The sequence below is a fragment of the Homarus americanus genome, unplaced genomic scaffold (genome assembly GCF_018991925.1).
Source record: "Homarus americanus isolate GMGI-L3 unplaced genomic scaffold, GMGI_Hamer_2.0 scaffold31037, whole genome shotgun sequence".
NCBI lineage: Eukaryota > Metazoa > Arthropoda > Malacostraca > Decapoda > Nephropidae > Homarus > Homarus americanus.
Genome location: NW_024722227.1, coordinates 3926237 through 3998325, shown reverse-complemented (window position 1 = coordinate 3998325; position 72089 = coordinate 3926237). Strand labels below are relative to the sequence as shown.

The window sequence follows — 72089 nt, the reverse complement described above, 5'->3', positions numbered from 1 at the left end:
ATGATATGTACCTATACACTAAATGAAACTCAAATTTACTGATTATGAGCTCTGTGAATATTCCTCTGCATTATTCAAAAAAAAAATTACAAGGCTTCAAAATTGTTTCATTTCAATGTGGATATCCTGTATTAGTAGAGTGAAAATGAATTTAAGATGCTGATTTATCAATCTTCAGAGTTTGAATGGTGAAGCAATTGACCTATTATCTCTTCATGAAAAAACAACACAAGTGGCCAATGAATCAAGAACACTTGCTAAAGCCACTTACCATGAAGCACTTGCCATATCCACGGAGGCCTCTAGCATTGCCATCCCACCAATAGATGCAGCTGAACTAAAGGCTCAAGGTAAGTAAGATATCTATTTTGGGTTTGGATGTGAACCTGCAGACACTGTAGTACAGTAAAACCTCGATAAATCTGACTTCAATATATCGGAATTCACTTTTTTAGGACTCTTGAGATGCTCTGGTCACCAGAAATACTAAAAACAAAACAATAATAATGAGGAAGATTATAAAAAAAATCTTATGAAATGAACAACACTCTGAATACTGTACAGTGGTCTAATCAGATTTGTTATAGGCCTACTGAAAACTAAGACACTCGAGTATGTAAGCAGGTTGGAGCTGATCAGGTGTTGCAGCATTTGTCAGGTTTATTTACTAATTGGTTCAGTATTATATTCTCATATGATTGGCCTCTTATTGTTTATGGTTCATCATGATTAATATAACATCTTCAGTAATATAGAAAAAAATGGAACACTATGTAATTTGTAATATGACTTGAAAATCAAAGGATAAGCTGTATCAGAAGGTTATTTACTTAGATGCATTTGTGTGAGAGCTTTCAGTAGACCTGCATACAACGGGGGTCACTATAACACACTGTATATTCTTTGATATGAAGATACCTTTCTAAAATGTTATTTACTCCCTTTGAGTGTTATATGATGACTCAATTTGGCTACTTGTACACTTAGACAATATATTAATGAATAAACCAGGGTATATGCAGATACACAATATTGTACACTACAATAGTATACATGACTGTACTGGCGGGCAATTAAAAAGAAGGATAGTCTTAAGACAAACCTGAAAAAGTGCCAAAGCCACCCCTCACCTGGGACACGATTACTCCACACCGCAACACTTGGAGGAGCACTACACAAGGTGTAAATACTTTCGAATTAGCCCAACTGCATACCGAGGCAGACAGGCGCCAACGCCGGAAAGATGCTGCCACCGCCCCTCCCGCACTAGATGGAGGACTCTGCCGGTCCCGGACGACCTCTTTAGTCCCCTTAAACCTCACCAACATAGGTGACATCCTTAGCAACTTGTATCATTGTATCAGAGCTGGATGATCGTCATACTCGATTCCGAGTGACAACAAAGTAGTAGTCGTAGTGGGAGAGGTTGCAGTAGTAGTGTTAAAGGTAGTGGGAGATGTTGCAGCAGTAGTGTTGGTGGTAGTGGGAGAGGTTGCAAGAGTAGTGTTGGTGGTAGTGGGGGAGATAGCAGAAGCAGTGATTGTTGAAGTGGAAGAGGTTAAAGCAACAACCAGGGTAATGGGAAAGGTAGCATATGTGGTAATGGAAGTGGTAGCAGTAGTGGTTGTAGTAGTAAGAAAGGGTTCTAGGACAATTGCCCCCCATTGCTCAAGTGAATCTTATGTACAGCTAACCTAACCTAGGTAACCAAACCCAATTGGTTCTAGGAAAACTGTCCCCTGACTGATCCACATTTTTTTTCACTTAACAATTTTTTATCAATGTTTTTCTAATTACAGATTTGTAGTGTTAAAAAAAATTGTATGAGTTGTGCATTTTGTGTAGACAAGGACCTGGGGCTCACTAACTCACAGTAAAAAAAATAAAAATAAAAATTAATAAATAAGTAAAAAGTATAATAAGCAGCACTAAAAATAAACCAATACTAATACAAAGGTCTGAAGACCCAAGGGAGCAAAACAAAGATAATAAAACAATAGATAGGATGAAGCGATCTGGTTGAGCCCAGGTTCTTTCTACTCCTACTGTCTTTCAGTTTCCTTAATAATCTTCTTTCACCTCATGACTCCAAATTCAAAGTACATAATTATTACAATAAATAAAACATGAAAATAAAGTATTAATTCTGAGCTATTTTCTCCTCTCTATTTAGTTAGTTCCATGTTTTGTGCCAGTTAATCACTGGCAATTGTCCTGATACTGTAAGAATGGCAACAACAGTAGTGGTGGTAGTAGTTGGAGAGGTAGGGTTAATGGTAATGGTGGTAGTGGTAAGTTGAATTTTTATGCACTACTACATTATATAATATGTGCTTTTGATGGTTGAGAGAGATGTGAAATTTAATTTTTTTTATTGTACTGTATATGGGGAACCTTCCCAATAATGGACAGGGTTAGCATGAATTAGTCCGGTATTAGAAGGGTGTACTGTGCACCACTTGGTATTATTTTAAAGGAATTTGACGTAGTTTCCCATGATAATATGACAGTTCATGGTATCAAATAATGTAAATCCTACTATACTCAGACATATCCCAATCCTTAGTTTTATTTATGTTGTGAGCATTAAGTCATGTTATCTCGTTTATTACCAGTTAATTATTCACTTTATAAAACTGCTCAGCAAACATTTATAAGAAGTCCCATATCTTCCAGTTCTCTGAGGGGTTTTGCCAACCAACTCCATTGTAAGAAGAGGTTTCTGACCATCAGACGGAATTTCATCTCATGACAACTTACTGATGCTTCACCATCCCATACTCTGTGGCTCTTGGAAGGATTAGCCTTCCTTGTTTGGGTGTATTCTCAGTTGGTTCTTGATCTCATCAGGTACCCATACTAGTTTGTTGGCCATTAATGTAGGATTGAAGTACAGGTATTATATTTTTATTTTAAGCCCCAAAGGGCTATTATTAACAGTGTTAAGGACTGAAGGTTTGAGCATGAAGACCCACAATTATGGCTTTAGGGATTTTCAAGTTGCATAGATTGTTTAGAGTTTGACTTTCGACTTATTATATATGTTGGCCTTAAAGGAACCTCCCATGGGAATATCTTTAAAGGTTCTAGATGTGCTGAGTAGGAATCTTCTTCTGCAGTACAGGCATTGTTTGAGTAGTACGTACCTGCTGGTGAAATGATAGGTTTCAAGGCAATTGAGCAGTTTGCTCTGGAGCATTCAATGGAATGGATCTTATTGTTCACTAACATCAGCTGATGGCAATGAAATGGTTTTTCATACTTCAAATTCTCTATTTTATTTAATGATTTTTTGGGGGGCATAATCATAACTTTTTTACAGTACAGTTTATACTTTTATTTTGGCTTGCTAATAGTGAGTGAAATAAACTATAGTAACAATAACCATCTTACTTACATGATCTTTTGTCCTTTAAGCTGCTGCCATCACCCGTGAAGCTGAGCGTCTTAAGGCTGAGACACAGGAGCTGATGGAAAGTCGTAGTAATTTGCTTGTGGATGTTGAGGCTCAGCTTACAGAAACTTCAGAGTTGGTGCAGCGGGGCTGACACACAACAACAGATTACATCCGAGCTCTTGGCAGACACATTTACAGCAGAAGGCCAAGCCAAGGATGCTATCAAGAAAGCAGAAAAGACTCTCAAAGAAGCTAAAGAGACACTTACAGTACTTGAAGGTAATTTTCTTTTATGAATCGCCAAATCCGCGAATTACATTTGCTGACCTGGGGAAGGGGGGGTTACATCTTTACCTGTGTACAAAGAAATGTATATTCCCTTATGTGTTTGCCTTTAGGACAATGATTTGTTTTACCTATATTGTATATACAGGAGGTCCTCCCTTAACGCCGTGGTCCCGTTCCTGAAAACCGCAGCATTAACGGAATCAATTTTCCCCATAAAAAATACAGTAGATAAAATACGTGAGTTACGTTCCCCAGCCTCCCTTTGCCCCATAAAATACATTACATATACAGAAATTCAATTGAATTTTTATAGGAAATAGTATATATTATACATCCGAAAAGATAAATAAACTAAATTATTTTGTATTGTATTCACTGATGGGCGGAGGTGGAGCGAATGTGTGGAGGGTAGTGGAGAGGAGGAGGAGGGTGGCGAGCCACATTATACTGAATCTACGGACGTTGTCCAAATCATGGGTATCTAAAGAATAGCGACGTTATAACGAAACAACGTTATCGTGGGCAACGTTAAACAAGGACTTACTTGTGCAAGTGTGTAGACACAAACGAAACACATAAGTAAATAATACTGGGAAATTTTCACAAATAATCAGAAATTTTTTTTTAAAAATGTTGAGCCAACCCTCAAGTCTACTCCATGCTCTATTAATAACAAAGCACGGAATGGAGTTGAGGGTAGACTCAACATTTTTAATATTTTTTCTGATTATTTGTGAGGGGATTTTCCCATTACACCTGTATTATTTATTTATACGTGTTTGTGTGTGTGTGTGTTTATGCTATACACACACACACACACACACACTACAGTACCCGGTAAGTTCTCAAATTTCGAAGTTTTAAATTCAACGTTTTTTTATTTGGACAAAAAAAAAAAAACTCCACAATTTAAAAGTTTTACTGGTTTAAGTGTGCAAAATGAACAATACAATTCATTAATAATACGGAGAATATTATAACACACGAGGAGACGAGACGGCATTGTTTTCGTTAATGTTTACAAAACCAGTGACTGACTGGTTCTACATATAAAACTAAAGGAAATAAAACCCTGGTTGTAGCTGTAGTAAATGAATGTAAAAAAATTAATATGGTTGTTTTAAGTAGTACAGTAATGTTATTTAATGTTAATAAATGGAGCAATAGAAGTAGCTAACCTTTAATGGTAAAGAAAAAAGTGAGTGCACGTAAACCGTTAATTATTATTATTACATGTGAAAGCATTTCATCATTACTCTACATAAGAATATAGAAGCAACACTTATTTACTGTTCATACATGTTTTAATTAATGTTTCTGAATTTAAAACAAAATTTCTACTCACCAGTGGTGGTAAAGTTGAAAACATAAGGACAGCCAATGTTGTTGTGTGTGTTTTTACTCGGATGACGAAGTTGCCAAGTCATCAGGTTCAACTCTAGCTGAAGCTGTAGAACACAAGAACGTTTTCTGTGTTGTTTTTATTTTTTATTTAACTTTATGTGTTATTTTCGTTGGTTTATTAGGATGATGCTTTATTACAGATAGTAATTCGCCAAAAAAGTAGGGTAAATAATGCAAAATTTAGTCAAACATCGAAAGTACCAGACTCAAATTATTTTTTCTCCATAGGAAGTTGAATTTTTTACTTGGACGATTTGAATTTCATGAGGTTTTACAGTCTAAATAGGTGTCCAAATATGAGAGCTTACTGTACAGGTAAAGGAAATTACTCTCTAGAACGAATGGCTCCCTGTCCTGGCCATGAAAATGACGGCAATATTAAAACTACCCACAGACATTCTTGGGTACATCCAAGGTGTCATCCATGAATAATAGAGGACCGCGAAATAAAAATCTGCGAATTATCTGGGCGTACTGTTATCATATTGACGACTGTATTTATCCAATTTACATATATGCACTAACATGAGTTCTATTTGTGAGATTTTAAGGAACCATTACATGTGTACAGGCAGAACCCAATTTACAAATTCTCAATTTACAAATTTTCTAAACTGTGAAGAAAAAAAATCTCCTGTTTTGTTCTACTGTATAAATTTCAGCTACATTAGAACTATTCTCAGTTGTTTTCTGGAAATGGCATGTGCATTTTTTTTTTTTTTATTATTTTATATAAAGGTTGAACCTCACTAGTCTGGCAAGCTTGGGACCACACCAGTGCCAGACTGTGGAAAATTCCGAGGCTTAGGTTAAAAAAGGAAATAACGTGAATAGTGTACTGTACTACAAAAATATACTGTACATGTGGGCCGTTAAGTCGCCACAGATAGCTACTTTTGCCATGTCATAAGAACTCTACCACACCCACATTAACAGGATCACAGTGAAAAAAATAATTTTATTATCATTACATAGAATAATAGAAACCATAAAATAGCTGAACAAACACATCAACAAAGCATGGAGAGCAAACAACAGGTTGAAAAGCAGGTTCAAACACCAGGGTGGTAAATACCTAGTACAGTACCCTGTACTGCACTCCCTAATAATAATAAATGAGTTTGTTATAAATGGTTTCGCAGTTAAACGATTAATTTAGTAACACCAAAATTCTATATAAACAATGTGGATCAGAGTTAAACAATTTAGTGAACAAAAATTGAGCCTAATTCAAACAAATATCAAATTGCATAATTCAAAGATGAACAGATTTTGCTATGATAAATAATAAAATTTATGCATAATATATAAAAAAAAACAGTAGCAATCATCAGCTGACTCCGAGATTTGTGTGGGTATGTGCAGTGGCAGCTTGTGGTAAAATGTATTAGAGGGACTGCAAATTTCACATAACAATGGCAGAAAATTACATAAATTTGGCTTACTTCGGGTGTTCTGTGTACAATATGTATGTGTTGATGTTGCCTATGGATTCTCAGGGTATTACTTGAAAATAAAATCAATGTGATGGCTCTTTGATGGAGCAAAGTGGTTCATTACTTTTCATTAAAGTCCTTCATTTCTGTTATTTTATTTTCAATGGATGTCATTGCAGACAGTCTGTTATTCACCATGGTGTTCTGCAACTCCACACCAAGCATGTCAAACACTGGGGCGTACGTGCAGCCCCAAGTTAACCATACGATGCCAGTGTCAAATGGAAATGAAACATGCAGTTACTATGAATGTCACTTGATTTTTTTACGGTTTTGTAATGAAAATGTAGTTAGTAAATGATGAAAAAAACATTCAATTAATTCTTTACGAAATTTGTTTGTCGGTGCATTATTCGTCTTCATGTGAAGAGGAATCATATGTCTGGCAGTGAGTGACAGAGGGGACTACAGCTCTGCAGCATGGATAAGCTGCCACTGTGTGTGGTGGGCTGGCGTGTCAGTAACACAGTTACCCACTGCCTCCACATATATGATCAATTACCACACAGACACACCCATGCTCTTCATTTTTCTTATTTTATACCCTGTAGTTTTATATTCTCTTTGTCTGAGCCACATTAGAATATTGAAATGATTTTTCCACAACTTTTTTAGTTTCATTACATGTCTTTGGAATGGAAATTTGTATCTTAAACTTGACCTTCAGCCAATTATAAGGACTTTTTTAAGGGGAAAAAATGTGTGTCTTATGGGCTGGGAAACATGGTAGATATCTTCCCTTCTTTAGCCCCTTGGGTACAAGGGTCTCTCTTTGCTGAAGGAAATTGTCTGGCATGAGCTAAATAAAATACTGGAAGTGGCATTTTGGAGTGAAGGTATTAAAGGGATAGATTCTAGAACAGCCAAAAACAAAAACCTCTTACTACAGCACATATAAACATCAATATGTCTTAGAGGTTTATGAGAGGTGTAGGAATGCCTTTTCGTATTAAACAGCTAACCATGGATATAACTGGGCAAGTAACTGTCTTTATAACCCCTAAAATACCTACAAATAAATTGCTTGTCTAATTAGTTCAATCCTATTTTGTTACAATACAGTTTTATGCATTATTCTTTCAGGGTTTGATAAGCAAGTCCAGGAGAGTCGTGGTGAGGCAGAGGATGCTCTGATCCGTGTTGCAGAAATTGAAAAACTCATTGTTGAGGCAGAGGCACGTACTCGTGATGCTGAAGATGCACTTATGGGAGCTGAATCAGATGCAAAAAATGCACGTGATATTGCTAAGGAAGCACAAAAGACTGCAAATGATGCCAGTGAACAAGCTGGTGATGTGCGTCTTAAAGCAGATGCTACCAAAGTTGAAGCTAGCTCTCTCAAGGATGAAGCAGACCAACTGGCCAGTAGAGTAGCAGGGACCGACTCTCAGGTCAGCACATATGAGGAACAAGCAGAAGAAGATTATCAGCAGGTCATGGAGGCCCAGGAGAAAGCTAACCAAGCTAAAGATCGAGCAGATGATGCTAGTGCTAGGGTGCGTGAGGCCTATGAGGTGGTGCAAGAGATTTTAGATATACTGGAACGTTCGCCAGATCTTGATCCTTCAGAGTTGGACCTTCTAGAACAACGCTTGGAGGAGGCCTGGCAGACGTACTACCAAAGTGGTGTAGAGACTACAGTTACAGAGCTCACAGAAGCTCGTAGTTGGCAAAAACGTCAAATCACACTGTATGAAAAGGAGATTAGGCAACTCCAAATAGAGGTTATTAATATAGAAGAGATTAAGATTTCCCTTCCTGAAGGTTGTTACAGTCAAACTAAACTAGAAGCTTAAATTCAGTAGTTTGACAGGAATATAGTACAGTACAGGTATAAGAATTCAAATCATTGCATGAAAAAAAAAAGTGTGACTATTTTTACCAGTAGATCTTAATAACAATATTTGTATGGTTTTGATACTAATTGATTTTTCAGTAACTAGTGTAGCATGACTGCCAAGTGCTCTTTTCACTCGTTTTATCCACCATTTCTTGATTTCTTTAAGCTGGGCAGTGGAGGGTTCTTATGTTCTACCTTCAGTTGATTTAATTCATAACCTTCAATTTATAGACATTGTAAAATGGTTTCCAGAAAATAGCTGACTAGTACTTCAGTATTTTGATATAATCATTATTCAGTAGTATGATATAAGGTGTAAAATCACATGTTCTCTTTAGGTGCTGCTATATTTTATGTGAATGATGATTGTGTCAAAAGTAAATTTAGATTAGTGTATTGTAATAATAGTTATGTAAACATGACAGGTTAGGTACATTAATATATTTTTTTAGTGTTTAATCTATCTATATGTAACAAAAGTCTTGATGTACTGTATTGTTTACTTGTAATTTATATAATATTTGATATGAATAGGAGCATTGAATTATGAATTGGTACTTTAATTTTATTTTAATGAAAGTAGAGTAATGCATTTTTTTAAAGATCCCTCTTTACCTCCTCCATTCAACAGACAAGTGTGATGGCATAAGCATTGCTATAGTATGTCAAGTTATCGTACAAATTTGTTTCATAGGTATGCTGTTTTCTGCCCAGTCTTTTACAAACAGTTATCTCAGTTATTAGACTGTGGCCACAAGTTACTCTGTAGATATTACCAAAGATGTTAAAAAGAAAGAAAAGTGCTTTGTTTTGCAGATAATTGTTTAATGTCATTGAAGTACCTTATAATGTTGATTAATTTGTGCCAATCTAGTTGTAGTAAAAGTTTTAATTTTTCTTATTTTTTTTGTGTATCCATTTGCATGAAAAGTTACTCTTTCAGTGTTGTTGTCATACCTTTCTTTAAATAGCATTAAATTAATTATCTATCTGGTATACTCTGATTTCACATATCTAAACATTACATAAATATTATTGTACAGCCCAACTTCTTAAGTAAACCTGTTACACAAAAATTACCCCACACTGTACACTGTACCTACAAAAGAGAACTGCTTGAAAGTAAAGTGGAGCAACATTACATAGTTGAGCTCCGAGTTGGAAGCTTGAATGTTGGTACTATGTGGGGAAGACTGGGTGAGGTTATTGACTGAGCCAGAGGAAGGTGGTTGTATGTTGTGCACAAAAAACTTGGTGGAAAGGAGGACCAATCAAGTTGACTACTGGTAAGAATGACAGGTACAAAATGTTTTGGATGGGTGGTGATTTTAAGTTAGGTGGTGTGGGCATGGGTGTCTGCAGAATTTTTTTCCAGAGGGCTGGGGGACTGGGGTAAATATCAAAATCAAGGAATGAAGGACATGCTTACCAAGTTATGCCATTACAGTCAATAGGAAAGGCATAGGGTAGATACACCACTATGCGTGATAAAGCATGGGGACAAAGCCAAGCCTTTGGCGCCAAAGTTGAAGCCATTGGAGTGCCAAGAAGCCAAAGCCAGACATTAAAAAAGTTTCGAAGCTGAAGCCAAGGTTTTTTTAAGGCTTCAAGAAACCTTAACACCATTATTTATATAATATACTGTACTGTATTACCTTATGTTGAAGGGAATATTTATGGTATTCTAAGTTGCAGCAAGGCTTTGAGATAAGCTGACTATATAACCCCTACTCCCTGGGCTAGGGTACTGCTCGCCAGAGCTGTCCCTATGGTGATGCACGGCCCCTTTATATATATATATATATATATATATATATATATATATATATATATATATATATATATATATATATATATATATATATATATATATATATATATATATATATATATATATATATATATATATGTATGTGTGTATGTATGTATGTAATTAATTAATTATTACTATTATTATAAAAGAGGTTGAAATTTGTTTTTATTTTTATAGTTACAGTGGTCCCTTGGTTAACGAACACAATTTGTTCCAGAAGGTCGTTCGTTAACCGAAAATTTCGTTAACTGAATCCATTGTTTCAATGGGTAATTGGTTCCAGCTCACCGAAAAATACGTACAAAGTAAAAAAAAAAATGCAGTAAAGTACACTTACTTTGAGGTGTGTATGTAGAAGGCTCCTGGTTGATGATGATGGTGGTAATTAGAAGTGGGGGTGGAGGAGAAGGGAGAAGAGAAGGAAGTGAGGATGGAGGAAACATCACATTCTAGGGGACCCATGCTTGATGCAGTCATTTCACCAATAAAATTTTAAGTTCACTAGGTCTAATTCAAGATTATTTTCTTTAAATCAACACTGCACTGTGCTATATATTGTCAATATGTTAAATAAATTTCAGAATGACCAATAATTGTACTGTAAAAACGTAAAATACTCTGTGTTCAAGAGAGCCACAAGCAAGATGTTTCCTTCACTGAACAGAACACAAACTGACGCCATGGTGGGTGAGTGAAGTGGCTGATGGGCGCACCAAAAACTAGTTCCCTGTACAGTATAGTCTGCATTTACGCGGTCATTTGAACCCGTGGAGGTCCGTGTAGAACGAGAAACGCTTGAACGAAATAACAGAACATATGGGATTAATTGAAAGAGAGACTGGGCCGACCCCCAAACTACACTTTTTCCGACACAATACGTATGTTGTAGTAAAAATAATATCGTAATTTTATGATGGTATGCACACACAATTAATATTTAAGAGAAATACCAATAATATTAGGTTTTTTAACACTTACGTTAGTAGAAAAGATGGCTGGGCACACGGGGATGGGGGATTGGTTCCGAGGCAGAGGGCAGATTATTGGCCCTCACCTGTAGCACTTGTATCAATTGTATCACTATCCACCACAGAGGCTTGTAGGGCCTCTTTGTCAAACCCCTCAAAGTCCATATCCTCACTATCACTGACTTGGGCTGGCTGTAGTGGGTGGCGGGTGAAGAACTCGGTAATGTTTTGATGACTGGGTGACCTTGTGCGCACCCTGCCCGCGCCGCTTCCCGCGTAAATGAAGAAATTTACTGCGTAATTAAAACATTTCATTCTGGCAAGGCACCGCGTAAATGACCAAACGCGTAAACAAAATCCGCATAAATCCAGACTATACTGTACTGCAATTATGTTAAATAAGTGTTAAAATGACTAATAATTTTAATATAGAACTTGGAAAAATATTGAATAACACAACCTTGATATTTACTCCAATGGAAATGAATATAAGCCGTAGAATCGATAACTGTATTGGCGGACTAATCTTCCAGCTGGCGAGCAAGCCAAAACATGTTTACACGTTTTCGTAAGAATTTCGTTAACCGATTTTTTTTTTTTTTGCTAACAGAAATGAAGATTCTTATGGAAGGTAATTCGTTAACCGAGGCGTTCGTTAACCGAGGGACCACTGTATATACATACAGTACATACTGTAATATACATATTGTTAATTCCCCAATCATACTACGTATTACTATGGCAAGTACCGTATTATCTAATTTACTATGTTATAACATCTCTCATATATTTCCCAATTTGGCAATCTTCGCATGTAAAAGTCTTCTGAAAAGTATAGGATTTCAACATTTTTTGGAAACACATACCTTAACAGGTCCCTTTTCTACCAAAATATCAATTGTTGTAGTGTCCAGTAAATGTGGCCAGTTGGCTGAATCACCTTGATCTTCTTCAGCATGTCTGTTAGCATAGGTAGAACTGTCCATTTTAAAAGCCTTCGCATTTTTTCAGTACTCTCCTCTTCCTCAGCTTGAATATGACCCACACTATCACCATCACAGTTGCTCAGGTCCTTTTTTGCACTAGTTTCTGGTGTTTCTGAAAACATATTTTTCTAGGGAACCTTTCATTGACATTTTGATTTCTTCTCTTTTCCTTTTTTTCTGCCTTTTCTCTGCACCCAAGATGTATTTTCTGAACAGTATTTGTCTCTCTCCCTGCTGGCCATGGTATAATAAAATATGAGGGCTGTGTACGATAGTAAAATAATATATATCAACAATTTCACCAAACACAAATCAAGGACAACTGGAGATTCAGAGTTTCAACAACACCGACTGGTGACCACTGTCAACGTCCTCACTCCTCTTTGACAGAGAGCATATTAAAGAATGACATTGTTCTCAGTCTGGGTGGTAAGATGGGAAGGCTTAATCTTACCTTTGACCTCATGTCAGCAGATACACTGCCTAACTGTGCTAGTCACTTATCCTTCAGGTGGTCTCCTGAATCTGGGTGGTAAGGTGAGGTCACCTTAACGCAGTCACTAATTCTGGTGTTGGGTGAGGTAAGGGCCGCCGGGCCCCCACTAGAGTGGGGCCCGGGGAGGTTGCACCGGTTGCCATTCCTTTGGGAGAGGCTCTGCCGCTGGCCGTATCCCCCACGTGGGGTAAATCGAGAAAAATCAACTTTTAACAAAAATAATGTTTAACCTTTTTAAATGAGAAAACAATAATAAAATAAGTAAGAAAAACTATATATTGACCCTCTAGAAACTTCCCTGGGGCTGCAGTGGAGAGGAAGATAAGGGGACAGTGTTGTTTTGACGGATAGCGTTCGCGGTCACTACGCACTTAGCGGTCATTTTCTGCTTGCCTTTGTGTCTGGGATGGCCAGTAATGCATATATTTACTGATCATGATACTTATTTCCTATAAATAATTCATTTATAATTTATTTTATTTGCATTATTTTTCATAAAAAGTGCTCGGCGACACACACACACAGTCTGCTGTCTGGCTGACCTTGTGTTTGGAAGAGCAAGTAATGCATATAAATAATGATTGGAAAAATAATTCCACAAATAAATAAATACATTTAAAACATAATCATAACATTATATTCCAGTAATACTACACTACAATACAACTACAGTAAACTACTTTTAGCATATTACTTTGATACAACATGATAAAATGGACAAACAATGGAAATGAAACTAACAAAAGTAGGTACTGTACTGTACTTACATTCAGGAAGCTCCCCTGTGGCCGAGCTTGTGGCGTGACAGGCATGTAGTCACGCTGGAGCCTGATAACCCGTGCTGGGTATTCAAACAATGCCGTGAAAAGGCGTACGTTCTGGAACATAAACCGGGGCGTAGGGGTTAAGCGGACTGTTTTTGGGTTAAGTTTTGACTCTATAGGCTGAAAATGGTTACTTATAGTAACAATTTATCTTAAATTTATTTTATCCACAATACATAAACATAGTAATTTAGTCATAAATTACAGAGAAGCATTGAAACAAATCATTATAAGATTTTCAAAGGTATAAAGTGAGCTAATGTCAGGTCACAACCATTTGGTATATTTGATCTCTTCCGACATTTAGGTCAGGTCCTTGTGAGAATAGATCAGTATGCATAACTTGTGATGATCGTGTGGATCTCAGTTCAAGTAAGGTAAGATCAAGATCACATGAACAACTCGCATTTGACCTGACCTATCCTAAAGTTTACCGTCTCTGGCACAACCTGGGGTGGAGATGCTGACCTAAATGACTTTTGACAATATGTTCTCGTGTTGGCACTGGTCACTGACATGCTGGCCTGTAATTTCATATACCTTTTTTAATAAGATCAAAATACAATATTTTGCAGTTACCTAAATAAGAAATTTTCACACAATTTGCTTTTTGTAGTGTAATTTTAGAAATTGCAGGTTGTTTAATTGTATTTCTTGAGAACTAGTATGACATTTGGCTAGTTAGCTACGGTAACTGCACAATTCATCTACGTCAGAGACGTGGCCAATCGCCCAAGCGGCTAACGAGCCGATCACTGGTGAAGAGGATAAAAGTAAAAGTAAACAAATTCACGCCTAGGTGGCCCTTGGTCCGACCATCCTCATTACACGTGGGTCAACCATTATCTTATCTATCTATGCATTTATTAGATATCACTCTTCACTCAAAAACCAGCCCCAAAATCCGCCCACTTGAGTTAAGAAATTTTATAGGATTACACAAACTGTCATCCCAATGAGTTATCTGAGTTACCTCGAATCATTCCAGCTTGATACTATTGCCAATTTATATATAGATTGAATGTTTTCTCTTTATTTTGCTATTTTAAAGCATGAATCAATCAATTCTGTACATTCCTTCATTGAGATTGACTGAAATAATAAGCTTATAAAAGGATTTGACTTCGGTGGTGCATTTAAGAAAAATGCCATGGGTCTGACAAAAAAGCAAAATAAAAATACGTATTGCATAAAATCCTAAATAAATGATCCATCCGTCCACAATTTTGTTGATGCTTAAGTCCTTTATGTGGTGAATCTGCTTCAGAGCCAGCGCTTGTAATCACCTACTCCAACTTCCATCCTCCCCCCTTCCATAATCAGGTGTCAATGGCAGTAACCTTTGTCATGTCTATCACCTTACAAATACAGCCTCTCAGCTTGATGGTTCCTTTCCTTTGAAATGTTGACAACTTGATGCCTTCACCTGACATAGGTCACTGATGACAAGCTGCCTGTTTATGTGTTTTACCACCAAGCAGGAATAAGGGGACACAAAGGTAGGGGTCGAGTTGGTCACGAGTTGACTCTTGACCTGATTTGATATCAGTCCTTTTTTTTACGGGGAATAGCCTGTAGTGGATTTCTCCCCTACAAACGCTGTTTGTCGCTGAGTAGCCGACCCCACCAATTCCCCAGTGTATGCCTCGTGGTCTAGGTCAACCAGCTCTCTCTACATCACGCTTGTAACCATGCTGCCTTCCCAGCACCAAGCTACATTGTACATCCAATACAACATGTATATAGAGAGCACATTGTGAGTTTCCTTTCTCCATTCCATCCTGAGTGTGAACCAAACATCCCATACACCACAACTGGTGACCCCCGGAGATTCGCACTCACACAGGATGGAGGAGAAACTGATCACGCTCCCAGTCTTCAAGCAACATGGAAGACTGGCTTATCCACACAGAAGCAGCTCTCATCGGCTCTACAGCTACTGTCTCTACACCGCAGGTTAGACACCCTAGAGCAGCACTGCTTCTCTAAGCAGACAGCCGCTCTTCTTCCGACCCCAGCACACCCATCCTGCCTCAGACGCCAACCCCGGCCCAGCAGTAACCCCTGCCGCCCCTGATGCAGCCCCTGCTCCTGACGCGGACCAACACACCCGTCCTGCCTCAGACGCCGACCCTGGCCCAGCAGTACCCCCTGCCGCTTCTCCTGACGCTGCCCCTGTTCCTGAGTGCGGACCCACACACCCCTCTTTTCTCCCTCAGGTACTCCCTGCTAATGTCCTGCACCCTGCTGCTGTCGTGGATCCAGCTGCTGTCACGAGCCCTCATCCGCTTCTGCTGACACAGCCCCTGCTCCTGACCCAGGCCCACACACCCCAGCAGGCACATCTGACGACTCTGTACCTGCCGTGAGGGAAGAACAAAATTCATCGCCTCCACACACCCTTTTTCTCCCTCTTTACTCTCACAGATACTGTGTATCTAGACAGTTGTGTCCAGCGACCGGCTCATCCATGCCATCGCCGTTGTCTCACATGAGGCATGCACCGCCCGTTCTGCCTCATATGTGCTATGCAACCCTGCAGACAACAAGTCTCCTACACCGCCTGGAGGGAAGGGGGAGTATTGTAGTGGATTTTTCCCCTACAAACGCTGTTTGTCGCTGAGAAGCCGACCCCACCAATTCCCCAGTGTATGCCTCGTGGTCTAGGTCAACCAGCGCCGCCATACATCACGGAGCGGGGGTCAACTTCTAAGCCACGCCTACCCCCCGCTATTTAAGACCTGACCTCGTGGTGACCTGCCTCTTTCTACCTACACCAACCAGCCAGCAACACCTCCTCCTCCGCCTGCCTGGCGGTCCTCGCTCCCGCCGGCGAGCATGGCGACCCACAAGCTGGTCCTCCTCTGAGCACCCTCACCAACCAGCTCTCTCTACATCACGCTTGTAACCATGCTGCCTTCTCAGCACCAAGCTGCATTGTACATCCAATACAACATGTATACAGAGAGCACATTGTGAGTTTGTAGTGGACGTCTCCCCTACAAACTGCGTATCGCATTCCAATGTGCGGCCTTCCCTAGCAACCAACCAGATGTTACCGTATCTTAGCAACGGAACCAGTCACCGGCGACTTTCTGGGTTTTCCCAACATGACTCATAGCGGCTGCTGCTGGGTATATAAGCTCTGTCTCTCCATTGAGATTCATTCTGACCATTCTTCTTGAACAAGCAACACCTCCTCCTCTGCCGCTGCCTGGCGGCCTTCGGTTCTCCTCGCCTGCCTGGTGGTCCTCGCTCCCGCCAGCGAGCATGGCGACCCACCAGCTGTCCTTCTCTGAGCTTCCTCACCAACCAACTCTCATTCTGGCCCATCTTCCTGAACACGCAACACCTCCTCCCAGCAAGCTCCTAGCTGTCCAGCATTCATTCAACCAGGAGGCCAGCAACAGGCAACATCTTCTCTAACGAAGCTCCTGCACATCTACCTCCTTCAACAAGCTACTCACCGAACGTCTCTACTGACCAGCTCCTCACCACACGGCACCTCCAGCACCAGACTGTCTATCATATAACTTATATATTATACAAGAAAACCACATTAGAGTTTCCTTCCATCCTGAGTGCTAGACAACATTAATATCTCGATACCCCTACAAGTTTCCTTTCTCCATCCCATCCTGAGTGAGAACACAAATAATTCATACCCCACAGAAGTATCCTGCCCCAGCAAGTGCGGACCCCAGTTCGGGGGGCGCGCCACTCCGAAACTGACCACGTCCAACAGTGGAGGTTGGTGGTAAGCCTTCACTGACCGAGGGTCCGCTCACACTTGCAAACCTGTATTATCCTTTCACATCTGCAAGTAGGACAACCTCCATCCCAAATCCGGTCTGGCTGCTCCAAGTGCTCCAACCGGAACCACCAAACGTGCCGCCAACAACTGTTTTGTAGAACTCACCGCTGATTGGCTGGCAAGTGACAAATCGGCAGTTGTAGGGGAGAGTATCCATTAGACACTACACTACCAAATCCCCTTAAATCCACAACTGTAGTACACTGATTTACGTAATATCATACACAAATTATAGCATTAAGCTTTGCAAAATTCATAATTATAACAAATAAATTTATTATCAGTGATTATATGAGTTAATGACAATAACAATGTTTCCACACCCAACACATAATTTGTCTCAATAATTTTGTGTGTAGTGTACTGAGGTTTGAAAATGGTAGTTATGCAGATTCTGACCAGGACAAAGCTGAGGCATTGAACAGAGAGAGAATCCGATTAATTTTCCTGCGTTTGAGGACAGACGGTTCGACACAGCACTGACCCACATTGTGTTCACAGAAGTTATTAGAAATGAACTAACAACGCTAAAGGTTCATAAGAGTCCCGGCCCTTACACGATGCATCCCAGTGAAATAGTCTGGGGTGCCTACTCTTCAGGTGGTCCCCGGGTTTAAAACGCCCGCTATTTTTATTGGTCCTCGAGGCCGGGAAATAACAAATGATTAAGTCTACCACGGTGTAACAAATGATGGTTAACTTTATGATTTAGTGTTTTAGCGTTTAAATAATCTTTAAAATTCCTCAACTCATCACTGCTGTGTATGAATATAATTAAAATTACTTATTTATCGATAAAAACAAGTTTATACAGTAAAATACAGTATTTAGCTAATGTGCGGCCGACTCAGCTCGCTGATTACGGCCGGTGGCATGATGAACGTGCAGGGCCTACGATTACTAAACCAGTAAGCCCTATTGTTCGTTTAATTTGAAGTAACCTGTAGAGGACAAAATGTTTTATGTTTCATAGAGTAGCTTTATAATTTTTACTTGGTGATCACTTTCAATTCAACTATCAACCTTCCTTGGACTTGGGACTTTACATTTCCTTCAGAAAATATCCATACGATGTTTTTTTGGCTGTCCATAGTCGAGTGGAGGAACTGTTAACTATTGTCATCCTGGGTGAAGGTGGAGGAGACGGTTATTACCAGAGTTGGTCAATTTTCACTTGTTGCCATTATACGAAATTCAAGTTGAAACTTTTTTGTTTTGTTTTTGTGTGTTATGAATGAATTTGACCTTCATTTCTGTCAAATCAAGGTAAAGGACCTTTACCATGAAGAGGGTGGCCACCAGAAGGAATTGTCCGAATTGGTAGATATTTTTTCTACACAGTAATATCATGATAAAAAATGGAAATGACAATGCATATAACCTAATAGAACCTGACCTAACTATTAGGTTCTATGCACTATCGTGTTAATTTATGAGTTAAACAACTTGCCTTAATATTGAGGGTAATATACGTCAGGAGGAATACGTGGAAGCGTTCACCATTATTTAGGAAACGTCTTGAAGGATTCAGCGTTTGATATCATGATATTAGTGTGTAAAAAAAAATCAACCAATCCGGACAATTCCTTCTGGTGGTCACCCTCTTCTATACCTTTACCAAAATCATCCATAGTTTTTGGGATAAGCGCCCCCAGCCCTATCTCAGAATCTAGAGATTTGCGATAAAAATCAAGGTTAAAAGTGTTCCAAACACATCCAAAATCACCATGGTTGGATAATATAGGTAGTGTTAGGTGGAATGTAGACTACCATACCTTAACATCAGGGTGCATGTTGTCCAGGTGTGGTGGGTGTCCCGGAGCATTATCCAAAATTAACAAAATCTTGAATGCAATCCCCTGTTGCAGACAATACTCCTTGGCTCGTAGAATGAAACAAGTGATGAACCAATCCTCCAACAGTACTAGGGTCATCCATGCTTTCTTGTTACTGCGATAAAACACTGGCAGTGTGTGCTTGCTGACATGTTTAAAAGCCCTGGGGTTCTCTGAATGATGTATCATGAAGAGCTTTATCTTGAAACCAGCTACATTCCCCCTCAACAGAAATGTAATTCGGTCCTTGAATGCCTTGAATCCCAGCATTGTTTCTGCCTCTTTGTGGCTGTATGTCTGTTAAGGCATGCGCTTCCATAACAAGCCGGTTTCATCCATATTAAATATTTGCTCAGGCAAAAAATTTCCCTCCACGATGACACGATCTAGCTCCTCCTTAAATGCTTCGGCAGCACCTACATCAGCACTTGCTGCCTCTCCACTCACCTTTACACTGTGCAAACTGTCGCGGTTCTTAAACCTTTGGAACCACCCATGTGCTGTGAAGGTTTGGTTGCTCTCATCTCCTGCCTGCTCCTTCAGGCTTTCGAAAAGGCTTCTTGCCTTAGCTTGTAGGGTTAGAAGGCTTAAGGGTACACGCTTTGTATCTGGTCTTCCATCCATATCACAAGTAATTTTTTCATCTCATGAATGGGACCTTGTCTTTTCTTCGTTGTTATAGTTCCCTTTATAGGTGCTGATCCTTTCACTACCTCACGAATACATACCTTGTCCTTCAAAATAGTAGATATGGCCGAGTGTGAGAAGCCTAGGTCTCGTGAAATGGTTGCTACTGTTATTCCATTTTCATACTGCATTATTATCTTCATTTTCGTCTCAAAAGTAATTGACTGTCTCCTTTTCTTCAGAGCACCACCAGCGCTCTCACTTATACGCTTGCCAGTCATTCTGAAGTGAATTAGATACGAAAATAATGTCAGTACACAGCGCTATCACTATCGACAACAACGACAACTAAACACCAACTAAGCGCTCTACGGCGTGGGTGCTTTAGCCACGAGGTGGCATGACCCAGCCCACAGCGCTCTCATATGGGACAGAAACGTTTCAGTCTAGAATTACCCGCGTCATTTGAAAAATTTTTGGTACCGACTGCGGCAGTCGTATGTGCGGGTGGTCGTACCGACTGAGGCAGGTCGTATGTGCGAGTGGTCATAGGTCGAGTATGTTGTAAGTCGAGGAGTAGCTGTAGTCTGAAGTGACTATGATCATTTTACCGTGCTTCAGTGGTGGTTCACTTGAATGGTTAAGCCCTAAGCATGATTCCCCCCCTCGAGAAAAAATTTATATAACGAGTTTCTAACACAACTACAGTATATGCGAGGTTATGTATCACCACCACTATCATTCTATTCCAGCTTGTTTAGTGGCTAACTATAATACCTTTCAGGCATATAACTCAATAAATGTCTGTCTGTCGGGTGTGGAGTGGTAGTGTTAACATCTTGGTTGGCTAGATTCATGTGAGCTGAGCTGTGTGGCTGGGTCATATGTGCCCATTTACCCTTTACAGTACTGTATACATACACTATGCACTTTACTTAATGATATTGATGAAGAGCAGCAATGTGTGCTTGTGTTATAGAAGTAATTTTAAGACAATGTTAATACAGGACTGTATATTCTTAGGGGATGGCTGATAATAAGATCAAAGGGTGCCTGCCTTCAGCATTCCTCTGCATCATGTCGCCCCATCAACAAGTTGCTGATAGCCAATCGTGGTGAGATTGCCTGCCGTGTGGTGCGTACTGCTCGTAGAATGGGTGTGCGCACAGTTGCCGTGTATTCTGATCCTGACAAAGAAGCCATGCATGTTGCTATGGTAAGTATTATTTAATAAATTTTATTTTCAATATCATATTTAGAATTTTTCTGAATTTCTGATTTGAGATGCTATACAGTGTAGTGCTATACTGTACTGTATGTCAATATTGAGGGCATCTCTAGACTTGATAGGTAAAAAATATGAGTCTTCTTGCTCTGACTTGGATATATAATGGAATTTCCAGGATCATTCCTTAATTTATGATACAGTATAAGAAGTTTACTATTTACACAGCCTCAGGAACCCTGGCCAATGCTTGCCATAGCAACACAGCCCTGTTAGGATGCTGTTTCTGCCTACCCCATAGCAATGGGGCTGACTCATGCCACCCCTCCTGTTGCTGGTATTGCCCTGACTACATAATAAATGTAAATAAGGTGACTGCAAACCAAAAGGGAATAAGAAACTTAGGGACAAAAATAAATGAAACTGGATCCTTGCTGGTTGCCAAACTAGAGCAATTTGGGAAAGAAATCCTCGCTAAGACTGAGGAAGTTGCTGATAGAATGGAGGGAGTAGTGAAGAAGAGTTATGGTCAGTCTTTAGCAAGGCCACAGGAGGTGGTGGAGAGTAATACAGGATCTAAACAGGTTCTACAGCAGCTAGGGACTCTGAAGAAGTGTGCTGAAGAGATGGCATCTAGCAGACCTACTGATAGGGGAGAGGAGGAACAACATAATAGTGTTTGGAGTCTCTGAGAGCCAGTTGGAGGAAGCTGAGAGTATGAAAACACACTACTGTATAAGTTGTACTTTGAGAATATTTGTACAGGGGCTCTGAATATGTCAGCCTTCCCTCAGGATGTGAAGAGGCGAGAACAAAAGCAGGAGGACAAGACTTTCCCCCTCGGGATCACACTAGTGAGTGAGAATAAGAAATGGGAAGTTATTTGGCAGGCAAAAAGCTTTGCAAGGAGCGATGCATTTCGGAATACTGTATATTCATACACCCAGATTGCTCGGTAATGCAGATGGAACAGCACAAAAAACTTCTCCAGGGCTTGAAGCAGTGGAGGGAGGAGTCGATAAGGAACAGGGATGGGCGTGCATGGTTTATATCCAGAAGGAGGGTAGTGGAAGTAAGAGTGCCAGCACAGAGCCAGGGGACAGCAGGACACCCCCCCCCCCACCACCACCCAGGAGGAGGCGAGCGCCATGTAAACAATGTCATCTCTGACTACACCCCACAAAATACAATGTACTGTATTTAGCAAATGCTGCAGCTACTGAGAATGGAAGGAGGCCGGAGTTACGCCCAAGATCAGAGACACCAAGAACAAATTCTGATTTGAAAGTCATGTAGAACAGTAATACTGACACATTCCTTGATAAGAGAGAGGAGTTTGAAACATTACTGAAGGTCCACCAACCAGATATAGTGGGTGTTGTAGAACTGTTATACAAGAACAGGAGAATCGACCCGGAGGAATGTGAGTTCTGTACAGACAAATTTGACTCATTTACGAACCTTTCTCAAGAAACATGCAAGAAGGGTGTGGTTATCTATGCGAGGCAAGACCTTAGAGCCAGCCAGGTGAGGGTACCGGGGGAGGATGTTTTTGAAGAACCATAGTGGTGTAAAATTCAATTAAAGGGGAGAGACTTACTTATTGTCAGGTGTATCTACAGATCCCCAAACTGTAGCTTACCAAACCAAAGGAACTTACGAACACAGTGATGCTCAACCCCAGTCACCCCCTTGTCACAGGGGATTTTAACTGTGGCAACATCGACTGGAGAAATGAGTTCACACCAAATGACTTAATAACCCGCTACTATTTTTGTAGAAACTCTGAGAGATAATTTTCTGTTCCAACATGTTCAAGACCCGACACATTACAGAGGGGAGCAAACACCCAAGCCACTGGACCACATCATAACAAACTAGGAGGGTATGGTGGCCAAACTGGAACACCTTGCCCCAGTTGGCACCAGCCACCATGTAATGTTTTCCTTCAGATTTACTGTTACTTAGTTCATGATAAACCAGACCAAGGTTCAAATATCATAAAGAAAATTACGAGAGGATGAGGGAGGAGATGGGGAGTATACACTGGCCTGACTTACTTAGATATAAGAACGCAGACACTATGCTGAATATCATAGCCAGTAAAGTGAACTGTTTGATCGATAAATATATACCCAAGACCAAACCCAGTGCCTCCAGCAATACAAGGAGACCTCTACACATGAACCATGCAAAGGCTGACAAAGTTAAGAAGAAAACGCAGAAATTCAAGGTGTGTGTTAAGACAACTGATGAGCAGTACTGGAGGATGTATGCCAGATCCAGGAACCAAGTAAAGTCAGAGTGTAGACGGGCTGAAAAAGAGTTCCAGCGGCAGATTGCAAGCGAGGTCAGGTCAAACCCAAAGGCGTTAATGCTATGCAAAGTTAAAATTAAAACCGTGATTAAGAGTTTGGGGACAGATGTGTTGACACAACAGTAAGCAAGCCCAAGATAAAAGAACTTTATGGGTGGCTATCGTTCACATTAAATGACTCAGGGAATTGCCTTAGTTTTAACCTCTCAAAAATATTATGCATTTATTGTTTGACCCCTACTTTTAGCATAAAAATTTTATCAGAATAATTCTAACTATACTTGAGTATTTACTGTAAATATGCTATCGTAGTATATCAGTTTTCTTCGACAATTTTATGTAATTGGTACTAGGAAATATGGAATGGAAGCATTGAAAAAAAAAAAGACACATAAGAAGAAAAATTCATGCCGGTCCAGGGAGGTTCAACCTGAGCTGCATTGAGTTGGGGTGGTTACTATTGCATTATTATTTACTGATACCGTATTGTATACAGGCAGATGAAGCTTACCACATTGGTGCTGCAGCATCCCAAGAATCTTATCTTCGTGGAGACAAAATCCTTGATGTTGTAAAACGAAGTGGAGCTCAAGCAGTTCACCCTGGCTATGGCTTCTTGTCAGAGAATGTGGAATTTGCAGAACAGTGTGCAAGGGAAGGTGTAGTTTTTGTTGGCCCACCTGCTGCTGCAATCAGGGACATGGGAATCAAGAGGTAAGACTCAAGATGATACAATACAGAACATGTATTCAATAATCTATGAAGATTAAATAATGCTGTATGTACATAATATGAAACTTAATGTTAAATATTTTTAAGTACAGGTATATGTGTTTTGCAGTACATCTAAGAAGATTATGTCAGAGGCATCAGTTCCAGTGATTGTTGGTTACCATGGTGAAGATCAGAATGATGTGCGGTTACGTCAAGAAGCTGAAAAAATTGGTTTTCCAGTAATGATAAAGGCAGTGCGAGGTGGTGGTGGCAAGGTATGTTAAAGAAGGCAGAGGTTACTTTGTAGGGTTTCACCAAGATCAGAGATGCCTATGTAAACAAACTGAACAATTTAGGTTATTTTTTTTTTTTTTTTTCCAGAGAAATTTATTACTTTATGGCAATGGTGTCAAACTCAAAACCTTTCGAGGGCCAATTCTTATTTTAGTTGCCCTCTTCAGGGCCAACACAAGCATTGGGGTTTACAGCTTCACACATTGCCTTACCTGGCTTACCAGGAATATCTCAATTGGGTTTGTCTGATCTTAAGTATGTAAAATTCACTTTACTTAATAAACATGATTAACGCTAATAATAGGATAGCAAAAGGCATATATATGCATTACTGCACTATTTATAATAATTTTCCCCTTTTCAGGAGTGTTATTACTAGCATGAACAATATAAATTCAATTACTGTATTACCACAATGATGTAAAGATGATTTAGGAATTTACTGACTCTTTCATATCTGCATTTTTTCCTTCATATCTAGTTCTATCATAATTTCACGGGCTGATAAATTTTACCGTCATCCCACGGGCCACACCTGACCATCCCAAGGGCCACATTTGGCTCATGAGCCATGAGTTTGACACCCCTGCTTTATGGTAATGTTTTATAAACCTGGCACCAAATGAACCAAAACAATATGGGGATTACAGTAAAGCCTCGAATAACGACTGTAATGTGTCCTCCAATATTGCAGTGTAAGGTGAATCATAGTATTGCAAATCATTAATTACCATTAAAATAAGCGATAATAATTATCTTTTCATATCTTTTGTGTGGCTTTTTACCCTCTTTTCCCACTAAAACAATACAATTAATGAAAAATGCAAACAATATTCTTTAATAATATTTCTGAATGCACCTTATACAATATAAATGAATACTAATATGGTCACACGAGGAGATGGGACGCCATTGTTTTCGTTTATGTTTACAGCTGGGAGTCTGGGACGATAGTTCTACATGAGAAAATAAAGAAAATAAGACCCTGGCTGTAGCTGTAGTAAAATTAATGTAAAAAATGAATATACAGTGTATGTTTTAAGGAATGCAATTTATTGTTAATACTGTAAATGAAACAATAGAAGTAGCTAACCACTAATGGTAAAGAAAAAAGTTAGATGGATTGGGAACGCCAACGTATACGTGAGCATTTAAGGATACCGCGTCATTTATCTTTTTAAGAATATGTACAAAAGATTCATTATTGTTTATTACTGAATATGTATTTTATTGAATTAATCTTTATATCGCGAAATGAACAATACAATTCATTCATAATACGTAGAATATTAAAATGCACAAGAGGATAAGAGACTGCATTGTTGTCAGTGTTTACACCCATAATGCCAGTTATCCACCTGAAACTGGAGAAAATAAGACCCTGGTTGTTATTGTAGTAAAATTAATGTAAAAAATTGTTTAATTAATGTTATTTAATGTACAGTAGAAGTAACCACTGATATTAAAGAAAAAGTGAGACTGATAGTGGAACGCCAATGTATACATGGGCACTCAAGGAAACATAGTCATTTATCTTAAGAATATGTACAAAAGATTCATTATTGTTTATTACTGAATATGTATTTCATTGAATTAATGTTTATATATGTGAAATGAACAATCCAATTCATTTATAATACGTAGAATATTAACACACACAAGAGGAGACAAGACGGCATTGTTTTCATGAGTGATGATGGTTCTACATAAGAAACTGAAGAAAATAAGACCCTGGTTGTAGCTGCAGTGAACTTAATGTAAAAAAATTGAATACCTGTATGTATGTTTTAAGTTATGTTATTTAATGTTAATAAATGGAACACTAGAAGTAGCTAACCACTAATGGTAAAGAAATAAAGCGAGACGATTGGTAACGCCAACGTATGTACAGTAAGTGCGTACATGTGAAAACATATCGTCATTTCTCTACATATGAATATGAAAGCAACACTTGTTTACTGTTCATATATGTTTTAAATAAAATTTACAAATTTAAACAAAAAATTCTACTCACTAATGGTGGTAAAGTCTAAAACATAAGAACAGCCAATGAATATTGTGCGAATTTTTTACTCAGAATGAAGTCATCAGGTTCAACTCTGGCTGAAGCTGTAGGTTCAACTCTGGCTGAAGCTGTAGGTTCAACTCTGGCTGAAGCTGTAGGTTCAACTCTGGCTGAAGCTGTAGCTTTACATAAAGCTGTTGCTGAAACCTACTGAACCTGAAGTTGTTGTTGAAGCTTCTTATGATGCTGAATTTGATGGTGTAGCTGAAGTTGATGGTTTAGGCCTTCGAATAATCAAGCTGTCGAAAGAACCCTGCACAGCTGCTTTCTTTTCTCATTATAAAGTGGTCCTTCAGTTAACGAACACAATTCGTTCTACAGAGTCGTTCGTTAACCGAATCCATTGTTTCAATGGGATATTGGGTAATTGGTTCCAGCTCACTGAAAAGTACAGGTACATACAAAGTAAAAAAAAATTGCAGTAAAGTACACTTACTTTCAGGTGTGTATGTAGAAGGTTCCTGGTTGATGATGATGATGATGGGAATTAGAAGTGGGGTGGAGGAGAAGGGAGAAGAGAAGGAAGTGGGGTTGGAGGAGAAATCACCTTTCAGGGGACCCATGCTTGATGCAGTAATTTCACCAATAAAATTTTAAGTTCACTAGGTGTAATTCAAGATTATTTTATTTAAATCAACACTGCACTGCTCTATATGTTAACTAAATTTCAGAATGACCAATAATTTTAATGTAAAAATGCAAAAATATTCAAGACACCAACAAAATCGATGTTCACTCCACTGTAAACAAAGCCAAACTGACGCCTGGTGGGTGAGTCAAGCGGCTGATGGGCACACAAAAAACTAGTTCCCTGTACTGCATATTTTATCAATATGTTCACTAAATTTAAAATGACCAATAATTTTAATATAAAAAATGCAAAAATATTAAAGAGCACAACTTTCTTGATATTTACTCCACTGGAAACGAATGTAAACATAGAACAAATTACTGAATTGGCAGACTAGCCCATCAGCTGATCAGCTGATGCTCACAACAAAACGTGTTTGTCGTATGGATTTCGTTAATCGAAGTTTTGTTTGTTAACCGATTTGAAGATCCTTATGGGAGGTAATTCGTTAATTGAACCGTTCGTTAACCAAGAGACCACTGTGTATCTTTCTGTAGAGGTCATTTGTGTTTATTTAAATTTTAATGCTTTGTTCTGTTAATGGATCCACTTCAGAAAATATGTTCATTGCTTGCTCCATATAATATCCACAGACCTCTCACCTTTTTCACATCGTTTTAACACATCTAGTTCTTGGCTAAGCTTATACACTTTTTATTAGCTTTTGAAACTACACTACCATCACTTGTTCTCTTGCTCATGTTGAATAGGGATGTAAAAATGCTGCAAGAAACCTGAGAAAGTTTTTCTCCTTTTCCTGTTCAGATGTGCGAAAACAAAGGGTCCGCCAGCTGCGATCATTTATACTACCATAGTGATGCTGGCGTTACCACTAACAAGTCCGGCAGCCTCTGTGCGCGAGGCGTTTTTTTTTCTTTTTAATATCAGGATTTAGTTATTATTTATGCGAAAATGTAATATATATTTTTTTAATTTTGTCGTAAATACAAAGAAAATAATGGCGTAAATTGAATTGGGTCCTAAATTAACCAGGGTCTTAGATATGAATCTTCGTTGGTTGAACCGCCATTATCGGAGGCTTTACTGTACAGTATTGTGAAATGCATACTGTAGGTATAAAGGGGTAGGGGAATTTCTGTCGAGTTCAGCCAGCCAGCCACCCAACTCTCTTACACACAATACCCTTTCCACTTCAGTTTTTTCATATTTTGTACAGACGTTCAATTGATTACAACTGGGTTCCATTCTGGCCGCTATCCATAAGTCTGAAGTGACCCTTCCATAGATAATCGTTGAACTCACACAGTACCCATAATGTACGAGTATGTACAATTACTGGTATACAGGTATGAGACCATTTTTTAGGCATGCTTGGTACCTATGGGATGCCAGATAGGGTTTATTTTTCATGAATTTGGAGTGCCAGGCCTAAAATGTACAAAATGTACAGTAAACCCTGTATGGCTGTGAAAACTCTTTTCAGATCACTATATTCACCCCTAAAAGTAGTTTTAACTGTACACTGTAACATTAAAACTTAAAATTGTAGGCATATAAACATCTTAACAAAAGCATATAAATAGCATTTATGAAAACATAAAGAGAGCTAAACTGATACAAGTTAGTGTACAAACTGTGTCACAGTTGCCCCCGGTGCTCATTTAGCAATGCAGTAGCACCACGGACTCTTCACTTGCCACACAGTTTCACGCTGGAAGCCCTTAGTTGTAAGAATTATTTATTTTATTTGTTTTTACACTCTTTTTATGTAGAATTTTGTGTGTATGTAATCGAGGGAAAAAATAAAAGAAAATTTTGTATAAAGCATCTACTTAAAATTGCGAGTGGAAAATACTTTACAGTCGGCCCTTGACATACGCGGGGGTTATGTAACAGAGATACCCGTGGATGTTAAAAATCCGCGTATATGTGCTGCTCCCCCAAAAAAAACCTGGTCCTCCCATGTCCTTATTTACCGTATATACCTGTGTGTTGTTCAAGTTTTTAAGACCAAATTATTTGGCAAAAAATTGGGGGTCGACCTCTAAACGGGTAATAGTTTCGTTAGGTTGAAAAATATTTACCAGTAACTACCAGTAGACAATGGAAACGATGCACCAACGCACCACCAGCTGTGAGTGTCGGTACAGTTGCCAGGGCAGATCTCTTGCGTCATCATAGCAAGCCCAAAGTAGCCAAATCCATGGTATGGTAGCAGAGAACGATGTAAAACAAAGTATTCATTTATTAAAGTTTATTTATAGATACTGTACATAAATTTTTGTTCATTACATTTGAAACATCAATCTTTGTTAATTAAATTTGAAACAAAAGAAAACTACGATACCGTATTTTCATTAAAATATTACATCACAAGTATATTTTACCTTAACTGTGACTGAATGAATATAGGTATTCTCAGAAATAAATATGGAAATATAATATTTTTGCTGGAATGACGTACATATTACAGTGGAAAGTGGGATAAAATCATGAAAACAATGACTTTCGCTTTCTTTCGTTATTCAAAAAATTTTACCGTAATCTCTTTTCAAATGGTTTTCAGTTAAAAAACTGTTGTACTCGGACTGTATTACAATAATATTCTATCCTATCAGTAGCCTTATAATCCCACAACTGAAAACCATTCGAAAAGCGATTACAGTAACATCTTTTGAACGAAAGAAAGAGAAAGTCATTGCTTTCGTCACAATTTTATCCCACTTTCCACTGTAATACATACATCATTTCAGCAAAAATATTACATTTCCATGTTCTCAGAAATAAATGGTAGTTTTGTTGAAATGTAATGTACAATATTTAACATTAAAATGCAAAAATAGCTATAAAAACAATTAATACACCCGTAATGTACTGGCTGGTATCTCCACTCGTCCCTGCTCCCGCGTCCAAGGTCACCACTCCTCCCAACTCGCTCCCTCCGCTCCTTCCTCTACCTCCTCCACCTCCTCGGCCTCCTCCACCCCCTCTGCCTCCTCCACCTCCTCACCATCACTACTGCCGACAACGAACACAAATGTTTTATGAATAACTGCACCTCCACTTCCTATGTACAGTACTGAACTGTACTGTGCTGTGCATTTTTACAAACAATAAACATGGCAAGAAAAGCTATTAAAAAAAAAGAGATAAAAATTTCACTTTACTGTACAGTACCTATCCTCGGCGACAGGACGGGGGTCATCGGGCTCATCGTCACTCAATTCCATAACGGGTGGTGAAGTGGGGACAACGGTGGATTCAGCTGCTTCCTCACTGCCGCCAGTGATTGATGGTGTTAAATCTCTCCTTCGGTGATCAAAGAACATGGTGATGGGGAGTTGTCGTCTCCATCTTTCATTTCTTCCATGATGTTTTTGTATGGAGCGAAAACGTCATCCATCCCTCGCATGAATTTCAGGGCACGCACCATGGAGGGGTCCATACTATAGGCCAGGTTTTTCAGTGCCTCAATATTCCTGGTCATCTCCCCCAACTTCTCCAACATTATTTCTTGGTGCTCTTCCTCATCCTCTTTCCCTTTCGCTTCCTCTTCCTTGCCTGAGTCTACTAACTCCTGTAGATCTCCTCGGTCAGCTCAGTGTCGTGCTCTTCAATTAGCTCCCTAATTTCGTCCACTGCCATGTCCTGGAAGCCTTCAGCAGCCACTTTCCTTGACAATGCCAGGGTCTTTCTGAATATTTTCATTAAAATCCATCAAAATAATTTTCCTTGTCATCGTCTTAAGCACCAAACAGCTCCTCCCAGTCTTCTCCTTGAACAGGGCTAGAGGGTACGTGTTTTTCGAATCGTTTTCAATTAAAAAAATGTTACAGCACATGTATATTTTACCTAAACTGTGCCTGAATGAATATATTCTCAGAAATAAATAGTAGTTTTGCTGAAACGTGATGTATTTCAATGTAAAATATGATAAAATACATGACGAAAACAAAAGACTTTACCTGACCTTCCAATGTTCAAGAGATGTTACTCGTTTTTTAATAGTTTTCGGTTAAAATACTGTTATATTACAATGATATTATATTCATACTGTGCTTGATATACTACATTCACGGAAATGTAATATTTTTGCTGAAATGACGTACGTATTAGTGGAAAGTGGGATAAAATCGTGACGAAAACAATGACTTTCGCTTTCTTTCGTTCAAAAGATGTTACCGTAATCGCTTTTCGAATGGTTTTCAGTTAAAAAAACTGTTGCATCACAAGTGAATTAGGATAGAATATTATTGTAATACAACAGTTTTTTAACTGAAAACCATTCGAAAAGCGATTACGGTAACATCTTTTGAACGAAAGAAAGCGAGTCATTGCTTTCGTCACTTTCCACTGTAATACGTACGTCATTTCAGCAAAATATTACATTTCCATATTCTCAGAAATAAATAGTAGTTATGCTGAAACGTAATGCATTTCAATGTAAATTAGGATAAACTACATGAAAACAAAAGACTTTACCTAACCTTCCAATGTTCAAGATATGTTACTCGTTTTTTTTAGTAGTTTTCGGTTAAAATACTCTTATATTAGTGATATTCTATTCATACTGTGCTTGATATAATACATTCTCGGAAATGTAATATTTTTGCAACTACAATGCTGATGTCAACACAAGCGTGGTTACAGCCAGACTGACTGAGTGAGGGAGAGCTATGCGTGTGTGTGTGAGGTTGCGGGAGCGGGCGGTGTCCCGTGTTCGGTGCCGCACGCAAGTTGAATGGCGCGCGATTTGAATGTACTTCAATTACTTCAATGTACAGAATATTCCTCTGGCGGGGCAATACGCGTATTTGCAAATCAGTGTATTATAAACCCGCATATGTTAAGGGCCGACTGTATACTTATGATGGTTTCCAGTATTTCTTTTATTATTTTACACTTTCTGTATGCAAGATTCAGTGTGTATGTACAGTAACAAAAAGAAAAGTACATAAATCTATCCAAAATTATGAGTTAGAAAATAATCATAACATAACATAACATAGCATAACATAAGTGTGGTATGGTTTGAAATATCCCAACTCGGCCCAGGAATTACTTGCCGCTCATTTTAAATAGGACTTATGGGAGAGTATCCGTAAAGTAAAAAATCTGCGATCTGAGTCATCCGTAACACAAGGAGTGTCTCAACAGTAGACCCTTGCTGTTCAAGATTTTATGGTTAGAGGTTCATTCCCTTAACTCCTATGCCCTGGGCTAGGGTGCCGCTGGCTGTACCCTCATGTGGGGTAAATCGAGAAATATCTACTTTTCCAAAAATAATTTTTAACCTTTTTAAATGATAAAACAGTTAAAAATAAGTAAGAAAAACTATATATTGACCCTCTAGAAACTTCCCTGTGGCAGTAGTGGTGAGGGAGATAAGGGGACAGTGTTGTTTTGACAGCTGACGCTCGTGGTCATTACACACTTAGCAGCCATTTTCTGCTTGTCTTTGTGTCTGGGATGGTCAGTAATGCATATATTTACTGATCATAATACTTATTTCCTATAAATAATTCATTAATAATTGATTTTATTTGCATTATATTTCATAAAAAGTGCTCGGCGACACACACACACACACAGTCTGTCGCCAGGCTGTCTTTGTGTTTGGTAGAGCAAGTAATGCATATAAATAATAATAATTCCACAAATACATTCATTTATAACATAATTACAGCATTATTTTCCAGTAATACTACACTACAATACAAGTAAACTACATTTAGCAATATTACTTTGATACAACATGATAAAATGGACAAACAATGGAAATTAAACTAACAAAAGTAGGTACTGTACTGTACTTACATTCAGGAAGCTTCCCTGTGGCCGAGCTTGTGGCGTGACAGGCATGTAGTCACGCTGGAACCTGATAACCCGTGCTGGGCATTCAAACAATGCCGCGAAAAGGTGTACGTTCCGGAACGTCAACCGGGGCGCCCTAGATGATCATTCCGGAACGTCAACCGGGGTGCCCGAGATGATCATTCCGGAACTTCAACCGGGGCGCCCTAGATGATCATTCCGGAACGTCAACCGGGGCGCCCTAGATGATCATTCCGGAACGTCAACCGGGGCGCCCTAGATGATCATTCCGGAACGTCAACCAGGACGTAGGGGTTAAAAGAAAAAATGAATAAAGAAAAATTTTTGAAGATACAAAAAAAAAAAAATACGTAATAATATTACCCGGAAAAATTCTGGGAATGTTGGATTTTTTCAGGTTTGAGAGAGTTGTCTTATTATCCGTAAATCTCTCATACCCGGAAGAGCTTTGCACCAATTGTTCTGGCTAACAGGAATATCACTACCGTAGCAGTATATGGAAGAAAATGGTCTGCATTATGGATATTTGCGATACGGCCACCTTTTCAATAACATATTCATTCCATAATATGATAGTCCAGTGTACTGTACCGTATTGACAGAAAACATGCTGAAAGTACCATATACAGTTGTGTTTATGCGTGACTCATGCAGAAAAGCATACTGAAAACACCATACTGTACTGTATATGGATGTGTTTTTGGGTGACATAAGTATCGACTTAAGTATCTTTAACATAATGTACAAATTGGTTCAGTACAACTGTATAGCATAGTACAGTACCCAGTATTGTTTACAGTATTAATGGTTTTCACCATTGTATGCGCATATTTTAAAGAAAAACATGCAAGTGCTCCTTTACTTACGAACATTCAATTTACAAACTTTCAGAGATATGAACATCATCAAAGAGAGGTGGTTACATGACCGAGTGGGTGTTTAATGTGGATGAGACCTTTATATTGGAAGAAAATGCCAGATAGAACATAAATTGCCTAAGAGAGAAGAGTATGCCAGGTTTTAAGGCTGAACTGTAGGGTATAACTGTACTGTACAAAGTACATCCTTTATTTATTATTATTATTATTATTTATTTTGTTTTATTTATTTTGTTTTTTTACAATTTGTTCAGTATCTACAAGAGTAAAGTTGGACTTACAAACACACCTCAGGAACATAACTTGCTCATAAGTTGAGGAACACCTGTACTGAAATACAATACTGTATATATTCAGGGATTTTGACAATTTGCATTGGTTAATAAAACCTAACACCTGTGAATAGCAAGGTTCAACTGTACCTGTACTTCTATTTTCAGAATGAAATATTGTTATTCTCACTTTTGCTGATCATGTGGGAAATTGTAAGTCTCCCACATTTGATGACACATGTTTAAAATACAGTACAGTAGTAAGAAATTTTTTTGAAAAATTTCTCAACATATTTACCTTTGTAGCTATTTAGAAATCAGACGATATTCACTAATTTCTTTTCAGGGAATGCGCATTGCCATGAAACCAGAAGAATTTGATGCACAACTTGAATCTGCTAGACGTGAAGCTACAAAATCCTTTGGTGATGATGTAATGTTAATAGAAAAATTTGTGGAACGACCAAGACATGTGGAAGTCCAGGTATGCGACTTTGGTGCCAACTTGAGATTAATAGTAACAAAAAGACTTTCCCGTGATATATTTTAAGATATGCAGTATACCAGTAGTCCTTTTATGCCCTGTAGGACTTTGCTTTGTAACCCCTGTAGGAGTTGTGCATTGCCAGTTTTCATGTTAGGAATAAATACTGGCTAAATCATTTCATATAGTTGACCACATAACCATTTAATTTTTTTTAGTTACATCAGACTCAAGAGATTCAAGGATTTTTTTTTTTCCAAACTGTTCAAAGAGGGAGTGTTGGGCTTATACAATTTTACATGCTACAGCAGGTTTTCTATTTGTTGAATTTTTCTTACCACCTTATAGTGCCTCATGGGCTATCATCTTTGATTCACTCAGTTTCATCTTTACTGGAGCTATAAAATTCAACAGTTGAAGTATCTTTTGCTGCCCTTTTTAACCCTTAGATTGCAACTTTTGGTAAACTGGCTTATCGCTGCATGTGCAATAAACACAATAATATAGAAACTTAAAAACATGTTATACAGTATTCTTATGCAAGTGAACATATGTATGCAGAATAAAAAATAAAGATAAAAATAATTATTTTAAATTTGTTCAGCTGTGGAGCAGTGTTTAAGCAAGTGTTAGGCATAACAAGTCAAAACTCCTATAGAAGATACAGTATAGGTATAATATTTATAGTTGTAGGAATATAAAGTGAGAAAGTTGGTAACGTGGCCTGTTAGTTATTTAACTGTATACAGGTAGACCACCTCATATCCGGCAATCAGTAATCCGGTTCCAAATTATGTCTGCTGGTTCGGACATAATTTGGCCACCGTAATTTCAAATTTCGTGCTGGTCTCCCCGCCAATCCGCCGCTACTGTTTTGGTTGCGCCACTAGCAGACTTAGCTGTTGGCAAGGTGTTTGAGGAGCGGCAAGTTATTCTCTGTGGTTTTCTTCATTTATTATTATAAACTGCTCTTATTTAGCCCCAGTCATGTCTTCATTGAATAAAGGAAGTGCTTCTCATGGTGTAAAGCGCAAACACCATACGTTGTCTATACAAGATAAGGTTGAACTTCTCAAAAAACGCGACAGTGGTGTGTCTGTTTCACAGCATATGCGACTTGTATAACATTGGCGCTTCCACAGTGTATGACATAAAAAAACAGAAAGGAAAGCTGCTCCAGTTCTTTGCTGATAGTGAATCAAAGAAACAGATGTCCGTAAGGAAAACATTGAAAGATGGAAGATGTTCACAGCTAGATAAAGTTCTGATAAAGTGGTTTAAACTCTGCGTCAGTGAAGGTGTGGAACTGTCCGGGGAGATGGTGAGGCAGCAAGCAAAATTATTTCATGCAGAATCAGGAATAGATTATGCGTTTGATTATACTGAAGGGTGGCTTCAGCAGTTCAAGCAGCGACATGGGATAAAGTTTCGTGCAGTGTGTGGTGAAAAATGGTCGGCAGACAAGGAAGCAGCTGCTGCGTTTGTGGATGAGTTCGATAGGTTAGTTTCAGATGAAAATTTAAGTCCCGAACAGGTCTCATTGCAGATGAAACCGCCTTATACTGTATTGGCATTGTACTCCCAGGCGAACACTGACTACTGAGGATGCAGAATCACCAACAGGCATCGAAAGATCGTGTCACTGTGTTGGGCTGCTCTAACGCTGCAGGAACCCACAGCTTGGAAACACAGAAAAAAAGCGTTTAGTTGAAGAGAGTCTCAAGCAAGATGTTACCTTCAGTGAAAACAGAGAGAGACTAACGCCTGTTTGCTGTGTTAAGAGGCTGGATGCCGCGCATTAAACTAGTCACTTTACCTTCAATTATGTTCAATAATTGTTAAAATGACTAAAAAATTGAATATTAAACTTTTAAAATTATTGAATAGTATAAACTTCTTGATATTTACTAAAATAGTAAGGAATTTAAGCCCTAGAACCGATTAATGTATTGGCGGACTTATACTAAAGCTAGTTGACCGGCCAGTGCAAGCGAAAACATGTTGAGGTCGGTTCGTAAGAAATTCGTTAACCGAATTTTTGTTCGTTAACCGAATTTAAGAATCTTATGGGAGGCAGTTTGTTAACCGAAATTTCGTTAACCGAGGCGTTCGTTAACCGAGGGACTACTGTATACAATTTGGTTATTACAACAGTTCACAGCTCTTACTATCACACCATTCTCTGGTAGGTCATTACTACACAACAGTTCACAACTCTTACTGTAACAGCATTCTATGCTCAAAATTAAAGATTTTGCTGAGAATTTCCCTGAGTATGCAAGAGAATCCATTGTTAAAAGCTGTGTATCAGAGACAAATATATTGAGGCACGTGTGAGGCATGAATGGCTCAGTTAGCTGGGTCGGGTTTAGGTAGGATGGGAGGTGGCAGGGTACAATAGCCTCAGAAATGATTAAGGCAGTGACAAATTAGTATACAGGCTGTAGCTAGCTGCAAGGACAGTCTAATTGGGCAACATGCCAAATCCACACATTTGTTCACTTTACACATACGCACCCATACTCTTCATATTTCTTATTTTATAGCAATATTCTTTTTTTATATCCAGGTACACTCCGTAATATAATGCATTAAAATAACTACAATAATATAAAAACAATACAAAAGAACACTGTGTGTGGGGGTGGGTGGGCGGGTGGGTTTAAACTAGCTTGTCTGAAGTACTATATGTACTCTACTCCATTGCCATATGAAGAATTCTAGAATGCTCAGCATGTTTGTTCATGCTGTGGTGTGGAAGTACAGGTACAGACGTAGGGTGAGCGTCTCCTCTGCATGCTCGTAATTTTTAATTAGCAAATAAGTGGGGTATGCTTTGCTAATATTGAATACGGAGGTTAAAATATCAATTGCAGATAAGCAGGGTTGCAAATTGCGAGGTATTCCTTTACATCCTTTAGATTTGCAGTCCTGAATCCCAAGAAGAACAATCATCATTATCATCATCATCATCATCATCATCATCAATATCAATGTCTTACTGTAATTTTCCATGCTTGCATGGATTAGCCTCGATTACCTTATGGAAGCTCTCATCCATTTTCTGCACATACCTGAACCATCTCAGTCTACCTCTATGCAGAACTTTGACATTGTCCTCAATACCCAACTGCCCTGTTAGCTCTGCACAGGGCCTCCTTAATTTCTATTGTTCAAGGCATTCGGAAACATTTCACATCTGATATTATTCTGTGTTATAAATTGCCTAAGTAGATATATCTCACTTAAATGGATTTTTTTTATTAACTGGCACCACTATGGTCCAAAAGTTGTCGAATATGAAAGAGTTTTCTAAAGAGTACCTGGATGATGTTTCCTGCCAGTAGGTATAACTGATTCATTGGCCAAGACAGGCTTTATCGGGGGATATTTTACTGGTACATAACTTGCAGGTTATTTGTGTTTTCCTCTCTATCTTAAAATGGGACATCATGCTATTCATAATAATATTACTTATTTCGCAACAGGCTTTTGGGACCTTTAATTTGCTTCTTTAACAGTTTTGGGGATCATTGTTGTAATTATATATACTCTACCTGTACCTGTTTCTTTACAGGTTTTTGGAGACCATCATGGTAATTATGTCTACTTGTTTGAGAGGGATTGTTCCGTTCAGCGCCGCCACCAGAAAATTATTGAAGAAGCACCAGCTGTAAGTTCTTCATGTGTGCGTCAATGAATTTATCATTACTTTTCTCTTAATCCCTCGTGTAAGGGCTCCCCCTCTTAGCTGAATAAACTGTCTGTCATTAGTCAGATAAAATATTAAAAGTTGCCTCCCTGCATTGAAGTGGTTATTGCTCAATATTAATTACTAAATTTATAATAGATTCACATACAATATAAAATAATATGTAGTAATATGTAGTCTTTTGTGATCTACAGACTTACATGCAGCCCTTGAAATAATGCACTGTCAACACATAACAGAGCTACCGTGTAATTCTCTTGAGCATAGTGGCAGTGCTTTCATAGTTATACAGTACTGTATTTATACAGTCATACCTGGTATTTCAATTCCTAAAAAAGGGGAAAAGGAAATGGGTCTCCAATTGATGTGAATGTTGCCATTCAAGGCCACAAAGACCTAATGAGTAATGACCCTTTTTCTCCCTTTTTCCTTCCTATAGAAAACAGAATTTATGGCTCATGTTATTACAGGGCTCTTGCTGTTTATATACAATAAGTCCTCGTTATAACGTCGCTATTCTTTAGATACCTGTGATTCGGATAACGTCCCGCCGTTTCATTATAACGTCGTTTTGGACTACTTTGTGCAGCCCATCACCCCCCTCTCATCTTGACGCGCTACGTTCTCACTCGTGGAACGTCACATAGTGTCCCCAAGCGACGCCAGTATTTTTTAGGCTTCCACAGCGTTCGTGCATGTTTAAGTGTTTTTGCTCTTAATTCTGTACTTTAATTATTCGAAATGGCTTCCAAGTGGCCATCAAGTGCTACTGATGCTAGTGTTGTGAAGAAGTAACATAAGACCATTAGCCTTGTTACGAAAATAAAGGTTTTAAACCTGGTAACGGAAAAATGTTCTCGGAAGTTCCAGAAATTGCCCATTACATCATCTCTCAAACCCCGAAAAAATTCCCTCATCCCCGGAATTTTCCAGGTAACGAAAAATTTTTCTCAGAACATTCAATTCTGGCTATCAGAAACTTCCAGTTAAAAGGGATTCTGATTTCTGAGAAAAAATATACAGGTATATACAGTATACTGTACTGTAGTTAGTAACAGGGGCAGATCCAGGAATATAAAAAAGGGGGTTCAAGAAGTTGTGGGTGGGGAACATGGCGAGCGCAGCAAGTCCACCCAACTGGGGTGTTTGGGGGGCGCTGTACGCACGCCCCCCACCCCAAATTTTTTTTTGAATTCTGACCAATATCATGGGCATTTTGAGGCCATTTTGAAGCCATGCACACTTTATATTAGGAGATATTCTGAAGTCAATAATAAATACTTTTTACTAAACAAAAATTCCTGAGAACAAAACTGTGTTAAAGAAAAGTATTGGAATTTTCTGATGAAAAGGGGGATCCAGACCCCCCCCCCCACCCCCTGGATTCGCCCTTGAGCTATATCTCCATTAGCTTGAACCCCCTTAAACCCGGAACTCTCTAATAGCCAGAATTGAAATTTACTCAGAATTTTTCCGGAAAATTCTCTGAATTATGGGTTTTGGAACAAATTCCGAGGTTGAAAATCAGGTGCATTTTCTGAAAATTACAAGAACAATTCTGGAAAATCTTAACATACAATCACATGCGATCTTTGTTGTGCAGTACTATACTAGCTTATAATCAATGAAGAATACTGTACTGTTAAAGTGGTGTTAAGACAAAAAGTTATTGCAGTTATGTTTACTGTACTGTACATTCAGTAATTGTGAAAGTACCATACTGTATGTACAGTACTGAGTGGGCAGTGTATGCTTACTATTGGCTAGTGTGTGGAGGGTGTATGTACAATATACTGTGTGTGTGCAAGCCTTCTTTTATGGAGGGAGAGGAGAGTGACAGTTTGCAACACCTGCTACAGTAGATGGTACCGGACAAAGGCAGGTCGTCCTGTATCATATCACCAATTGGCCTCACTGGATCATAAGCTCAGGACAGCAGCATCTGCTGGTGAGTACAATAGTATACTGTATTTTGTTTACTGTATTTACGATATATTGTACGTATACAGTGTTGTTTGTATAATTAATTACAGCTCTGTATCTGTCCAACTGCAATTAAATCGCTTCTTATGAGATGCGTAGTTTAGACTTCCGGAAATCTTTCACCGGTACTGGAAAAAGTGTAAGGGATGTGATTTATTCCAGAGATGGGAAAATCATCTACATATCCAGAAATCTCTCAAACTCAGAACCGCTCTGCATCAATTACTCTGGCTAACGGGGAAATTACTGTATACAGGTACCAAGCATGTAGTAAGCAGCTATCAAACAGGGAGGTACTCCTGCCTCATTTACACACAATTGCAAGGTCTCAATTGTTTCTCTTACTTTGACAACACAACATACATATGCTGTTTCTCACTATATATATATATATATATATATATATATATATATATATATATATATATATATATATATATATATATATATATATATATATATATATATATATATATATATATATATATATATATATATATATATATATATATATATATATATATATACACACATACATACATACATACATATACCCCGCTTAACGCGGTCAATTGAACCCACAGGGTACCGCGTTAAGTGAACAAGAGAACATATGGGATTAATTCCAATAAAGACTGGCCCGACCCCCAAACTCCACTTTTTGACGACACACAACTATGTTGTAGTAAAAATATTATCTTAACTTTATGATGGTATGCACACACAATTAATAATTAAGAGAAATATCAATAATATTAGGTTTTTTAACACTTACATTAGTAGAAAAGATGGCTGGGCACACGGGGATGAGGGGTTGGTTCCGAGGCAGAGGGCAGATTATTGGCCCTCACCTGTATCACTTGTATCAATTGTATCACTATCCACCACAGAGGTTTGCAGGGCCTCTTTGTCAAACCCCTCAAAGTCCATATAAGTCCATATCCTCACTATAATTATCACTATCACTGACTTGGGCCGGCTGTGGTGGGTGGCGGGTGAGGAACTCGGTAATGTTTTGATGGCTGGGCGACCTTGTGTGCATCGTGCCCGCGCCGCTTCCCGCGTATATGAGTAGATGAACCGCGTTAAGTGAAAGTTCGGTTCTGGCGAGTCACCGCGTATATGAGAAATCGCATTAAGTGAAACCGCGTTAAGCGGGGTACAACTGTGTGTGTGTGTGTGTGTGTGTGTGTATATATATATATATATATATATATATATATATATATATATATATATATATATATATATATATATATATATATATATATATATATATATATATATATATATATATATATATATATATATTATTCAAATAGATATATTTTTACTTTTTTTATTAATTTTTAAGAATTTCTATTATTATTATTATTATTATTATTATTATTATTATTATTATTACTGTATTATATTTTTGCCAATACATTTGTAACTTTTTGGGGGTTTACTTAATTGTTTAATGCTATTAGAATATGAGAAACGATGGTTTTGTCATATTTTAGCCTGGCCTGACATGGGAAGTTCGCCGTTCATTGGGAGAAGCTGCCGTACGTGCTGCACGTGCTGTAGGTTATGTTGGTGCAGGAACTGTGGAATTTATACTGGATTCTTCTCATAATTTCTACTTCATGGAGATGAACACCCGCCTGCAAGTGGAACACCCAATCTCCGAGATGATTACCAACACGGATCTGGTAGAATGGCAGCTCAGGGTAAGTTGTATTTTATGTATGAAGTCACAAGATATTACTTGAAAGTAAGACTTTTATTTAGAAGGAATTTTCCTTTCAGCTTGCTAATCATTATCTTAAAACATCTTGAACCTGAATTTATTAACAGTTTCCCTCATGTTTCATTATATTCACAGTGTATCAGAATACCAGAAAAAAGTAAATGAAAGACGAGAAGAACTTATAAAATGGCAGATGTAGAGAATTGTTAAAATGCAGTGTAAAAATATGGAGAAGTGATAAAATAACCTGTGGTAGGGTAATGGAAGTACAGTACTGTACAAGTACAGTATTCGAGTACATGTACAGTGTACAGTATAGTCTTGATTTACGCGCTCAATTGAACCCGTGGAGGTCCGTGTAAAACGAGAAACGCGTAAACGAAATAACAGAACATATGGGATTAATTGAAATAGAGACTGGGCCGACCCCCAGACTACCCTTTTTCCTACACAATACGTACGTTGTAGTAAAAATAGTATCTTAATTTTATGATGGTATGCACACACTCATAATATAGAAGAGAAATATCAATAAGAGAATAATATACTGTACCAGGTAAAAGAAAAATCAAGGTTTATCACTTATGTTAGTTGAAGAGATGGTTGGGCACACGGGGATAGGGACTGGTTCCGAAGCAGAGGGGAGATTAGTGGCCCTCAGGTGAATCACTATCACTATCCACCACAGATATCAGGGCCTCCCTGACAAACCCCTCAAAGTCACCATCACTGTCACTGACTTGGGCTGGCTGTGGTGGGTTGCGGGTGAAGAACTCGGTGATGTTACACTGATGGCTAGCGTTGATGTGGTCGTGATACATCTGGATATACGGCTCCATAGTTTGCAACAGACAGTTATTGGAGACTTCATATCGGTGATTTACTGGGTCTTTGGACAGGATGAGCTTGAGTCTCTCGGCATACTCGATGGTTTCCTTTACATCACCATGAGTTAACTTCTGTTGTTCTCGTTCTGCTGCACCACCTGCCAATAAACCCTTTTTACATGTATTTTAATGTCACACAAATAACGGTTTCGCTAATAACGGCGTTTTTCACATTATTGGCGAGAGCCTACTCTATAGGTACTCCTGAGCATGTTGATTTCGAATATGAGGTCCACGATTCGACTGTGGGGTAATTAGTGGTTGTAATTACGCTTGGAAAATTTAATGAAATTTTTCAGTGCTAATTTATCTCCAATTATGGGTTTCGTAAGTGCGATTTTGATGTTAATGCGTTATTCTGTAAGTACTTAATTATTTAAATCCCTTAAATTTTAATTCTGAGAGAAAAGTTTATTTTGGTCGAAAAATTACCAAGGTGTAAGACTTGCATTTTCGAGAGTTTGGACCCAAAATTAGATTTTTTTGAAAATCACTTTATAGGTAATCATGAGCATGGTGACTTCGAATATGAGGTCCACGATTCGACTGCGGGGTAATTAGTGGTTGTAATGATGCTTGGAAAATTTAATGACATATTTCAATGCTAATTTATTGCCAATTATGGGTTTCTTAAGTGCAATTTTTGTGTTAATGTGTAATTCTGTATGTACTTAATTAGTTAAACCCCTTAACTTTTAATTCTGAGAGAAAAGTATATTTTGGTCGAAAAATTACTAAGGTGTAAGACTTGCATTTTCGACAGTTTGGGCCCAAAATTAGATTTTTTTGAAAATCACATTATAGGTACTCCTGTTTTTGGTGATTTCGAATATGAGGTTCATGATTCGACTGCGGGGTAATTATTAATTGTAATTACGCTTGGAAAATTTAATGGCACATTTCAATGCTAATTTATCTCCAATTATGGGTTTTGTAAGTGCAATTTTGGTGTTAATGTGTTATTATGTATGTACTTAATTAGTTAAACCCCTTAAATTTTAATTCTGAGAGAAAAGTATATTTTGGTCGAAAAATTACTAAGGTGTAAGACTTGCATTTTTGACAGTTTGGGCCCAAAATTAGATTTTTTTGAAAATCACATTATAGGTACTCCTGAGCATGGTGATTTCGAATATGTGCCAAATAAATATAATATAATCATAAAATAATCAAGTTTCCTGAAAAAATCTCACACTCAAACCCCAGATGAGTCATTGTATCGTTTTAATTCCTGTAATTTTGTATACAAAGCACAAACAACTGATGGTCCTAGCCCTCCCTGTCCATGTTAACAACACTCCATCTTTCATGCTTACCACAACATGTTTTCACCACTTAGTAAATAGCACTTAATATATAATACATGTTGACAATCCCTTATCCGAAATCCTTGGGGCCAGAGGCATTTCGGAATTTGGAATTTTTCGGTTTTCAGAATGGTTAGTTTTTTTTTTTTTCTCTCTCTCTCTATAAGCCCAGCCGGGCATAGATCACTGACCCACATCGGGGCCTTGGGGGGGGGGCGAAAATATTATAATAATAATAACTGTAATAATAATACTGTAATAATAATTCATAGGTCTAGGTCGCATTTCTCACTTTTGATTTTTTTTTCATTCTTCTATTTCTTTATTATTATTATTATTTTATTACAGTATTATTGTTATTATTATAATCATTTATTTTATTATGTTTTATTATTACTATTATTATTATTATTGTTATCATTATTATTTTATTTTGGTGTACAGTACTGTACTTATTTTAATTAAAAATCTTATTTACTATGAATAATTATTATTACTCTGTATTATAATTATTATTACTGTTACATTTTCGCTCACCAGGCCTCGATGTGAGTCAGTGATTTATGCCCGGGTGGGCTAATCCCTGTAAAAAAAAAAAGCCCCACAAAAAATTTCGGTTTTTAGAGCTTTTCTGTTTTCGGAATTTCGGATAAAGGGTTGTCAACCTGTATTGTAGTGTAGTATTATATGTCTGCATTTTCCCTGGATATTCATTCATTATTTATGTAAGTGCACAAGTAGACAAATTAAGTCATAAATGTATCAATGAATGGTAATAAATAATGATGTTAAGAATGTATATCTCTATCTCAAATACTATCTGGTATTTTACAATGAGCTGTTGTAAGCTGATTTGCTCTATTTCTAGGAATGCATTCTGAGTGAGTACCTTCCGATACAGTTTATTTTATTTTCAACTGAAATTACAAATTATATATTGTACTATAATATATTTTATTTTATGATTGAAGATGATATATTAATTATGATAACTCATAAACCATAAGAGGTTGATCATATAATAATATTGAATCAATAAATGAACCTGTTGAATGCAGCAACTTTTCAATATTGCATGACATTTCCATTTCTCAATCACATTCTCTTGTTGAATCAGTAGTGTGCTGTACTGGTGAGCTATAGTGAAATGGTGAAAATTTTCAAACCCTCACATAAACTGTATATATATGTCATAGTTAATATGTATTATGGACAGGTTGCATCAGGGGAACCTCTGCCTCTAACACAAGATGAAATTAAGCTCTCAGGACACAGCTTTGAAGCAAGGATATATGCTGAGGATCCTAAGGGTGATTTCCTTCCTGGAGCAGGCCCCCTTATCCACCTCTCTACCCCACACCCTAATCAGCATGTGAGGATTGATACAGGTAAAAGAATACCAAGTTATTTACTCCTATTATAAAACTAGTTTCCTTCTGTATAATTCTGTGTATTGCTAGTAGACAAAATGTTAATTATACAGTTTGTACCAAAACCTGTTGATATAATATGGTAATTTCTTTTGTGTGGAAGAGGGATTAGCTTGTACAGTATAGCCATTACACAGTCCTGGAGAAAATTAAGAATTGATAGTCTAGAATATTAAACTGAGTTCTTTAGGCTATGATCAGAATATTTTATCTTGGTACTGTCCATACTATAGTAGTACAGTACTGTACAAAGAATTTATTCACATGTGAAATCCATTTTCTTGTTGGGGAAGGATGAAGACATGAGCTTTGTCTTTCATTCTGCCTGTTGCAACAGCAAATTCATTAAACCAGCATGACTATGAAATGTTTATAAAAATGCATGTAAGGAATCTGTTTTCAAACCAGCTGCAGTTTGTTTATTTATTTTTTATTTAATTTTTATTTTTTTCACCACTTATCACCTTACTAGCCATTTGGGCGCTCTGTCCACTGTTATTACAAGAGGAAACCGGAGACCGGGAAACCTGTGATGTTTGTATGAAAGATTGTGTGTGCATGTAACAAAGTTAAAAAATTGAAGAAAATTATGTATGTCAACCCGAAATTACTTGTAGTGACAGCTGGGGGATTACAGCTTGCTACTGTCACATACATAACATATAAGGTAAATGAAAATAAATCTTAATTTTGTATAAATTTATTGTTTTTGTCTCTATTTTGTATAAATTTGTTGATTTTATGTTTAGAAATTATTTGAGTTATTTAGACATTATTTAATCATAATAGCAGCAGGATATAAAACTTATTTAGGCTCTTTAGAGGCTCGGGAACAGAACCTATTTTTCCCATAAGTTATTAATATTGATATGTACAATCAAGCACTTATCGATGGCTTTTTGAGGTCCCTATCCCCTTCATACAGTGGTCATTGTCAGTAATGAGATAAGTTTTTTTATAATTTGTTTCACTCATCAAGATGCTTAAGAGTGTTGTTAAATTTCAGGTGTGAGACAAGGGGATGAAGTGTCAGTACATTATGACCCAATGATAGCCAAGCTTGTGGTGTGGGGCCATGACCGCATTCATGCTCTCAATTCTCTTACTACTTGTCTAGCTGACTACAATGTAAGTACTGTATTGTATTGATTTAGGATAATAATTGAATTCAGATAAAATGAATAGTATATCTGAGTAAATGTTCATATATGTAAGGGGGTTGAAATATGTCCTCATTCACTGAACAGGTTTAAAAATTAAGAAAATTACACACACACACACACACACACACACACACACACACACACACACACACACAAAAGAAGAAAAGAGCAATACACCATGGCCATGTTCAATCCGACTGACCTAGTGACCCACAAAAAAGTTCCAAAAATGGGAAGGAAATTTTTTTTCTAATAATTTGTTTCCATGGATGAAACTAAATCAGTCCCAGATGTAAACATTAGAGTTATTGTGTTGTAACTCTTGGCCATGAATATGTTCAGAATGGCACCATATAGTCACTTTACAACCCACAGTATTTAGTGTAGATAATAAAGTATTGTACATTCTAATTACTGTATTAAGAAATGGTAGTAACTTAATCAATCTTTTTTCATTGTGATAGCCAAATGCTAAGCCAGGTAATAATTGAGGTACCCACAAAAAAAAAAAAGAAATGGAAAAGTTTCAAAATAAACTGAGGCTGCTGTAATACAAAACCAAAACAAAAAGAACCATCTGCTAATTTCTGTACAGTGTTTGAACAGCGGCTCTGGGAATTTGACAAGGTTTTCCAATCAGGCACTCATAGGTCATTCATTAAGTCTCCCATAAGATTCTTGATTGTAGTACTATACAGTACAGTACTGTAAAGTAAAGGTTGCATGGCAAGGGCAAGTTTAAGTGAGAGTAGAATGTTGGATGCAGGTATGGGATTATTGTACTTCATCAAGTTACACTGGAATCTTCCTGATGGTTGTCAAATAGTTGATTAATGCTGTACAACAATATCCTTGCATGAGAAATTTCTTACCAGTACTATAGTATCTGTAAGTTCTCAACAGTTTGGTGTCTTCCTATCACCAGAGAAGCAAAATAGCAGTGAAACTGTGAAATAGTTAAATGCTATATCAAACTATGAAAAATGCCAGGAAGATACCGGTGCTGCAGATAATTGTCTTAGAATTTATCAATAATTTTTAACTTATACATATTTGTTGTGCCTATTCCACTTCACTGAAATAGTGTTTGCAAATTTTTTTAATAGTAATCAATAATAACATTTTCTCCTCAACAGATTGTGGGTTTGAATACCAATGTTGATTTCCTCATTAGTCTTGCTTCACATCCAAGCTTTGTAGCAGGAGATGTAACCACTGATTTCATCCAAGAGCACTATAACACATTGTTTCCTGACAGGAAACCCTCACATGAGTTGTTTTGCCAGGTAAGTTTTGTTAAATATTGAAAAACTCATCTGTATCTATAATATCTGCTGTCTGTTGATGTTCAGACTTTTGATGCCAAAAATTATTGTACAGCACACCCGAATAATTCATGGATTTTTATTTTGCGGTCCTCTATTATTCACGGATGACACCCTGGATGTACCCAAGAATGTCTGCGGGTAGTTTTAAAGTTACTGGCATTTTCGCGGCCAGGACAGGGAGCCATTCGTTCTAGAGACAGTAATTTCGTTTACCTGTATTGTATATATGTCTACACACACACAGAACACATACAAATAAATAATAATGGGAAAATCCTCTCACAAATAATCAGAAACAAATGTAGTATTAAAAATGTTAAGTCTGCCCTCAAGTCTACTCCATGTTTTGTTATTAATAAAGCACGGGGTAGACTTAACATTTTTAATACAGTACTAGAGTTTGATTATATGTCAGAGTATTTTCCCATTATTATTTATTTGTATGTGTTTTGTGTGTATGTGTGTGTGTGTGTCTACACACACACATACACATACAGTATATACAATACAGGTAAAAGAAATAATTGTCCTAAGGGCAAACACATAAAGGAAATATACAGTTTGAGAACCTAACCCCCGCAAATTTGAAGGGTATGCTGTAATGGTATTCTGTGGATGTTATACTGCAAAATTACTGTAGTTTAATAATTTTTTGTACTAGTAATGATAACAGTTGTTCTTAAGTCCAAGAAGAATTTTCTCTATGAAATAGCTTTCTAAAAAAAATAAATAAATAAATAAAAAATGAATGCCAAGTAAAAATCTCTGAAAATGTCTGTACTTATTAATGCAGTCTCACTGAATACTTTATTACATTTCTGGGTTACACACTTCACCAGGCAGCTTTTCATTATACAGACTGCTTATTTGGTATTTCTGTGGCCTCAGGTAACCTTCCAGTCACCTCAGCCAGAGTTTATTAAATCTTTTAGGTAAACAAAAAACCCACTACACCTATGGGAGAGGTAGCAGTTTTCTTCTAGAGCAGGTCTTTTTGTAAGCTGTGTGTAACTAATTAATACATTTCTCACCAAATGAAGGTTTGGATACTGTACTTCATTTTTTCTTGGTTAATCCACCATTTTTAATTCTTAGCTGATTGCCATTGAGAGTAGATATTGCAGATTTGCTTTCCCATGGCTTGCTTATTTACTAAGAAAAAGTGAAGCGCCCAACCACTTTAACCCCTTGTGTATGGGGGTCTTTTTGTGCCGAATAAAATCATCTAGCACTCGCAAAATAAAATACTGAAAGTGGCGTCTCCATATTGAAGGGGGTAGTGGAGATAGCTTATTATTCCCTTGTGTATGGGGTATCTTTATGCTGAATAAAATTGTCTGGCATTAGCCAAATAATATATTGAAAGTGGCATCCCCATATTGAGAGGTTAAGAAAACTCGGGGATTATTGACAGGAAATACTGCAATTCTTGGTGTCATCATTTAAGTAAATATTACTTCTAGTGAATATCATCTCATCAATTTGTTGACATTGTTTATTGACTACCCAAGTTCAGATTTGCATATATGCCAGAATAGCTAACCTTATAACCCTATATATTATGATATAACATCTCACTTAGTACAGTACTTTGGTTCACAATGTGTTCTTGCACGGGTACATGTATTTACTGTTTTTTATTTTATCGAGGTGATGAGTGGCGAAACATCAGGGGTGGCAAATAATCCAGAAAGTTGTTGGCTGACAAAATTCAAATACTGTACAGGTATCCCTCGTTCGACGATGGGGATGTGTCTCTGAGAAACCTAATGTTAAGCGAAATTATTACTAAACAAAGAATAACGAGGAATAATATCCATGGAGATGGCATGTAATTGTGTAGCCCACTCACCACCCAGTAGCACTCAGAGCGAGTGAGGCTAAGTTGTGAGCTACGTTATTGTCCTACCCGTAATTTAGGTTAGATACACTTATTTTTGTTTAATCCAGAATGAGACGTCTAGTTTTATTCCTAGGTATGTAAATGCCTAGCATTAATTCGCCAGGCCAACATACAGGCAATTAAAACATCTAATAATTACTTAAATATGTAATATTAGGAGGACACGTTGCTACCTGACATTTAATTGCAATTCTCAAAACCCCCTCCCTCACCCTCCATCACACGCATTGCTACTGTCATCTTCTTGCCTGGTGAATCAGCTGTAAATATGCGCAAGGAAAGCTCCGCTAATTTGTGTTGTAACAGCTGAAATATTATGTGCCACGAGGATTTTGTTTTTGGTATTTATACATCTTAGCACGGTGAGGAAATCGAGTGACATTTATTTTGATTATGTCTCTCAGATATTGTGTTTGAGGCAATTTCTTATTCAGCCTGGTCAAGTATGACGGCCACGGCTCGTCTTCTATCTCTAAAAAGACAGTCGATCTTTTGTGACTAATTTCCTCTGCTTTCAAGTCACTTAGCCGATGACATTGTTTTATGCCCTTCTGGGCTCGTTTTCACTGATAGAATATACAGGTATATATAGATTTGTATACTGTATAAGAAAAAAAATTCTTTGTCCCTATTATTCACGTGCAAGTAATGAATACCATGATATACTATGTGGCCCTCTTCTCATTTTCGTTCACGAAACTTTTCGGGCTTCTGCCCTGGGTTTTCCGATTAATCTCAGCATGCAGGCCAGAGTTAAGTCTTCATAGCTCTATTTTATTAATGTCCTCAGTAGCGGGCTTAGCCTATCCAGGCAAACTTTACCGAGGCTGCTTTACCGAAGGTCAGTGTCCGGAAGGATCACTAAGACTTAGTGATCCTTCCGGACACTGACCTTCCGGTCTTAGTAGCAATCTAGAGTTATGTTGTACTCATGGCATTTAGGTCAGAGTTAAGTTTTTCTCTTCATAGCTCTATTTTATTAATGTCCTCAGGAGCGGGTTCAGCCTTTCCAGGCGAACTTTAGCAAGGCTGTTAGTCTTAGTGATATGATATAGTGAGTGTATGATATAGTGAGTTAGTTGTTTATGATTGTCACACTGGTGACTTATATAAATAAGAGATATTAAATTAAATAACTTGCTAAAATATCACAGTTACGAGTCATATTGATTATGTTTGGGAGAAAATGTTATCTCCCTTATGATGATACAATGTGACTCATAGTGTTCCTCCTAGTTTAGATGAGTGATGTGCAACTGGAGGATGAAGGATAGTTGTCTGGACTGCTAAATGAAGGAGGAGACCATGGAACGGTCCCTGGGGAACTAGTGTTGACTGAGGAGCTGCAAGGAATGGAGAGCTCAGCTCATACACTACATACAAAGATGTGAATTCAGAAGGAGTAGTTTCACCCATGACCCAAGGGAAACATACGACATGTAATTATCAAGGATGTAGGGCAACTAGGATTACCAAGTTAGATCCTCATTTGGCTTGTTTAATTCATAGCAGCTGTGTCTCAGACAACCTGTTTTCTGAGACACAACCTGTTTTCACCATTGGATTGTGCAAGTTTCTTATAATCAAATTTTATAAATTAATCAAGCTGCAGGAGATAAGAAGGAATTATCAAAGATCCAAATTAAAAATAGATGGAATAAGGCCTTAAAGAGTAAAATTCTAAATGTAAAACACTGGAAAGATCCCAAGTTGGCAGAAAGTTTAGAATTATGGGAGATAGGTAAGAGACTTAATCCCCAGTTAGACCAACCTGCTTCTGCTAAGAAAAGTAGGTTATTGGATATTTAAGGCAAGAATCTCTATCTAGTCAGCCCAATTTTAGTGGATTCCAGAATCAGGATGAGGAAGTTGGTACTAATAGTGTTCAGTCACTAGAGCAGGGAGAACCTGTTGAGACTGACTTCATCCTGTCCCCATTTTGGTAACCACTTCCACCTGGGGCAAAAGTGTTGGTTACTATGAGTGGAAACAGGCTGCTGTCAACTGCCACGCAGCTAATGGAGAACATTGAGTGTAAGGATGATCCAAACAGGCCTTGGGTAACAGTGGTAAGATCTAAGTCTTCTTTGTTTTCAACCTCATCCGAGTCTTTGGATTCCTTATTCAAGATATTTTATGAAAAGGTTTCTAAACTACCTGATCTCTCAGCACTTAAAAAGAGCCAGGAAGGCCAAGCAACTGTGGGTCATCATTCATTGTTTTTAGAATGTGATACTACAATTTCTTGGCCTGATATTTGCCCAAAAATGATCTCTGAAATAGATTAAGTCTGGACTAATATATTGAAAGACTTACCATTCATTCCCTCAGATAGGAATGCTCACAAGTTTAGTTTTTTGAAGCTCCAATGCAATGACAAAAAAAAGAGTTCCTTATATGAACTTTCCCAGTATTTGTCAGCTCCAAAATATGCTGACATAAGCTATGAAATAAATTTGAAACCAATTGCTTCTGCACTGTTGCAGGAAGAGTTCAAATTTAGGAAGTTGGCAGCGGATATTTGGTCTGCAATCATGATGTGTCAGTTATTGAATACGGTAAGTTGGTGCTGGACAATTAGGACAGTTCAGAAGTAGACATGTTTTGCTGCTGCTATACAATAGATTCTATATTCCCTGTACAATTCATTTATGGAAATGTTGAAAGCCCTAAAACTAAAAGTCCAGCTAAGGAAGCAAGTCACTAATAATGCTTTAAGTGGTAGTGCTTATTTATTGCTACGTTCTTCCCCTCTTTCTCCTACTTTTTTGAGGAATAAACATTAGTTAAGTATAGATCAGCTGTTCAGCAAGCTATTCATATTACTGTTCCCAACAGTTCTAAGAACTTTCAGAAATTTAAAAGAGGAAGGTCTAACAAGGGAACAGGATCAACTGCTAGGTTCAGTTATCAACCTAGAGGAACCCTTAGAGGAGGAAACAATTCAAGACGTAGTAGGGGTGGCCGTTTGTTCAGAAGTGGAAGGAGACCTTATTCCACCACATCAGCGACCACTCCCTCCCAATGAAGCCAGACAGCTGGGTCGTCTAAGGGGTTGGGAAAACAGGTGGACTTCTTCCATATGGGCTTACAAGACAATCAAAGGGGGCTTTACATGGACTTGGTTGAGGCGCCCTCCCCTAGTGTTACCAAAAAGGGGTAAAAAAACCAACCCCCTTACTCACAGAATTTGTAATTCAGCTGTAAACAGAGGTGTGATAGAACTGGTGCAGTAAGAGAAGTGTTTCATTGTCTCACCTGTTCCCAGTCCCCAAGAAAGGCAGCAACAAATTGAGGTGGATTTTAGATCTTTCCGTTCTGAGCAAGTTCATTACCAAAAAAAAAGTTTCAAGATGCTCACTTAGGATCATCTGAGGCATCTACTTTTGCCCAATGCTTGGATCTCAAAAGTGGATCTCGAAGATGCCTATTATCACGTACCTGTTGCTCCCAGGTACAGAAAGTTTCTAGTGTTCGCAGTGGGGGATGTAAGTTATCAATTCACAGTGATGCCATTCGGCCTGTCAATTGCACCAGAAGTGTTTACAAAACTGGCAAACATCCCCAGGGAGATCTTTGCGGAGGAGGGCATAAGAACTTTTGCTTATCTAGACGATTGGCTGACAGTGGGAAACTTTTTCGCAGACTGTCAAAAGGCAACCCGATGTACTATTTCAAAACATAGGATTAAAGATAAACTGGGTCAAATCAAATCTCCTACCATGTCAGAAATTGGATTTGGTTAGGTCTCTATTGGGACACCAATAAGCAGTCAGTCAGACTACCAGAAGCAAAGGTAACATGTGATAAACCAATAGAAGCCTTTTGTGTAAAGCAAGAAGTTTCTTGGCACGATTGGTAAAAACTACTGGGTCTGTTGAATTTTGCCACCATAGTAGTTCCTTTGGGCACGTTAAGGAACAAGCAACTAACTCATCTGGAGTTGAAGTTGCTTCACAGAAACAAAAATATTGCTTCTTCTCTCCCTATTCAGATAAGATTCATCTGTCATGGTGGACAAATTTGGACAATCTAATCGGTTCATCTCCCTGGGTTCCCCCTCAAACAGACTTGGTAGTTTGTACAGAAGCGTTTGAGATAGGATGAGGATACCATTCCTCAAAAGGAGAGTTCCATCAAGGGAAGTGAAGCAACTCCCTTTGAGACAAATACATAAACATAACTGGAGTACAAAACAATTGGGCAGATGCGTTATCCTGTCTCAGGCCATTATCGACGGAAACAGAATGGTCCCTAAAAATATCTAAGTTCAAGAGTCTAGTGAGGAGGTTTGGGACTCCGCAAAACAATCACAAGGTGCCAACTTATGCATCTTTGGAGCGATCGAATCTTTTAGGAAATGCTCTGCTCATAGATTCAAACCGTTGGAATTCAATCTATCTGTTCCCACCTGTGAAAATGTTGCCCAAAGTGGTTCAAAAACTCAGATCCTTCCAAGGAAAGGTCCTCTTACTTGCACCATATTGGATCCTACATCCGTGGTGTATGGATCTCTTGGAATGGTGCCCGCATCCACTACAATTGCAACAAGGATGTCTGGACCAGGTACTGCACCCTCAGTTCGAGATATCCTTGGCACTTCACGCTTGGAGTTTCTCAAAAGATGTTTAAATAGATTGTTGGGTAATTCCAATATACGTAGTCAACCAAGTGATAGCAGGTCATAGACCCCAAACTTCTATGCAATATGAGAAATCTTGGAAACTTTTTCAATAATTTATCAGGTTAACGACTCCAATCACATTGTCGGAAACAGTAGTGTTAGAATTTTTAGATTTTCTGTTCAGAGTTAATGGCCTTCAAGGATCTACAATTACATCTTATAAATCAACATTGGTTGACCCTCTGGTGTGGGGTTTTAATATTACTTTGAACCCAAGAATTTATCAAATGCTCAGATCGTCCTTTTTCATTCAGAGACCCCCTCGGCCTAAGAGAATCCCACCTTGGTCTCTAGATGAAGTTACAGTACTAAATTTCTTATGGGGAATAATTACAATATAAATCTGAACCGGGATAGATTGCTACAGAAGGTAGCCTTCCTTCTAGCAATAGCAACAGGTATGAGAATCAGTTAGCTGATTTCAATTTCCAATAATCCATCATTATTGGTATTTTCTGAGGAAGATGTCACCCTTTTTCCTATGGAGATTCTAAGAAAAATGAAAGGGAGGATTTTCAAGCTCAACCTATCAGGATAAAACTGCTAATGGATGAGACAAGGGTTCCTCATATTGTGCCTAGTTAAGATTCTTCAAGAATGGTTAACCAGATTCCCTAATCGAGGCCCCTGTGTATTCTCATCACAAGATGGTAAGAAATTGTCTCCTAGTCAAATGACAAAATTTTTCTCAGTTAGTGAGTCAAGCAAACCCTGGAAAAAAAATTGCACATGACACCAGGAAATATACAGGGTCTGTGGTCTTTCTGCAGCATATCTCCTCACACCAATGCTCTCCCCTTCCTTCTTTCCTACATCTCACGCAATCCTCCCCTCACCCACACCTCGCTTTCCCCTCCATTCTCCCACCTCCTTGCCTTGCTTTTCACCAATTCCCCTATTAACGTCATTTCAGTCAACGTCATTTTATTATAACATCGTTGAAAAAATATATGTATGAAAATTTTTTCATGATAAATGTACAATTTAAAAAATTTGGTACGAAGGCAATCAGCGCCTGACTGTGATAACAGCTGGCTGTGTAAGCGACTAGTGTGGATGCCATATTTATTTCTTATTGTTCGGTGGTTGGTAGATGCTCTTCCAACATTCACTTAAAAACCAATTATTAATTTATTTGAGCCCTGGAATCATGAATGCTAAACGTGCATTATGCACCACTACTGGATGTGGCTCATAGAAAGAAGAGGAAAAGTGTTACATAAGAAGATAAATTAGATGTGGTAAATAGATTAGAAGGACAGTGAGCTGTGGACAGAAAGCAAGAGCTGTCGGTTTGTAGTCTACAACTGTAGGTAAGAGCAACTTGTGGAAATGCAGAAAATATCAAATCATGTGCTAAAAGTGTTACTCCATTATCTGCTACAAAGTTAACTCGTAACAGAAGTGGCATTATGGAAAATATGGAAAGAATGCTGAACATGTGAATCGAGGATCAACATCAACAAAACTTTCCATTCTTGTTGCTCTTCATACAGGTGAAAGCTCTTAAGTTTATTTGAAACTTTAAAACAAGGTGAAAGTGAAACATCTGTGGCTAGTTGTAAGAAATTTTTGAACAGAAATGTACCCAAGGACATAACCCTTATTTACTGTATATTACTGTATTGGTAAAATTGTTTTCACTTAAATTCATTTCACTTAAAGTCGTGGTTTTGAGGAATCTAACAATGAAATAAAAGAACTCTCATTACAGTGTGTTGCATAAACAGTAGACCCTTGATATTCACTTTTTCTGGCTTCGCGAACTTCACATAATTGTGATTTCGTAAATATATAATTACTCCCCATTCCTGACCCCGAACCTCTAGTATTCGCATTGTTATTTAGTCTTGCTGCCCTGCACCAGGTGGGAGGAGGCTTACAGGAGTTAAAAAGACTTTGATCATGACCATTGAACACTAAAGTGTAGGTCCTACTTGCATTCACTCAATGTATTCTCCTCGTCCATAATTTATCCACAACAATTTACTGTAATACCAAGCTCTATATTGGAGTCATTGAATGTGACAGCATCATCTTCGTATACAACCTGTAAAAAATTTAATTCTGTTCCTTTATGCTGTCATGTTACCTTCACAGACTATTATGAAGAGATTTTTATTATTAGAAAACTCCTTCTGCAGATCTTTAGAAAGTAAGAATGAATGATGCTTTAACAATTACAGTGTGCCTTGGCTTTAATACTGGAGGAGGAACAGGAAGGAGTGCGTGCTGTAGCTGCTACACAGGATCCCACTTCACCTTTTAGGCCTGGAGCAACTCCAAGGATCAACCATCAACTTTCACGTATCATAAATCTCAAATGTGAAGGAACAGGTAACCTGTTTAACTGATTTTTTTAATTTCCTTCTGTAATGCATATGCCAATCAGTGGTTAATGTAATTTGTTAAACTTTAACTGCAAGGTGATAGTGTACTGTGTGTTTTATATTGTATTATTACTGTTTGGAAATGTTTCCTATTTTAGTGGCATGGGTTTCAGCTAGTGTACGTTGCTATAGGGTCATACCTTAGCCCTCCTATCATATATACAACAGGAGCGAATCTGGAAACACATTGACATCCAGATGCAAAGCAACCCTGGGCTACATTAATACTTCTTGCAAAATAGTAAAAACTAGGAACAAAATACTCAAGTCACCCTTCCCATTTTCTATGGAATCTTTTAACTTCAGGTTGGTAGGCAGTTCATAAACCTCGGCCACAGTTTGTTCCCACTGGCCCTAATGTCAACATGTACTTTCTTTCTCTTTGTTTTGTTTTTCCATACCATTTCCAGTACCCTTCTTCTCCCTTTTGAGGTAGGTCTTCTGTTAACCCATTAAGCGTCATTGCCATTTTAAAATGGCAGAACGGCATCGTCACTACAGCATCACTGCAATTCCACAAATAAATACATTTATAACATAATCACAGCATTATTTTCCAGTAATACTACACTACAATACAACTACAGTGGTCCCTCGGGTAACGAACACATTCGTTCCAGAAGGTCGTTCGTTAACCGAAACCATTGTTTCAATGGGATTTTGGGTAATTGGTTCCAGCTCACTGAAAATTACATACAAACTAAAAATAAATGCAGTAAAGTACACTTACTTTGAGGTGTGCATGTAGAAGGCTCCTGGTTGATGATGATGATGATGATGGGAATTAGAAGTGGGGGTGGAGGAGAAGGGAGAAGAGAAGGAAGTGGGGGTAGAAGAGAAGTCACCCCATGCTTCATGCCGTCATTTCACCCATAAAATTTTAAGTTCACTAGGTGTAATTCAAGATTATTTTCTTTAAATCAACACTGCACTGCACTATATATTGTCAAAATGTAAAATAAATTTCACAATGACTAATAATTGTACTGTAAAAACGTAAAAATAGTTTATGTTCAAGAGTCTCAAGCAAGATGCTTCCTCCACTGAGCAGAGACACAAACTGACGCCATTTTGGGTGAGTCAAGTGGCTGTTTGGCGCACTAAAAACTAGTTCCCTGTACTTCAGTTATGTTAAATAATTGTTAAAATGACTAAAAATTTTAATATAAGACTTGGAAAATTATTGAATAGTACAACCTTCTTGATATTTACTCAAATGGTAACGAATTTAAGCCCTAAAACCGATTACTGTATTGGTGGACTAATACTACAGCTGGTGAGCAGGCAAAAGCAGGTGAAAACATGTTGGGAAAAATTCGTAAGGAATTCGTTAACCGAATTGAATATTCTTATGGAAGGTAATTTGTTAACCGAAATTTCGTTAACCGAGGGATCACTGTACACTACTTTTAGCATTATTACTTTGATACAACATGATAAAATGGACAATCAATAAAAATGAAACAAACAAAAGTAGGTACTGTACTTACATTCAGGAAGCTTCCCTGTGGCTGAGCTTGTGGCATGACAGGCATATAGTCATGCTGGAACCTGATAAGCCGCACTGGGCGTTCAAACAATGCCGCAAAAAGGTGCGTGTTCCGGAACGTCAACCGGGGCGTAGGGGTTAAGGATGTTATGAAGGATCATGAAGGAGTTTTACAGTGTGATATTTGGCAGGAAGAGTGATGCATCAGTGGGATGAAGGATGTCTCCAGGAGAAAATTAGTCCTCCAGATTACCTTAAACTTATCTCTGAGTTGTTTTTGTTGCCAACATTTTATTTATTTTGCAGATACAAGTGTCCAGGTTTATTACCTAGGGTCAGGAAAGTACCACATGACTGTGGGCACAGCAAGCTTTGATGTGAGTGGATCCCTCGTATGCAACAACAATGTCCGCCAGCTGTCTGCATCTATTGATGGGTGTATATCCTATTCCCATATTGTGATGGAGGATAAGGACATTCATGTATTCACAGAGGTAAGCCTGTTATCAAATAACTACTGGTATAGCTCCTGTTATTCGTGCTGGTGTTTGAGATCATTATAATAAGTTCAAATATGTGTGTACTCCTTGTTTCATACCCATCCTCCTATACTGTACATATATACAGTACTTTATGACTTACAGGAGATCTGAAAATGATTTATGACAACAACACTATAACTAGAGACCCTCCCTGTGCAGTGGGAGTTCTGAGGGGTTTTTTTTGGGAGCAGGGATGGATCCATGAATTTTCATAGAAAGCATTACACACATACAGTATAAAGGACACTTCCAGTAGGGTTGGAAGAACACTTCAACATGGGTGTACAAACACTTCTGTATTAGTTATTTAATGTTTTATGGGCATTTTCCATGTTTGCTTGGATTAGCAAAATTTACCTGATGGCAGGTCTCCAAGCTGCATGGTCGCTTGCAGCTTCTCTCATTTTTCATAGCCTATTCTTATATCATTCTTGGCATACCTGAAGCTCTTCTCACCTCCACACTCAAACTCGTGTATCTTTTGAACTAATTGATCTCCATTCTCTCCATTTGCTTATCTCTATGTACAGTTAGTGGCAGCCTCAATGTGTATGCAAAAATTCATTGTTTGTGGTGACAATTACAGTATATCCAGAATCTGCAGAAGATATTGAAACAGTAAAGATATATTGTATTTTATGTTCTTACACTTTAAGGCAAAGAGGATACACTTATGTATGGTAGGTATGGTAATAAGCCAACCAGTGGTGAAGAGGATAAAGTAAACAATTAAGAAACCTTTTTCTTTTCTAATTTTAACAATAATTCCATCATTTGAGAACTCTTATTAATAAATTATAACACTCCTTTTCTGAACGACTGCTTCCCGGACTGCAGTTGTTCAGAATCAATGTGACCCGTGTCATGAGGGAACTGTGTAGTACTGGTCTGTGCTAGCAGATGATGTGTCTGCTTGTGCTGCCATCTATTGAGGGCAAAAGAAGCTACATTTCCATCAGCTGATCGACAGTCTTTGTTTAATATTTATTCATTAAACTTATAAAAAAATTTTTAATGAAACATATACAGTATGTAAAATATTCAATGATTCTCCAAGAAATTAAACACTAAAAAACATATCAAGTGGTTTTCTTACAAAAGAGGCTACTACCACAAGTTAAAGAAACCAGAAGTTGTCAGAGTTGCAAACTATTATGCAGTAATAACCTACAAGACAATGTTGTGAGAGTAAGAGTTTTGAACTGTTGTAATAACCTGGCTTGGCACAAATTATATGTACGGTTGTGTTATGACTGCCAATTACACCTGTAATGTCAACAGTGCACTCTCCCTTTTCAAAATGTTCAATCACTTTAATTTGCATCTCTGACAAAATACATATGTTTCCTAATTCTTATCACTTGCCTTGGGGCTAATGCAAAATGGGAGGTGATGCAAATAGTATTAAAAAAAATAATATATTTTTTTTATTACTCCTGAAAAGTATGTTCATGAATGATATATTCATGCAAGGTACAGTATGAGAATTATTGTATTTCAGCCTTTCATTTTTTGCTCTTATTTGCAGACTGGTGGGTGGAAGATGTCCATTCCAGCACCTAAGTTTGAAAAAGAAATAGGAAAAGCTGGCAGTGTGACTGGTGGAGCAGTTGCCCCAATGCCAGGTATAATTGAGAAGGTGTTTGTCAACCCAGGACAAACTGTGGAGGCTGGTGATCCTCTAGTGGTTATGATAGCTATGAAGATGGAGGTAAATATGATACAGCATTTCATAATACGTACCCTAGTCTTAGAGAAATATTGGAAATTTATGGAATGAGAAAAATGAGATACAGGTACTTTGGCTGTATAATTAGAGAATAATGGGAGCAATATTAATAGCTAGAATACTGTAGTGGGTAAGAGGGCCAGGGGAAGTTATGAGACTAGGATGGGTGAATGAATTTTAAAGTTAGGTCCTCAGTTATGAATTTGTAACCAAAGTCATTTGAGGAGCAGGAAATGAGATTAAAACAAACATTGCAAGAAAATGGGATGGCATTGCTGGCAGAAATGTAAATGGAGATTAATATTTGTTTATAAAAGAATTGAGTCCATCATTATAATATTGTTAATATATTTTGTTAAGGATCTTTTATTAAAACAGTCTTGTAGAGAATGTACTTAGGATTATTGTGGTTCCAAATTCATCTTGAGGTGAGCGAGTATGTAGTATGGCTGTCCTGGTCACCACAGCTGACACTGTAGCTGAGGTGAGATTGCAGGTTCTTCAATTCCTCCTTTTTCCGTTTCTATTTCAGGGGTTCCCCACGAGGATAAAGATATTTCTCAAAGATAAAGTAGTAAGGGAAAGACTAAAATAAAAATGAAAAATGGGATGCAAAAACAATGCATTAATCAACCTCCACATTATATGATTCCTGAGGGTTTCAATACTTTAAACCATTGTGTGATTTGCCAAGGACATATGTAGTGGTGCTAGTATCCATGTGTGAAGAAACTTCCTGGTCTATGATAATTATGAATAACACACTTCTCATATGCATTTTATTTTTAAAGCTTTATCACTCATATTAGTATTCTTCCTTATTCATAGCATCTATGTGTACACGTATCCCCCTATTTATGATGGCGTTAGGTTCCTGAAAAACCCATCATAGGTTGAAATATCATAAATCAGGATCATTATAGCATGGGGTTCAATGGAATACATTCCCAGCCATTCAGACACCCACATGTTTCACTGGGAAAAAAGAAAACAAAACAAAATCCTACACTAATAATATACCTACAACACAATTAAACAACAATCGCCATATCATTAAGAAAAGCCTGGTCATCATTACATGTCCCCTTTGGGGCTACGCAGTCTCTTGAAGGTGGAGTACTGTACTCTGACTCCCACACAGCCTCTGTGGAGTCAACAGCTTTACATTATCAAGCTTCACCTCCAGAGATATGGTTTTCCTGGATGCCTTGGCCTTCCCAAATATTTTCAAATTTCACAGTCACAAAAACAGAGCGAAAGCACTTGTCACAAAAACAGAATGAACGATGATGATGATATTGTGGCCGAGACCGCTCACTTCATGTTCACAACAGTCTCAAAAATAGAGTATAATAAGAATGTTAATGATACCCTTTCACGTTTAAGGTAAAAAACAAAACAAAACAAAAACACTGATGATAAATAACAACATTGATACTGACCAATAATTATTGGTCAGTATAATCGTGTAAATTATCGATTATAATCGATGATTTACATGATCGCGGTCAAGTGCAATCACCATGGAACAAAGCTTGGTAGTGTAATGCACCAGTGATTGGGTAGACCACAGTTGACAAGTGAACCGAGAGACGCGTCCACATTGGCCGAACGATGACCATCATTCATGTGGATTGTTTACATCGTAAATAGGGGGTTGGTCTTAATACATCACCATCATTAAAGTAAATCATAGATTGGAGATACCTGTATTTTACAGTATTTTATTGAGTTAATATTATATTTATACAGTATTGTACATTATATTGATTTATCATTATTGTCAAGCAAAATTGTATCTAGGCATCTTTTCCACCAATCAGCTTATAATCGCCCTGTAAGGAGATCAACCTGCCACGTCAACTCAATACAGTTTATTTCAGTCAAACCTGTCAAATACAAATACGTACCTGTAATAAATTTACAAGAGGGGAACTGAAGGTACATAGCTGCATAGCCACAGAAGCTGCTCAATTAATATTCTTCACGTCCACGATGAAACATAATAGGTTTACGAGTATGCTTACATGTTGCAGAAAGCCTGGGTGTGTTTAGGGCGATCAGTTGAGAGGTACTGGTGGTTTTGTGTTATGTCTCAAGACCCAGGTAGATACATTAAGCTGATTCAGCATAGTCTACCCCTGGCCTCATTATAGTAGGACTAAGTCAGTGCCTGTTCCCTTGGTGCAACAAACACTCCTCCTCTTACTATACCCCCATACTGGCCACTGCCAAGCAAAGCGTATAAAAGCTCCATTGTTACAATACTTCTGCAGATTCATTCATAAGTTTTCTCTAGTAATGCATTGCTGTCACATGTATGCAAACGTCACCACAGGGAGTAATAATAATATCTGGTCATTTGTTTCTCAAAAGTGCCAGTTCTTCTAAAGAATTCACTTGCGTTCAAAACACTACAAAGTCAAAGATCTGAGAATAAAAAGAAATACTGTACTACAATAAAAGATCACAAAAAGTGACAGTTTGACTTCTCTTATCCATATATCTTAAGTTTTAATAAGTCCTAAACACTAATTCTCCATCACCGTACCCTGTTCAAGATCATAAGCTTTTAAAAAGAAAAAGGTCTTAAATTGTTTCTTAAATTAAAGGCCTCCAAAGAAGTTCGTTGCTTCATTGATGCAGGCAACCAATGTACAATCTGGGTGCTGTATAGGAAAAGGATCGGGCAACAAAAGAACATTCCCGTAACGCTCAAGGCTCCTCAAGGTGTGAAGGATCATCACTACAATGCAAAATCATTTTGGAATGTGTAATGAGAGGAATTAGTACGTTGGGTCACCAAACATTAGTGTCTAAAAAGTCATTAGAAGCCAATGTAATTTGATCAAGAATGGGTAGTGGGAGTCCTTGGTGGGAGAGCAACAATAAACTTTGCAACTGTTTTACACTGTTTGAACTTTCTTCAGTAGATAATTAGGTTGACTGACCCTAGATAAAGTAAGTGAATGTAATAGTATCACAAGACACTATCTGTCCAAAAATTGGTTAACAGCTTTAACAGGCAACTGTACATTCAGTAAGTGTGAAAGTACCTACTGTACATAGCAGAGTGGAGAGTGTACGTATTCCTATTGTAGGTTAGTGTATAGTATACAGTGCGTGTGCAGTCTCGTTCTAGATTCTTCGAACACTGCTGGAGACAGCTGGCAGCTCAAGGCCGTTTGTTTACTATAGTACGTAGTATAATATAATACAAAACAATTAAGTCCAACAATTAAATTAATCAACAGGGAACTAAGTAACTTATCACCGATCACTTTTACATTTAAACATAATTTTTACTACGGTATAGTAAACAGCCTTCAGTTGCCAGCTGTCTCCAGCAGTGTTCGAAGAATCTTGAACGAGACTGTACAATCCCTCTTGTATGGAGGGAGAAGAGAGTGACAGTTAGTAACACCTGCTACAGTTGATGGTACAGGACAAAGGCAGGTCATCCTGTATCATCATATCACCATTTAGCCTGCATGCATCACAAGCGCAAGATTACAGAATCTGCTGGTGAGTACAGTATAGTGTACACACTACACATGCTGTATGATAATTTATTTACAATATATTGAACATGTACAGTCAGCCAAAGATTCAGCGACCCCACCCTGAGTCTCTTACTGGCAACTTTACCTGGTAAAGTAAGGTTGTATGTAAAGGTGATTGTGATTGGTGGATCTATTTTTGGCTGCTTTACTATCAGGATAAATATTAAACAATCTAAAGGTAGAATTTTCATAATAATAAACTGTTCATTCTTATTTAAGATCATGAGAAGTTTCCAAAAATTCATATATTTGGTTAAATAATGAAGAAATTATATTAATGAATTGGCAACTCAACTACAATGAGGAACGAGGACTGCCTCAAGATTCTCTCATCAAATTTTCTTCTTTAATTAAGCAAATATAAGAACATTTGGCAACTTCTCATGGTCTTAAATAATGATTAGTTTATTATTCTAAAAAATCTTCCTTTGTGTTGTTTAATATTTATCCTGACAGTAATGCAGCCAAAAATAGATCCACCAATCACAATCACATTTACATCCAGCCTTACTTTACCAAGTATTGCCAGGTAAAATTGCGAATACGAGACTCATGGTGGGGTTGCTGGATCTTTGGCTGACTGTACAGTGTTTGTTTAAATAAATACAGCTCTGTGACTGTCCATGTGAGATGCATGGTTTACTCTTGGAAACTTTCCCCAGTACCTGGAACAATTCTTTGGCTAAGAAATTTGGCACCATACCAGAAATTGCTCATTCCCTGAAGAGCTCTGCACCAATTATTTTGGCTAATGGGGATATCTCTGTATTTTATAGCAGTAACCCTTAGTTATTTGAGAATTGTTTACTGGAGGATACAATCCTTCTAAGCACAGCACAGTACAGTATTATTGAATGTTTTAACGATGAATTTTAGACCAGTTCTACAATAAAATGCAAAATAATGAGTATTCATTCTCTCTACAGTATGTGATCAAGGCTGCCAGCTCAGGTATTGTGGAAAAGGTCCTCTTCAGTCAAGGTGACACTGTAGCAAAGAACACACCTCTTGTCAAGATGAAGGAGGCTGAGGAGCATTGAGCTATTCCATTTTAATATTATATCAACACTTATTCATGGTTCTTAGGGTTAGACTGTACAGCAATGAAAGATTGAAAATTAGCAAAAATGTTTCACACCAGAAGACCTGATATAATTTATTATATGAAGATGTAAGTAAAATTAGATACTGTATTCCTTAAAAAAAAAATTAAAAAAATGCAAAAAAATAGATTTTTATTTACTATTAATTTCTTCACTGTACAAGTGTGTTTCAGAAATAAATTTAATAATTCTGGGGGTATTTGTGAGGTCAGACATACATAAGGATAAATGACTACATGACCAACACACGTATTTCCAAAACACCCTGTAAAAGTTTCTCATGTGGTTATCTCCAGTGTAATATAAAACAAAGATTGTATTACACTTGCTATAGCCATTAGCCAATGGCCATATAATTTTTTTTTATCTAAGATGTATTATGCCTTGAATTATTTATTATAATACAGTAGTTTTATAGATTAAGGTGCATCAGGATGGATTGTAGATATAGCTGGTAACTATGTACATAAATAGGGTACTTATTTTATTGTTTTACTTGCCTCTTTAATTTGACTTCATGACCAGATTAAGGGCCTGATGGGGTAAACTAATATACAGTACTTGATTAAGTTCTGTCAAATAGAGAAAACCTCATTAGTAATGTCGAGGTAGGGAACAAACTAGCTAACAGCGATCTCAAAGAAGTGAAATTCAAAGTACAGTAGAACTTTGTCAGTCGCAAGGAAAATTCCATTAAAGTCCCAGATATCAGAAGGGCAAACTTTGATAGGTTGAAAGGGCAGCTGAGAGAGGGGTATTACATTTGATGATGAATTACATGACCTCATGCAATGTACCCAAAGAGGGTGACCCCACTTAACCTGATGACCTGACAACGATAACTTCACAAAATATGACGGTTGAGGATGACCTGATCATTAGATCTGAGGTTGATGAGTTTCACAACAATTTAAATAATGAGTTACTTAATGCACAAAGGCAGAACATACCATACAGAAAATGCAGATCAAATAACAATGACCCCACATGGATAAATAATTATTTAAAGAATATTATTGGACAAAGGAAGGCTATAGGCAAGAGAATAAATCATGAAGTTTACCTCCGAGATTATTATAAGGTATTGGCCAGTGGGTTTAAGACCGAGATAAGAAAGGCAAAAGAGGAATAATGAACTGAAGGCAGCAAGGGAGGCAAAGTCAAACCCCAAGGGATTCTTCCAAATGTATCAAACTAAAACCCGAGTCAAGATTGGACCAATACAGTCAGATACTGGCGAGCTAACTGAAAACAACGGAGAAATTAGTAATATTTTGAGTAGATATTTTTCAACAGTTTTCACCACCGAAAATTTAAATATGATACCCGAGGCACCAACTATATACAGAGACAGTGAAGAAAATAGATTAAGTCAGATAATAGTGACTAGTAACGATGTTAGTAAGCAAATAGACAAGCTAAGCCTAATAAGTCACCAGGTCCCGGTGAGATATTTGCCAGAATATTAAAGGAATGTAAGGAAGAGCCTTTAGCAAATTTGTTTAACATGTCATTAAAAACGGGTGTAGTATGTAAAACCGATTTTCAAGAAGGGAGATAGATTACTATCCTTTAACTACCGTCCAATCAGTTTAACATCAATTGTAGGCAAATTACTGAAAGCAATCACTTCAAACTCTATTCGAAATCACCTGGAGAAGCATAAGTTGATCAATGACTCCCAACATGGCTTCACAAGCGGGCGTTCATGTCTGACTAATCTATTAACATTCTTTCAACTGTCTTCGAATCAGTGGATAATGTGGTATATCTTGACTTTAGCAAAACTTTCGACAGAGTCCCCCAGGAAAGACTAACAAGAAAAGTGGAGGCTTATGGAATTGGAGGAGATATTCTAAAGTGGATTAGGGCGTGGATACAGGACAGGAAACAGCGAGTAAACATTAACGGCACTAAATACGATTGGGGTAACGTCACTAGTTGTAAAGGCCAAATAGGATCTTTGATGGTAGACTGCTATGCCAATCTATTCTGAGGTTTCAATGACTTGCCATTAATATCATAGACCAAATACTGAATAGAACTAAAAACAAATCTACACTTAGCTGGTCTGACAATTAACCCATGATCCTGTAGATGCTCCAAAACAGCAGTAAGGGCTCTTAGATGTTCCTTCCAGGTGTCTGAATATACAAACATTGTCAAAATAAAAAAAAACATTTTTAAGTCCTGCTAATACAATCCTCATAAGTCTGATGTAAGTAGCACAAGTGGTAACTAATCCAAATGGAAGTCAACAAAACCACATTAATCCCTTATGAGTGGGAAAGGCAGTAAGGGCCTTTGCTTTATCACTTAGTGGGACTTGGTAATAAGCTTTAGTAAGGTCCAATTCTGAAAAGTATGTTGAACTATTGAACTTATATAGATTTTCATCCAACACACTCATAGGTTCAGCATGAAATTCAGTTACAGAGTTGAGCATACGATAGTCACCATCAGGTTTACCAACCATTACAACAGGAGAACAATGGGGAGATTTAGATGGTCTACCACTGTAAAGTTATCCTGGTCAAGTAACCTCTCAACTTCCTCCTCAAAGTGGGACTTTAAATGAATTGGAATGAGGTAGACCTTGGACTTAAGTTGCTCTGTTGTGGAAAGAGTGATATCATGCTGAATGGTAGAAGTACAGCCTGGTGTTTCCAAGAATACTTGACCAAAGTGACTCACCAGACTTACAATATATCTCTATTTAGGGGATAGATCAGGAGAAATATTCAGGATGTCAGTCTCCAAAGTGATTGTAGTGGAATCTTTCCCATCTGGAGTTATGGCTAAGGCACTAGAATCTTCCTCAAATTCATTAAAGGACTACCAGAATTATCAACTGTGGAAACTTCATCCAACACTTGTCTCCTATGATGGTATCTTTTCAGGAGACTAACATGATAAAGCTTGGAATGTCTATTTACATCAATTAAGTAAGGTTACCTTATTTCTACATTCAATTATCTTATATGGTCCACAAGAAGACATGAGAAGTTTACTCTTCGAGTCAGGTAATAATACAAGAACTTCATCACTTGGCTTAAACCTACGATCCTGTAATTTGACATCAAAGTATGACATGTACTTGGCTGAGCTAATATCAGTATTATCAGCTGCAAGTTTGGCACAAGCCTGTAAATAAACTTTAAGTTCAATAACATATTGAAAAATGGTTCTGTCATCTTCTTGTACCGTTTTATCCTCCCACAAGTCTCTCAAAACTTGGACTCACTTGTCTGCCATACAAAAGTTCAAAGGAGGAAAATCCTGTTCTATCACTGGGGATTTCTCTAAGAGCAAACAAGGTTGGGACTAGATATCTGTGCCATTCTCTGGGTTTGTCCTCACACAGCTTCTTCAGTGAAGCCTTGAGGGTAGAAAGAAACCTTTCAATTCTACCATTACCACTAGGATGGTACGGGGTCATGAACAATGGCTTGACACCAAATAGCTTGTGTAACTCACCCATAAGCTGAGAGGTAAACTGAGTTCCACAATCAGAGAGGATTTCCCCAGGGATACCCACTCTTGAAAAGTTGACTTTGAGAGCCTCAGCGACAGATAGAGAGTCTATTTCCTTCAGAGGTAAAGCTTCAGGAAAACTAGTGGCAAAGTCAATAAGTGTTAAAATATATCTATGACCATCAGAGGAAGGTGGGTGTAAAGGCCCAACAAGGTCTATAGCAACTCTTGAAAAAGGTTAGGTCAAAATAGGCATCTGTATTAGAGGTACTGGTTTTACACATTCTTTAGGGGACAAACGTTGACAATTATCACAGGACCTACAATAATCTCTAATAGTTGATCCGAGACATGGCCAAAAGAAATGTTCTTTAACTCTCATTTCCATTTTCCTGTGTGAAAAATGACCTGCGAAGGGACTTTCATGAGCAACTGAGAGAACAGTGTTTCTACAATCACTAGGAACAACCAAGGTTCATTTACCTATTTTCTCTGGAGACTTGGCTTTGACACAGATGCAGTATAGCAAACCATCTATGTTCTCATATTTGAAAGTAGATCCATCTCTAGCCTCATCAAGTTCACTGGAGTGAGCTTTGGCTCGAGCTGAAACTAGCGAGGGACATGTAGCCTGTAAATTAGAAAATTATTGAGGGGTAATATTCAAAGGCTTTAACTTAAGAAGAATTAATGGATGTACTCTCATGGCTCGTGTAGATCTAGTTTGAACCGCTTGAATCTTCTCCTTTCTTTTAGCAGATTCATGGTGGGATACAACATTGCTATTACTAGGGCTGGTAGCACCCAATACATTTCTGATTAGAACACTGCAAATTTTAATGGGGGGCTCTCAAAATATTTGCCCACCCCTCATAATGGGACATTTAAGGTAACATTTAACTTCAAGGAAAATATTAACATGTCCCAAGTAGTCAGATACTTTAACCATTTTGCAGTTGGATATATCAACATCAGGAAGAGCTTCCTCAGATACCATAATACATGAACATCCAGTATCCCTGAGTATGGTAGAGACCCAAGATCCATTGACTGTTCCAGTTGTTAAAAAGGGGGGAGGAGCACTATCCTCAAAACAAAATCCAACTTTATGACTTTTTACTGGTAGTAGGCCTTTGTTTAAAAACAAAAGGATTCTGGGGGCACTGAGGTCGAATGTGGCCCTTCTCGCCACACCCATGACAAGTTAATTCGACAAATCTCCTTTTCCCCGATTACTATATGTACTGGGATTGCCCAGCCATTGGTTGAGATTCTTCACAAATTTAGGATAAAGGTATTATTGCATTTTCACACCCATTCCTACCCCTAATCTATTATCATATTCGAATAAGACGTCTAATTATAAGATAATTTCCATCTATTACATTATCGTCGCAAAGGTATAATAATGGAGATAGCGCATCCAAAATTTTCTCTATTTTCTTCCACTAGTATCGCCTACCTCACCTCCCACACTGCATGTCTCCTCCATAAATCATCACGCGCATGCGTTCCAGTACATGTCACGTGGCCAATCAAAAGCGGTTTTTTTTTGCAACCAATTAAAATGATTTTGGGTTAAATTTACGGTATTTTTGGCCCAATCAAATTCGATTTTTATTTTGGGTCTCTCATATTTCCAAATTCATGTTCATTTCCGACCATGGAAATTTGTGATGGGTGTCACTTAAATTATATGAAGCTGATTTGCGAGTTTTTGGGAAAAAAACTAAGAAACTCTAGCATTTTTCAATTGCATGGTGTTCTTCCAACCTCAGTAAAGTGTCTTCTTCACTTCTTGGAAGAAGCTGCCCGCCTATACCCTCTGTTAAGCGAGAATCAGCGTCAGCAACCTGTAAGAACCTCAGAATTCAACGACGAACAAGAACCAGGCCAATAAGGTAAGAAATAGGTGATTCCATCATATGTTGAGAGTCAGTTAGATTAGGTGAGGTTTGATTTATGTTTTTCTTGTGTTTTTTGGTATATTTTGTATTCGCTTAGCCATTATTTTCTTCGGAAAACGCCCCACAAAAAAATAAAAATAAAAAAAAACGGCCAATTTCCGACGCAAATGAAGGTCATATTTGGTCTAAACGCACACAAATACACTAGATAAACTACGGACTCGTCTTGCACAACGTAAAGAAGCTTATAGAGGACTAGCAGATGATTTTGCATTTCTAAAATGTTTCTCAGATCAAAACAAAGAGCATTTGCCAGCTAGAGTAATTCATCTCACATCAAAATACAAAGATGATTTTGATTCTGATTGAGCTGATGAATTTGAACATTTTTATAATTTTATGATCAGACTGAAAGAGAAATGGATTCACCACTGTCGATGCTCAAGTTCATAAAACATCAGAATTTGGAAGCAACTTTTCCAAATGTCAGCATAGCTTTGAGAATATTTCTGTCATTGCATGTCAGTGTGTGAAGCAGAACGCAGCTTCTCAAAAATAAAACTGGTGAAAGGCGTGCTACAATGAGCCAAGATAAGCTGAACTGCCTTGCCGTCATGTCCATTGAAAGTGATCTAACACATGTGATTGACTTTGAAGATGTGGTTTCCCAGTTAGTTTGCTGCTATGAAAGCTCAAAAGGCTAACTTTTAGTTAAATACATCTATAAAGTACTTCATTTAGATACAGCTGCTTCTTCCAAAAAATTAATTAAAATTAGACATTCTGATTACTAAATTTTTTTTTTTATATATTTTAATGAAAGGTAAATTTTTGTTTCTGAGTAATCTAAGTATTATTTTAGAAGTTGAATTCACACACAAAAAAAATCATTAAATAATATACAGTTAACCCTCACTTTACGCGGTTAATGTAACCCGGAGGGTACCGCGGAAAGTGAGGAACGCGTAAAGTGAATAACATAACATATGGGATTAATTGAAATAGAGTCCAGGCCGACCCCCAAACTCCACTTTTTGACGACACACAACTATGTTGTAGTAAAAATATTATCTTAACTTTATGATGGCATGCACACACAATTAATAATTAAGAGAAATATCAATATTAGGTTTTTTAACACTTACATTAGTAGAAAAGATGGCTGGGCACACGGGGATGGGCGGTTGGTTCCGAGGCAGAGGGCAGATTATTGGCCCTCACCTGTGTCACTTGTATCAATTGTATCACTATCCACCACAGAGGCTTGCAGGGCCTCTTTGTCAAACCCCCCAAAGT

The 72089-nt window shown here is 37.8% G+C and overlaps 2 protein-coding genes across 2 annotated transcripts in view; both read left to right on the top strand.

Annotated features, from left to right (window-relative positions):
* Positions 1-9322, top strand: part of LOC121862312 (laminin subunit gamma-1-like) — a 114647-nt gene extending 105325 nt beyond the window's left edge. Inside the window, 4 exon segments of the mRNA XM_042360468.1 lie at positions 179-350; positions 3418-3545; positions 3547-3676; positions 7669-9322. Coding sequence (XP_042216402.1) covers positions 179-350; positions 3418-3545; positions 3547-3676; positions 7669-8381 — 1143 coding nt within the window. The 3' untranslated portion in view covers positions 8382-9322.
* An 8782-nt stretch (positions 9323-18104) lies between these two features.
* LOC121862311 (methylcrotonoyl-CoA carboxylase subunit alpha, mitochondrial-like) lies at positions 18105-65894 on the top strand. The gene is made up of 14 exons (XM_042360467.1): positions 18105-18234; positions 20812-21004; positions 23827-24044; positions 24172-24319; positions 34327-34464; positions 38042-38137; positions 41665-41874; positions 45305-45476; positions 46525-46646; positions 47818-47967; positions 56783-56933; positions 58782-58969; positions 60546-60728; positions 65236-65894. The coding sequence occupies exons 1-14, from the start codon at positions 18161-18163 to the stop codon at positions 65347-65349; spliced, it is 2157 nt and encodes a 718-aa protein (XP_042216401.1). The 5' UTR covers positions 18105-18160; the 3' UTR covers positions 65350-65894.
* Positions 65895-72089: the final 6195 nt, after the last annotated feature.

Bases quoted from the DNA above. Each gene is read 5' to 3' on its own strand.
- LOC121862311 (XM_042360467.1), top strand. From the start codon at position 18,161: ATGTGCGGCCGACTCAGCTCGCTGATTACGGCCGGTGGCATGATGAAC. The intron at 46,647-47,817 runs GTAAGTACTGTA...TCTCCTCAACAG, and splicing joins CTTGTCTAGCTGACTACAAT to ATTGTGGGTTTGAATACCAA. The intron at 60,729-65,235 runs GTAAATATGATA...TTCTCTCTACAG, and splicing joins TGATAGCTATGAAGATGGAG to TATGTGATCAAGGCTGCCAG.